The 72,089-nt window shown below is 38.7% G+C and overlaps 1 protein-coding gene across 1 annotated transcript; it reads right to left on the bottom strand.

The window, feature by feature from the left end:
* Positions 1-64,698: 64,698 nt before the first annotated feature.
* LOC112039862 (DNA topoisomerase 2) lies at positions 64,699-65,121 on the bottom strand. The gene has a single exon (XM_024072769.1). The coding sequence runs from the start codon at positions 65,119-65,121 to the stop codon at positions 64,699-64,701; it is 423 nt and encodes a 140-aa protein (XP_023928537.1).
* Between the last annotated feature and the right edge of the window lie 6,968 nt (positions 65,122-72,089).

Below are 72,089 nucleotides of genomic sequence, written 5' to 3'. Positions count from 1 at the left end.
ACTGGACAGAACCAGGGCCTTGCATGCTCCTCAAACTCAAACCTATGGGAAAACTAGTTACTTCAAGAAAAACCCAAGTACTAGACAGATCTAAGGTATTGCATGGTCCTCTAACTCAAACCTGTAGGGAAACTAGTTACCTCTAGAAAAATCCATGTACTAGACGGAACTAAGTTCTTGCATGGTCCTCGGACTCAAACCTATAGGGAAACTACTTACTTTAAGAAAAACCTAGGAACTAGATAGAACCAAGGTATACGAAAACTAGTTACTTCAAGAAAAACCAAAGTACTAGACAAAACCAAGGTATTGCATGGTCCTCGGACTCAAACCTCTAGGGAAAATATTTACTTCAGGAAAAACCTAAGCACTGGACAAAACCAAGGTATTACATGGTCCTCGAACTCAAACCTATGGGAAAACTTCTTACTTCAAGGAATACCTAAGTCCTGGACAGAACTAAGGTATTGCATGGTCCACGGACTCAAACATATGGGAAAACTAGTTACTTCAAGAAAAACCCAAGTACTAGACAAAACCAAGGTATTGCACGGTCCTCCGACTCAAACCGATGGGGAAACAAGTTACTTCAAGAAAAACCTAAGTACTAGACAAAACTAAGGTATTGCATAGTCCTCGAACTAAAACCTATGGGGAAACTAGTAATTTAAAGAAAAACCCATGTACTAGACAGAGCCAAGGTATTGCATGGTCTTCTGACTACAACCTACGGGGAAAGTGGTTACCTTAAGAAAAACCTAAGTACTAGACTGAACTGAGGTATTACTTGGTCCTCGGACTTAAACTTATGGGGAAACCAATTACTTCAAGAAAAACCCAAGTACTAGACAGAACCAAGGTATTGTACGGTCCTCCGACTCAAACCTGTGTGGAAACTAGTTATTTCAAGAAAAACCCAAGTACTATACAGAACCAAGGTATTGCATGGTCCTTGGACATAAACCTTAAGGGAAACTAGTTACTTCAAGAAAAATCCAAGTACTGGACAGAACTAAGGTCTTGCGTGGTCCTCGAACTTAAACCTATAGTGAAACCAGTTCCTTAAAGAAAAACCTATGTACTGGACAGAACTAAGGTATTGGATGGTCTATGGACTCAAACCTATGGGAAAACTAGTTACTTCAAGGAAAATAGAAGTACTTGACAGAACCACAGTATTGCATGGTCCTTTGCCTCAAATCTATAGGGAAACTAGTTACCTCAAGAAAAATCCAAGTACTCGACAGAACCAAATTCTTGCATGGTCCTCAAACTCAAACCTATGGGGAAACCACTTACTTTGAGAAAAACCTAAGTACGAGACATAACCAAGTTACGGGAAAACTAGTTACTTCAAGAAAAACCCAAGTATTAGACAGTACCAAGGTATTGCGTGGTCCTCGGACTCAAACCTGTGGGGAAACCAGTTACTTCAACCAAAACCTAAGTACTAGACAGACCAGAGGTATTGTAGGCTCCTCGAACTCAAACCAATGGGTCAAGTAGTTACTTCCAGAAAATCCCAAGTACTACACAGAAGCAAGGTACTGCACGGTTCTCTAACTAAAACCTATGGGGAAAGTAGTTACCACAAGAAAAACCCAAGTACTTGATAGAACCAAGTTCTTGAATGCTCCTCGGACTCAAATCTATGGCGAAACTAGTTACTTTAAGAAGAACCTAAGTACCAGACAGAACCAAGGTATTGCATGGTCCTCAGATTCAAACCTTTGGGGAAACCAGTTATTTTAAGAACGACCCATGTACTGGACAGAACCAAGGTATTGTATGGTCCTCTGACTCAAACCTGTGGGGAAACCAGTTACTTCAAGAAAAACCCAAGTACTAGACGGAACGAAGGTATTGCATGATCCTTGGATTCAAGCCTTAAGGGAAACTAGTTACTTCAAGAAATATCCAAGGACTGGACGGAACCAAGGTCTTGCATGCTCCTTGAACTCAAACCTTTGGGGAAACTAGTTACTTAAAGAATAACCTATGTACTGGACAGGACCAAGGTATTGGATGCTCCTTGGACTCAAACCTATGGGAAAACTAGTTACTCCAAGAAAAACCCAAGTACTAGACAATACTAAGGTATTGCATGGTCCTCGAACTCAAACCTGTGGGGAAACTAGTTACCTCAAGAAAAATCCAAGTACTAGACAGATCCAAGTTCTTGCACGGTCCTCGGACTCAAACCTATAGGGAAACTGCTTACTTTAAGGAAAACCTAAGTAATAGACAGAACCAAGGTATTGCATGGTCGTCAGACTCAAACCGACAAGGAAGCTAGTGACTTCAAGAAAAATCCAAGTACTGGACAGCACTAAGGTCTTGCATGGCCCTCGAACTGAAACATATGGTGAAACTAATTACTTTAAGAAAAATCCAAGTACTAGACAAAACCAAGGCCTTGCTTGGTCCTTGGACTCAAATCTATGAGGAAACTAGTTACTTTAAGAAAAACCAAAATACTAGACAAAACCAAGGTATTGCATAGTCCTTGGACTCAAACATATGGGGAAACTAGTTACTTCAAGAAAAACCCAAGTACTAGACAGAACCAAGGTATTGCGTGGTCCTCGAACTTAGACCTGTGCGAAAACTAGTTACTTCATGATAAATCCACGTACTAGATAGAACCAAGTTCTTGCAAGGTCCTCAGACTCAACTCTATTGGGAAACTAGTTACTTTAAGAAAAACCTAAGTTTTAGACAGAACTAAGATATTGCATGGTCCTCGGACTCAAACCTACGGGGAAACTAGTTACTTCAAGAAAAATCCAATTACTAGACAGAGCTAAGGTCTTGCATGGTCCTCGAACTCAAACTTATAGGGAAACTAGTTACTTTAAGAAAAATCCAAGGACTAGACAAAACCAAGGTCTTGCATGGTCCTCAGATTCAAACTTGTGGGGAAACAAATTACTTCGTGAAAAAATCCAAGTACTGGACAGAACCATGGTCTTGCATGGTCCTCGGACTCAAACTTTTGGGGAAACTAGTTACTTCAAGAAAAACCCAAGTACTAGACCGAACCAAGGTCTTTCATGGTCCTCGAACTTAAACCTATGGAGAAACTAGTAACCTTAAGAAAAATCCAAGTACTACACAGAGCCAAAGTCTTGCATAGACCTCGAACACAAACCTATAGGGAAACTAGTTACCTTAAGAAAAACCTGTGTACTAGACAAAACTAAGGTATTGCATGGTCCTCGAACTCAAACCGATGGGGGAACTCGTTACTTCATGGAAAATCCAAGTACTAGACAGGACTATGGTCTTGCATGGTCCTCGAACTGAAACTTATGGTGAAACGAATTACTTTAAGAAAAATCCAAGTACTAGACAAAACCAAGGTTTTGCTTGGTCCTTAGACTCAAATCTATGAGCAAACTAGTTACTATAAGAAAAACCAAAATATTAGACAAAACCAAGGTATTGCATGGTCCTCACACTCAAACATATGGGAAAACTAGTTACTTCAAGAAAAACCCAAGTACTAGACAGAACCAAGGTATTGGATGGTCCTCGAACTTGAACTTGTGCAAAAACTAGTTACTTCATGAAAAATCCAAGTACTAGACAGAACCAAGTTCTTGCATGGCCCTCATACTCAACTTTATTGGGAAAGAAGTTACTTTAAGAAAAACATAAGTCCTAGACAGAACCAAAATATTGCATGGTCCTTAGACTCAAAAATATGGGCAAACTCGTTACTTCAAGTAAAACCCAAGTACTACATAGAACCAAGGTATTGCATGGTCTTCAGACTCAAACCTACGGGGAAACTAGTTACTTCAAGAAAAATCCAAATACTAGACAGAGCTAAAGTCTTGCATGGTCCTCAACCTCAAACTTATAGGGAAACTAGTTACTTTAAGAAAAATCCAAGTACTAGACAAAACCAAGGTCTTGCGTGGTGCTCACACTCAAACCTATGGGGAAACACATTACATCGCGAAAAATCGAAGTACTAGACAGAACCATGGTCTTGCATAGTCCTCGGACTCAAACTTGTGGAGAAACTAGTTACTTCAAGGAAAACCCAAGTACTAGACAGAACTAAGGTCTTGCATGGTTCTCGAACTTAAACCTATGGAGAAACTAGTAATCTCAAGAAAAATCCAAGTACTAGACAAAGCCAACGTATTGCTTGCTCCTTGGACTCAAACCTTAAGGGAAACTAGTTACTTCAAGAAAAATCCAAGTACTGGACAGAACCAGGGCCTTGCATGCTCCTCGAACTCAAACCTATAGGGAAACTAGTTACTTAAAGAATAACCGATGTACTAGACAGGACCAAGGTATTGGACAATCCTCGGACAAAAACCTATGGGAGAACTAGTTACTTCAAGAAAAACCCAAGTACTAGACAGAACCAAGGTATAGCATGGTCCTTTGACTCAAACCCGTGGGAAAACTAGTTACCTCTAAAAAAATCCATGTACTAGACAGAACCAAGTTCTTGCATGGTCCTCAGACTCAAACCTATAGGGAAACTTCTTCCTTTAAGAAAAGCCTAAATACTAGACAGAACCAAGGTATGGGAAAACTAGTTACTTCAAGAAAAACCAAAGTAGTAGACAGAACCAAGGTATTGCATGGTCCTCGGACTCAAACCTCTAGGGAAAACAGTTACTTCAGGAAAAACCTAAGTACTAGATGGAATCAACGTATTGCATAGTCCTCGAACTCAAACCTATTTGAAAACTTGTTACTTTAAGGAAAACCTAAGTCCTCGACAGAACTAAGATATTGCATGGTCCTTACACTCAAACATAACAGAAAACTAGTTACTTCAAGAAAGACCCAAGTACTAGACAAAACCAAGGTATTGCACGGACCTCCGACTCAAACCGGTGGGGAAATAAGTTACTTCAAGAAAAACGTAAGTACTAGACAGAACTAAGGTATTGCATCGCCCTCGAAGTAAAACCTATGGGGAAACTTGTCAGCTAAAGAAAAACCTATGTACTAGACAGAGCCAAGGTATTGCATGGTCCTCTGACTACAACCAGTGGGGAAAGTGGTTACCTCAAGAAAAACCAAAGCACTAGACTGAACCGAGGTATTACTTGGTCCTCAGACTCAAACCTATGGGGAAACCAATTACTTCAAGAAATACCCAAGTACTAGACAGAACCAAGGTATTGTACGATCCTCTGACTCAAACCTGTGTTGAAACTAGTTACTTCAAAAAAAACCCAAGTACTAGACAGAAATAAGGTATTGTATGGTCCTTGGATTAAACCTTAAGGGAAACTAGTTACTTCAAGGAAAATCCAAGTACTGGACAGAACTAAGGTCTTGCATGGTCCTTGAACTCAAACCTATAGGGAAAGTAGTTACTTAAAGAAAAACCTATGTACTGCACAGAACTAAGGTATTGGATGGTCCTCGGACTCAAACTGATGGGAAAACTAGTTACTTCAAGGATAACAGAAGTACTTGACAAAACCAAGGTATTGCATGGTCCTCTGACTCAAACCTGTGGGGAAACTAGTTACCTCAAGAAAAATCCAAGTGCTCGACAGAACCAAATTCTTGCATGATCCTCGTACTCAAACCTATGGGGAAACTACTTACTTTAAGAAAAACCTAAGTACTAAACATGACCAAGTTATGGGAAAACTAGTTACTTCAAGAAAAACCCAAGTACTAGACAGAACCAAGGTATTGCATGGTCCTCGGACTCAAACCTATAGGGAAACCAGTTACTTCAAGAAAAACCTAAGCACTAGACAAACCAAAGGTATTGCAGGCTCCTCGAACTCAAACCTGTGGGGAAAGTAGTTACTTCAAGAAAAACCCAAGTACTATACAGAACCAAGGTACTGCACGATCCTCTGAGTACAACCTGTGGGGAAAGTAGTTACCTCAAGAAAAACCCAAGTACTTCATAGAACCAAGTTCTTGCATGCTCCTCGGACTTAAATTTATGGCAAAACTAGTTACCTTAAGAAAAACCTAAGTACCAGATAGAATCAAGGTATTGCATGGTCCTCGGACTCAAACCTTTGGGGAAACCAGTTACTTCAAGAAAAACCCATGTACTGGATAGAACCAAGGTATTGTATGGTCCTCTGACTCAAACCTGTGTTGAAACTAGTTACTTCAAAAAAAACCCAAGTACTAGACAGAACTAAGGTATTGTATGGTCCTTGGATTAAACCTTAAGGGAAACTAGTTACTTCAAGGAAAATCCAAGTACTGGACAGAACTAAGGTCTTGCATAGTCCTTGAACTCAAACCTATAGGGAAAGTAGTTACTTAAAGAAAAACCTATGTACTGCACAGAACTAAGGTATTGGATGGTCCTCGGACTCAAACCGATGGGAAAACTAGTTACTTCAAGGATAACAGAAGTACTTGACAAAACCAAGGTATTGCATGGTCCTCTGACTCAAACCTGTGGGGAAACTAGTTACCTCAAGAAAAATCCAAGTGCTCGACAGAACCAAATTCTTGAATGATCCTCGTACTCAAACCTATGGGGAAACTACTTACTTTAAGAAAAACTTAAGTACTAAACATGACCAAGTTATGGGAAAACTAGTTACTTCAAGAAAAACCCAAGTACTAGACAGAACCAAGGTATTGCATGGTCCTCGGACTCAAACCTATAGGGAAACCAGTTACTTCAAGAAAAACCTAAGCACTAGACAAACCAAAGGTATTGCAGGCTCCTCGAACTCAAACCTATGGGGAAAGTAGTTACTTCAAGAAAAACCCAAGTACTATACAGAACCAAGGTACTGCACGATCCTCTGAGTACAACCTGTGGGGAAAGTAGTTACCTCAAGAAAAACCCAAGTACTTGATAGAACCAAGTTCTTGCATGCTCCTCGGACTCAAATCTATGGCAAAACTAGTTACCTTAAGAAAAACCTAAGTACCAGATAGAATCAAGGTATTGCATGGTCCTCGGACTCAAACCTTTGGGGAAACCAGTTACTTCAAGAAAAACCCATGTACTGGATAGAACCAAGGTATTGTATGGTCCTCTGACTCAAACCTGTGGGGAAACTAGTTACTTTAAGAATAACCTATGTACTGGACAGGACCAAGGTATTGGATGCTCCTCGGACTCAAACCTGTGGGAAAACTAGTTACTCCAAGAAAAACCCAAGTACTAGACAGTGCTAGGGTATTGCATGGTCCTTTAACTCAAACCTGTGGGGAAACTAGTTACCTCAAAAAAAATCCAAGTACTAGACAGAACCAAGTTCTTGCATGGTCCTCGGGCTCAAACCTATAGGGAAACTACTTACTTGAAGAAAAACCTAAGTACTAGACAAAACCTAAGACTCAAACCGATCCTAAGACTCAAACCGATGGGGAATCTAGTTACTTCAAAAAAAATCAAAGTACTAGACAAAACTAAGGCCTTGCATGGTCCTCGAACTCAAACTTAAAAGGATGCTAGTTACTTTAAGAAAAATCCAAGTGCTAGACAAAACCAAGGTCTTGCATGGTCCTTAAACTCAAACTTGTGGGGAAACAAATTACTTCGTGAAAAATCCAAGTACTAGACAGAACCATGGTTTTGCATGGTCCTCGGACTCAAACTTTTGGGAAAACTAGTTACTTCAAGAAAAACTCAAGTACTAGACAGATTCAAGATCTTTCATGGTCCCCGAACTTAAACCTATGGAGAAACTAGTAACCTTAAGAAAAATCCAAGTACTAGACAGAGCCAAGGACTTGCATAGACCTCGAACACAAACCTATGGGGATACTATTTACCTTAAGTAAAACCTAAGCACTTGACAAAACTAAGGTATTGCATGGTCCTCGGACTCAAACCGATAGGGAAACTCGGTACTTCAAGAAAAACGCAAGTACTAGACAGGACTAAGGTCATGCGTGGTCCTCGAACTGAAACATATGGTGAAACTTATTACTTTAAGAAAAATCCAAGTACTAGATAAAACCAAGGTCTTGCTTGGTCCTTGGACTTAAATCTATGAGGAAACTAGTTACTTTAAGAAAAACCTAAATTCTAGACAAAACCAAGGTATTGCATGGTCCTTGGACTCAAACATATGGGGAAACTAGTTACTTCAAGAAAAACCCAAATACTAGACAGAACCAAGGTATTGCATGGTCCTCGATCTTAAACCTGTGCGAAAACTGGTTACGTCATGAAAAATCCAAGTACTAGACAGAACCAAGTTCTTGCAAGGCCCTCAGATTCAACTCTATTGGGAAACTAGTTACTTTAAGAAAAACCTAATTCCTAGACAGAACTAAGATATTGCATGGTCCTCGGACTCAAAAATATGGGCAAACTAGTTACTTTAAGTAAAAACCAAGTACTACATAGAACCAAGGTATTGCATGGTCTTCAGACTCAAACCTACGGGGAAACTAGTTACTTCAAGAAAAATCCAAGTACTAGATAGAGCTAAGGTCTTGCATGGTCCTCAAACTCAAACTTATAGGGGAACTAGTTACTTTAAGAAAAACCCAAGTATTAGAGAAAACCAAGGTCTTGCGTCTTTCATGGTCCTCAGACTCAAACCTGTGGGGAAACAAATTACGTCATGAAAAATCGAAGTCCTAGACAGAACCATGGTCTTGCATGGTCCTCGGACTCAAACTTATGGGGAAACTAGTTACTTTAAGAAAAACCCAAGTATTAGACAGAAGCAAGGTCTTGCATGGTCCTCGAACTTAAACCTATGGAGAAACTAGTAACCTCAAGAAAAATCCAAATACTAGACAGAGCCAAGGTATTGCTTGGTCTTTGGACTCAAGCCTTAAGGGAAAGTAGTTACTTCAAGAAAAATCCAAGTACTGGATAGAACTAAGGTATTGCATGGTCTTTGAACTCAAATCTATGGGAAAACTTGTTACTTCAAGGAAAACCTAAGTACTGGATAGAACCAAGGTATTGCATGGTCCTTGGACTCAAACATATGGGAAAACTAGTTACTTCAAGAAAAACCCAATTACTAGACAAAACCAAGGTATTGCCCGGTCCTCTGACTCAAACCTGTAGGGAAACCAGTTACTTCAAGAAAAACATAGTACTAGACAGAACGAAGGTATTGCATGGTCCTCGAACTCAAACCCATGGGGAAACTAGTTACTTCAAGAAGAACCCAAGTACCAGACAGAACCAAAGTATTGCATGGTCCTTTGACTACAACCTGTGGGGAAAGTAGTTACCTCAAGAAAAACCCAAGTACTTGATAGAACCAAATTCTTGCTTGGTCCACGGACTGAAACCTATGGCGAAACTAGTTACTTAAAGAAAAACATAAATACCAAACAGAACCAAGGTATTGCATGATCCTCGGACTCAAACCAATGGGGAAACCAGTTACATCACGAATAACCCATGTACTAGACAGAACCAAGGTATTGTATGGTCCTTTGACTCTAACCTGTGGGGAAACTAGTTACTTAAAGAAAAACCTAAGTACTAGATAGAACCAAGGTATTACTTTGTCCTTGGACTCAAACCTTAAGGGAAACTAGTTACTTCTAGAAAAATTCAAGTACTGGACAGAATCAAGGCCTTGCAAGCTCCTCGAACTCAAACCTATGGGGAAACTAGTTACTTCAAGAAAAACCCTAGTACTAGACAGAACCAAGGTATTGCATGGTCCTCTAACTCAACCCTATGGGGAAACTAGTTACCTCAAGAAAAATCCATAAACTAGACAGAACCAAGGTCTTGGACGGTCCTCGGACTCAAACCTCTTGGGAAAATAGTTATTTCAGGAAAAACCTAAGAACTAGACAGAACCAAGGTATTGCACGGTCCTCGAACTAAGACCTATGGGAAAACTTGTTACTTCAAGGAAAACCTAAGTACTGGACAAAACCATGGTATTGAATGGTCCACGGACTCAAACATATGGGAAAACTAGTTATTTCAACAAAAACCCAAGTACTAGATAAAACCAAGGTATTGCACGGTCCTCTGACTCAAACCCATGGGGAAACCATTTACTTCAAGAAAAACATTGTACTAGACAAAACCAAGGTATTGTATGGTCCTCGAACTCAAACCTATAGGGAAACAAGTTACTTCAAGAAAAACCCAAGTACTAGACAGAACCAAGGTATTATATGGTCCTTTGACTACAACTTGTGGGGAAAGTAGTTACCTCAAGAAAAACCCAAGTACTTGATAGAGCCAAATTCTTGTTTGGTCCTTGGACTCAAATATATGGCGAAACTAGTTACTTTATGAAAAACCTAAGTACCAGACAGAGCCAAGGTATTGCATAGTCCTCATACTCAAACCTATGGGGAAACCAGTTACATCAAGAGAAACCCATATACTAGACAGAACCAAGGTATTCTATGGTCCTCTGACTCAAACCTCTGGGGAAACTAGTTACTTAAAGAAAAACCTAAGTACTAGACAGAACTAAGGTATTGCTTGCTCCTTGGACTCAAACCTTAAGGGAAACCAGTTACTTCAAGAAATATCTAGGTACTGGACAGAACCAAGTCCTTGCATGCTCTTCGAACTCAAACCTATGGGGAAACTAGTTACTTAAAGAATAACCTATGTACTGGACAGGACCAAGGTATTGGACGGTCCTCGAACAAAAATCTATGGGAAAACTAGTTACTCCAAGAAAACCCCAAGTACTAGACAGAACCAAGGTATTGCATGGTCCTCTGACTAAAACCCGTGGGGAAACCAGTTACCTCAAAAAAAAATCCATGCAGTAGACAGAACCAAGTTTTTGCGTGGTCCTCGGACTCAAACCTATTGGGAAGCTACTTACTTTAAGAAAAATCTAAGTACTAGACAGAACCAAGGTATGAGAAAACTAGTTACTTCAAGAAAAACCAAAGTACTAGATAGAATCAGGGTATTGCATGGTCCTTGGACTCAAACCTGGGGGGAAAGTAGTAACTTCAATAAAAACCCAAGTACTAGACAGAACCAAGGTCTTGCGTGGTCCTTGGACTCAAACCTGTGGCGAAACTATTTACTTCAAGAAAAATCCAAGTACTAAACAGAACTAAGGTCTTGCGTGGTCCTCGGACTCAAACCTCTTGGGAAAACAGTTACTTAAGAAAAAGGCTAAGTACTAGACAGAACCAAGGTATTGCATGGTCCTCGAACTCAAACCTATAGGAAAACTTGTTACTTCAAGGAAAACCTAAGTACTGAACAGAACTAAGGTATTGCATAGTCCTCGAACTCAAACATATGGGAAAGCTAGTTACTTCAAGAAAAACCCAAGTACTAGAGAAAACCAAGGTATTGCACGGTCCTCCGACTCAAACTGGTGCGGAAACAAGTTACTTCAAGAAAAACCTAAGCACTAGACAGAACTAAGGTATTGTATCGTCCTCGAACAAAAACCTTTGGGGAAACTAGTCATTTAAAGAAAAACCCATGTACTAGACAGAGCCAAGGTATTGCATGGTCCTTTGACTACAACTTGTGGGGAAAGAGGTTATCTCAAGAAAAACCTAAGTACGAGACTGAAGTGAGGTATTGCATGGTCCTCAGACTCAAATCTATGGGGAAGCCAGTTACTTCAAGAAAAACTCAAGTACTTGACAGAACCAAGGTATTGTATGGTTCTCTGACTCAAACCTATGTGGAAACTAGTTATTTCAAGAAAAACCCAAGTACTAGACAGGACCAAGGTATTGCACGGTCCTTGGACTTAAACCTTAAGGGAGACTAGTTACTTCAAGGAAAATCCAAGTACTAGACAGAACTAAGGTCTTGCATGGTCCTCAAAATCAAACCTATGGGGAAACTAGTTACTTAAAGAAAAACCTATGTACTGGACAGACCTAAGGTACTGGATGGTCCTCGGACTCAAACCGATGGGAAAACTAGTTACTTCAAGGAAAACAGAAGTACTTGACAGAACCAAGGTATTGCATGGCCCTCTGACTCAAACCTGTGGAGAAACTAGTTACCTTAAGAAAAATCCAAGCACTAGATAGAACCAAATTCTTGCATGGTCCTCAGACTCAAACCTATGGGGGAACTACTTACTTTAAGAAAAATCTAAGTACAAGACAAAACCAAGTTATGGAAAAATTAGTTACTTCAAGAAAAACCCAAGTACTAGAAAAAACCAAGGTATTGCACATTCCTCTGACTCAAACACGTGGGGAAACCAATTACTTCAAGAAAAACCTAAGTACTAGACAGAACCAACGTATTGCATGCTCCTCGAACTAAAACTTGGGGGGAAAGTAGTTGCTTCAAGAAAAACCCAAGTACTATATAGAACCAAGGTACTACACAGTCCTCTAACTACAACCTGTGGGGAAATTAGTTACCTCAAGAAAAACCCAAGTACTTATTAGAACCAAGTTCTTGGTTGGTCCTTCGACTCAAATCCATGGCGAAACTAGTTATTTTAAGAAAAACCTAAGTACCAGACAGATCCAAGGTATTGCAAGTTCCTCGGACTCAAACCTTTGGAGAAACCAGTTACTTCAAGAAAAGCCCATGTACTAGACAGAACCAAGGTATTGTATGGTCCTCTGACCTAAATCTGTGAGGAAACTAGTTACTTCAAGAAAAATCCAAGGACTAGATAGAGTCAAGGTCTTGCATGCTCCTCAAACTCAAACCTGTGGGGAAACTAGTTACTTAAAGAATAACCTAGGTACTGGACAGGACCAAGGTATTGGATGCTCCTCGGAACCAAACCTATGGGAAAACTAGTTACTTCAAGAAAAATCCAAGTACGAGACAGAACCAAGGTATTGCATGGTCCTCTAACTCAAACCAGTGGGGAAACTAGTTACCTCAAGAAAAATCCAAGTACTAGACAGAACCAAGTTCTTGCATGGTTCTCGGACTCAAACCTATGGGGAATCTACTTACTTTAAGAAAAACCTAAGTACTAGACAGAACAAAGGTATAGGAAAACTAGTTTCTTCAACAAAAGCCAAAGTACTAGACAGAACCAAGGTATTGCGTGGTCCTCGGACTCAAACTTGTGGGGAAACTAGTTACATCAAGAAAAACTCAAGTACTAGACAGAACTAAGGTCTTGCGTGGTCCTTGGACTCAAACCTGTGGGGAAACTAGTTACTTCAAGAAAAATCCGAGTACTAGACAGAACCAAGGCCTGGCATGGTCCTCGAACTCAACCCTCTGGGGAAACTAATTACTGCAAGAAAAATCCTTGTACTAGACAGAACCAATGTCGTGCATGGTCCTCGGACTCAAACCTGTGGAGAAAATTGTTACTTCAGGAAAAACCTAAGTACTAGACAGAACCAAAGTATTGCACGGTCCTCGAAGTCAAACCTATGGGGAAACTAGTGACTTCAAGAAAAACCCAAGTACTAGACAGAACCAAGGTATTCCATGGTCCTCTGATTACAACCTGTGGGGAATGCAGTTACCCCAAGAAAAACCTAAGTACTAGACTGAACCAAGGTATTGCGTGATACTCGGACTCAGACCTATGGTGAAACTAGTTACTTCAAGAAAAACCCTAGTACTAGGCAGAACCAAGGTACTATATGGTCCTTTGACTCAAACCTATGTGGAAACTAGTTAATTAAAGAAAAACCCAAGTACTAGACAGAACCAAGGTATTGCATGGTCCTCAGACAACAAACTGTGGGGAAAGTAGTTACCTCTAGAAAAATCCAAGTACTAGACAGAACCAAGTTCTTGCCTGGTACTCGGACTCAAACTTATAGGGAAACTACTTATTTTAAGAGAAAATCAAGTACTAGACAGAACCAAGATATGGGAAAACTAGTTACTTCAAGAAAAACCCAAGTACTAGACAGAACCAAAGGTATTACACGGTCCTCTAACTCAAACTAGTCGCGAAACTAGTCACCCCAAGAAAAATCCAAGTACTAGATAGAATCAAGTTCTTGCATGGTTCTCGGACTCAAATCTATGGGGAAACTACTTACATTAAGAAAAACCTAAGTACTAGACAAAACCAAGGTCTAGGAAAACTACTTACTTAAAGAAAGGCCAAAGTATTAGACAGAACCAAGGTATTGCTTGGTTCTTGGACTCAAACTTATGGGGAAACTAGGTACATCAAGAAAAACCTAAGTACTAGATAAAACCAAGGTCTTGCGTGGTCCTTGGACTCAAACCTGTGGGGAAACTAGTTACCTCAAGAAAAATTCGAGTACTAGACAGAAAAAATGTCTGGCATGGTCCTCTAACTCAAACCTCTGGGAAACTAACTACTACAAGAAAAATCCTTGTACTAGACAGAACCAATGTCGTGCATGGTCCTCGGACTCAAACCTGTGGGGAAATTTGTTACTTCAAGAAAAACCTAAGTAATAGACAGAACCAAGGTATCACATTGTCCCCGAACTCAAACCTATGGGGAAACTAGTTATTTTAAGAAAAACCCAAGTACTGGACAGAACCAAGGTATTCCATGGTCCTCTGATTACAACATGTGGGGAAAGTAGTTACCTCAAGAAAAACCTAAGTACTAGAATGAACCGAGGATTGCGTGGTACTCGGACTCAAACCTATGGGGAAATTAGTTACTTCAAGAAAAACCCTAGTACTAGGCAGAACCAAGGTATTGTATGGTCCTTTGACTCAAACCTATGTGGAAACTAGTTACTTTAAGAAAAACCCAAGTACTAGACAGAAACAAGGTATTGCATGGTCCTCAGACAACAAACAGTGGGGAAAGTAGTTACCTCAAGAAATATCCAAGTACTAGGCAGAACCAAGTTCTTACATGGTCCTCGGACTCAAACTTGTAGGGAAACTACTTACTTTAGGAAAAACCTAAGTACTAGACATAACCAAGATGTGGGAAAACTAGTTATTTCAAGAAAACCCAAAGTACTGGACAGAACCAAGGTATTGCATGGTCCTCGGACACATACCTGTGGGGAAACTAGTTACTTCAAGAAAAACCCAAGTACTAAACAGAACCAAGGTCTTGCGTGGTCTTTGGACTCAAACCTGTCTGGAAACTAGTTCCCTCAAGAAAAATCTAAGTACTAGACAGAAAAAAGGTCTGGCATGGTCCTCGGACTCAAACCTCTAGGGACACTAATTACTTCAAGAAAAATCCAAGTACTAGAATGAATTAAGATCTTGCATGGTCCTCGGACTCAAACCTCTGAGGAAAATAGTCACTTCACGAAAAACCTAAGTACTAGACAGAACTAAGGTATTGTATGGTCCTCGAACTCAAACCTATGGGAAAACTAGTTACTTCAAGGAAAACCTAAATACTGGACAGAACCAAGGTATTACATGGTCCTCGGACTCAAACATTTGGGAAAACTAGTTACTTCAAGAAAAACCCAAGTACTAGTTTCAAGAAAAGCCCACATACTAGACAAAACCAAGGTATTGCATAGTCCTCCGACTCAAACCATTGAGGAAACAAGTTACTTCAAGAAAAACCTAAGTACAAAATAGAACTAAGGTATTGCATGATCCTCGAACTCAAACCTATAGGGAAACTATTTGCTTCAAGAAAAAACCAAGTACTAGACAGAACCGAGGTATTCAATGGTCCTCTGACTAGAACCTGTGGGGAAAGTAGTTACCTCAAGAAAAACCTAAGTACTATACTGAACCGAGGTATTGCATGGTCCTCAGACTCAAACCTATGGAGAAACCAGTTACTTCAAGAAAAACCCAAGTACTAGACAGAACCATGGTCTTGCACGGTCCTCGAACTCAAACCTATTGGGAAACTAGTAACTTAAAGAAAAACCTTTGTACTGGGCAGAAGTAAGGTATTGGATGGTCCACGCACACAAACCTATGGGAAAATCAGTTACATAAAGGAAAACAAAAGTACTAGACAGAACCAAGGTAATGCATGGTACTCTGACTCAAACCTGTGGGGAAACTAGTTACCTCATGAAAAATCCAAGTACTAGACCGAACCAAGTTCTTGCATGGTTCTCAGATGCAAAGCTATGGGGAAACTATTTACTTTAAGAGAAACCTAAGTACTAGACTGAACCAAGGTATGGGAAAACTAGTTCCTTCAAGGAAAACCTAAGTACTAGACAGAACCAAGGTCTTGCATGGTCCTTGGACTCAAACTTTTGGGGAAACTAGTTACCTCAAGAAAAATCCAAGTACTAGACAGAACCAAGGGCTTCCATGGTTCTCAGACTCAAACCTCTAGGGAAACTAGTTGGTTTAAGAAAATCCTAAGTACTTGACAGGACCAAAGTATTGCATGGTCCTCGGACTCAAACCTATTAGGAAACTAGGTACTTCACTAAAAACCTAAGTATTAGACAGAATTAAGGTATTGCATGGTACTTGGACTCAAACTTGTGGGGAAGCTAGTTACTTCAAGGAAAACCTAAGTACTAGATAGAACCAAGGTATTGAATGGTCCTCGGACTCAAACTTGAGGCGAAACAAATTACTTCAAGAAAAATCCAAGTACTAGACAGAACCAGGGTCTTGCATGGTCCTCGGATTCAAGCCTGCGGGGAAACTAGTAAGCTCAAAAAAAAATCAAAGTACTAAATAGAACCAAGGTATTGGATGGTCCTTGGACTCAAACCTGTGGGGAAACTAGTTACATCAAGAAAAACCCAAGTACTAGACAGAACAAAGGTATTGCATGGTACTCTGACTACAACCTATTGGGAAACTAGTTACCCCAAGAAAACCCCAAGTACTAGACAGAACTAAGGTATTGCACGGTCCTCAGACTCAAACTTGTGGGAAAACTAGTTACTTCAAGAAAAACCTAGGTACTAGATAGAACCAAGGTATTGCGTGGTCCATAAACTAAAACTTGTGGGGAAATAAATTACTTCAAGAAAAATCCAAGTACGAGACAAAACCAAGGTCTTGCATGGTCCTAGACCCAAACTTATGGAGAAACTAGTTACTTCAAGAAAAACTCAAGTACTAGACAAACCCATGGTCTTGCATGGTCCTCGAATTCAAACCTATGGGGAAACTAGTAACCTAAAAAAAAATCTTACTACTAGACAGAGCCAAGGTCTTGCATGGTGCTGGAGCTTAAACCTATGGGGAAACTAGTTACTTCAAGAAAAACCTAAGTACTGGACAGAACAAAGGTAGTGAATGGTCCTCGGTCTCAAACTTATGGGGAAACTAGTTACTTCAAGAAAAACCCAAGTAGTAGACAGAACTAAGGGATTGCATAGTCCTCTGACTACAACCTGTGGGGAAACTAGTTACCTTATGAAAAACTCATGTACTAGATAGAACAAAGTTCTTGCATGGTCGACGGACTCAAACTTATGGGGAAACTAGTAATATGAAGAAAAATCCAAATACTAGACAGAGCCAAGGTCTTTCATGATTCACGAACTCAAACCTATGGCGAAACTAGTCACCTCAAGAAAAGCCTAAGTACTAGACAGAACCAAGGTATTGCATAGTCCTCGGACCCAAACCTCTAGGGAAACTAGTTACTTGAAGAAAAATCCAAGTACTATACAGAACTAAGGTCTTGCATGGTCCTCGAACTCAAACGTATAGAAAAACTAGTTACTTCAAGAAAAATCCAAGTACTACACAAAACCAAGGTCTTGCATGTCCCTCGGACTCAAATCTATGGGGAAACTACTTACTTTAAGAAAAACCTAAGTACTAGAGAGCACCAAGGTATTGCACGGTCGTCGGACTTAAACATATGGGGAAACAAGTTGCTTCAAGAAAAATCCAAGTACTAGACAGAACCAAGGTATTGCATGGTCCTCGGACTTAAATATATGGGGAAACTAGTTGCTTCAAGGAAAACTCAAGTACTAGACAGAACCAAGGTATTACATGGTGAACGGACTTAAACCTATGGGAAACTAGTTACCTCAAGAAAAACCTAAGTACTAGATAGAACGAAGGCCTTGCATGGTCCTCGGACTCAAACCTATTGGCAAACTAGTTACTTTAAGAAAAATCAAAGTACTAGACAGAACCAAGGTCTTGCTTGGCCCTCGGACTCGAAACTATGAGGAAACTAATTACTTTAAGATAAACCTAAGTACTAGATAGAACCAAGGTATTGCATTGTCCTCAGACCAAAACCAATGGGGAAACTAGTTACTTCAAGAAAAATCCAAGTACTAGACTGAACTAAGGTCTTGCATGGTCCTCGAACTCAAACGTATGGGGAAACTAGTTACTTTTAGAAAAACTCACGTACTTGACAGAACCATTGTATTGCATGGTCCTAGGACTCAAACTTGTTGGGAAACTAGTTTCTTCAAGAAAAACCCAAGGACTAGACAGAACCAAGGTCTTGCATGATCCTCAGACTCAAACCTGTGGGGAAACTAGTTATTTCAAGAAAAATCCAAGTACTGGAGAGAAACAAGGTCTTGCGTCGTCCTCGAGCTCAAATCTATGGGGAAACTAATTACTTTAAGAAAAATCTAAGTACTAGACAGAACCAAGGTATTGCATTGTCCTCGGACTCAAACATACGGGAAAAATAGTTACTGCAAGAAAAACCCAAGTACTAGACAGAACTAGCGGAATGCATGGTCCCCTGAGTACAACCTGTGGGGAAACTAGTTACCTCAAGAGAAATCCAAGTAGTAGACAGAACCAAGTTCTTGCATGGCACTTGGACTCAAACTTATGGGTAAACTAGTAACATCAAGAAAAACCCAAGTACCAGACAGAGCCAAGGTCTTGCGTGGTCCTCGAACTCAAACCTATGGCGAAACTAGTCACCTCAAGAAAAATCCAAGTACTAGACTAAACTAAGGTCTTGCATGGTCCTCGAACTCAAACGTATGGGAAAACTAGTTACTTTAAGAAAATCTAAGTACTAGACAGAACCAAGTTATTGGAAAACTAGTTGCTTCAAGAAAAACTCACGTACTAGACAGAACCAAGGTATTGCACGGTCTTAGGACTCAAACTTGTGGGGAAACTAGTTACTTCGAAAAAACCCAAGGACTAGACAGAACCAACGTCTTGCATGGTCCTCGGACTCAAACCTGTGGGGAAACTAGTTACCTCAAGGAAAACCTAAGTACTAGACAGAGCGCAGGTATTGCATGGTCTTCGGACACAAACCTATTGGGAAATTAGTTACTTTAAGAAAAATCCAAGTACTAGGTAGAACCAAGGTCCTACATGGTCCTCGGACTCAAACCTGTGGGGAAACTAGTTACTTTAAGAAAAACTTAAGTACTAGACAGGACCAAGGTATGGGAAAACTAGTTACTTCAAGAAAAACTCATGTACTAGACAGAACCAATATATTGCATGGTCCTAGGACTCAAACCTGCGGGGAAACTAGTTACTTCAAGAAAAACTCATGTATAAGACAGAACCAAGGTATTGCGTGGTCCAAGGACTCAAACCTGTGGGAAAACTAGTTACTTTAAGAAAAATCAAAGTACTAGACAGAACCAAGGTCTTGCAGGGTCCTCGGACTCAAATCATTAGGGAAACTAGTTACTTTAAGAAAATCCTAAGTACTAGGCAGAACCAAGGTATTGCATGGTCCTCGGACTCAAACTTGTGGGGAAACTAGTTACTTCAAGAAAAACCTATGTACTAGATAGAACCAAGGTATTGCGTCATCCCTGGACTCAAACTTATGGGGAAACTAATTACTTCAACATAAACCTACGTACTAAATGGAACCAAGGTATTGCGTGGTCTGTTATGGTTGTTGCCCTAAAACCCAATTTATTGGCATGCCATGAATAATTAAGTTGTTAAATATTTTGAGACTATTTAGGAACTAATGAGACATTATCTTAGTCCATGAGATGCAATAGTATGTGATTTATGTGATTTAGTCACAGAAGATATAAATTGTAAGTTCTTTGTAAACTCAGAACTTTAGTTCGTAGTCGGTGATGAAATTGGGAATTTCATCTGCGAAGACTATAACAAATCAACTAAAATGATTTGTCTCGATCATGGAAGTGAAGACTTCTAGTTGATGTGTTGATGTGTCTTAAGAGTTAAGACATATTGAACTGGACCGCTGTGAAATTTATTATTCTCCTGACGACTGTCAAATGAATAATAAATCTCACGACTTCTAGTTATATCAACTTTAAATCTTGAGAGAATAATGGACCTGATCATGATATGTAGGTTGCTTTGTTATATCAGGAGTGAGATCTATAAGGCACGATCAAAACCTCAGTATGTTGGGCAGTCGTATTTAGTGTTGATGGAACATATATTTTCAAGATGAAATTCATAGTCTCTTAATTGAGATATAAAATATTCCCTTGAGATAAGTTTAATGGTTTTGGTTATTCAAAGTGTTGGGCCCAACCACTTTAGTAAGAAGTTACTAAATTATATATTTATGAAATTGGATTTCATAAATATATGATGAATAACATAAAGGATTAAACCGGGTACTCAAGGATTAAGATGTAGTAATTTTCAAAGTGACAGTCTACATTAATGACTTTGTATTACTACGAATTTTTAATAAAGGGGTTGTATATATAATAAAGTATTGGGATATAATATATTAATAAGGCCGCGAGTGCAATTATATTCTTATAATGGTATTGAATATAATTAATGGTAACTTTGGACTTGTCAATAGTTGGCAGAGAAGCTCAAGGCCCATTGGAGCTAGAGTTTTATTTGTTCCCTTTGGTCCCATCTCAAGCCACAAACTAAAGCCTAATTGGGTAGGCCCAAAAGGCTAACCCAATTAGATAATCAGTCATTATTTAATAAGAGTTATTAAATAAAAAAATGATGAGAATAGTTAAAAAAGTACGTATGATGAAAAGAAAAGAAACCAGTTTTTCTCCACAAGGAGAAGAAGAATGATTTTTTCTTTGAGAGTCTATGTACAAAAGACTAATTGAGAGGCCGCACATCTTGGGCACCATGTGGAATTGAGATGAAGATTAAAGGTATTCTCAAGTCATGGTTTTGAAATTCACTGCATCAAAGTACGCTTTCTATTCTTTATTCTAGAATTCATGATTACATGTTATCTTTCATAATTGAAGTAGATCTGTAATTGTTGCTTCCGCTGTGTGTTTTGTATGAGATACACAACCAGATTTTCCAACAATGGTATCAGAACGGTCTTCAATTTCATGCTTGTATAACATGTGATTGAGTTTTAGAATTAAAGAAAAACCGTTCTCTTGATGATTTTATTTTCTGCATAATTGTGTCCTTTATTGTATTCTTTAGTGAAAGACATGGATTAAGGTTTAAAGAATGTAAATAAAACTGGTATATCGATCACGTATGAGCATTTTGATTTGCACTGCTTGGATATAATTGGCAATTGAATTTTATTCAATAACCGTTTCCGATGCCATTCACATATATGAGAAATACATTGGTTCCCGATGCCATTCACGTATATGAGAAATACATTGGTTCGAATAATAGGTTCATGTTATTCGAAGTGGTCATGATTATTGCACATTATATATTCCGTGTATTGATAGTATTTGCTTTAATGGTGTCGTGTTCATGGAGTTTGTATGCATCAAGGATTCAAATACTTTATTTCATATTGAATCGGTATATATATATATATATATTGATAATGTGGAATTCGTATGTCATAAGGATTGAAGTACCTTATATCTATAGAATCCGCATATAATAGATAAAAGGTTGATATGATTTATATGTTATATTTGTTTCCTTGGTCATCTTATAAACATGTTTTAATTCCATTAGATCCATTTGTGATCAAGTGCTGGAATTAATGTGCCATGATTTATAGTGTCGGTGCCATGGGATGTGTTAGTTTAATAATATAACTGTTACGCTTAATCATATAAAAGTTGAAGCACTAGAACTTTTCTTATGGAATTGTGTCCTTGACATCATTGGATTAAAAGAATATATGTATAGATTCATGTCTGGGTATATAAACCATTGGTGTTGTGATATCGGTTCGTGATTACATATATTAATATAGGCGTGATGTTATTTTTGAGATTAAGTTTTTATGATTTATAGTGTTCTTAAGTATTAGGGCTCTTCATCTTGATCTTGAAAACCTTAATGTTTGATCTATAAATCTTTGTTGATAAAATCAAAAAGTGTTTTTGATGGAAGAATAATGAAAAGCGTAAAAACGGTTAACAGAAAAAACGGCTATTTCTGGGTTTTTCTGAGACTGGCGAGTCGCGAGATAAGTTGCCAGTGAGTCGCCAAAGCTTCTGGATGAACTCGCGACTGGGGTCTTGCCACTGGAAAGAGTCGCCAAAACAAGTCGCCAAAAATTCTGGCACCTGTTTTTCACATAAATAAAAGTAAAGCTCTGTGATTAATTTTATAGTCCTTAAAAGTTAAGGACATTTATTAATCATTATCTAACTAAAAGACCTAATGAGATCAAAGATGTTAGTTAAATAGAACTCTTAGTACTAAATCATTTAATGATTAACAGTCCTTAATTTATTTTAATTAGAGGTTTTTAATAAGATTAAAATTCTAATTAAAGTTACATAGTTTCTAATGAGATTAGAATACTTTATCAAGTAAATTAAGGATAGAGTTCTATATAACTAATTTTTGATTCATTAGTGTTTAAGGAATCCTAAATAGTGTAGGACTTCCATTTTAGTTAGTGATTCTAATAAGATTAGAATCTTTATCAAGTGCAAGGTTATTAGTTGTGATGGGATCACAATTATTTAAAGAAAAACCCAAATAATGAGTGGGAGTTTTGAAATAACCCTTTTTTGTTAAGTTTATTGTAATGTGAATAGATACCTTGTCTTCACTTCGAGTCTTGCATTCGATGCAGAGGGTATTTACTTCACAGATTACAAGGTTAAACTTTTTTTGTGATTGCGCGAATGTTCATTATGCTATTGTGACGTGACTTATTTACATCACATTGAATTTAAACAATTAAACACATTTGATGTGTAGGGTTAAAAACTGTGATTAGATCACAATGATTTCAAGACAGTCCACTTGTTTTAGAATTTCTAGTGGGAGAGAGATACAAGGGTTGGATCTCACGGCCTCCATTATCGGTTCAAAGTAGTGTGAATAAGCACCTCGTCTTGGCGTATATGCCTCGCGATCCCAAAGGAGGGTGTTTACTTCATAGTCTACAAGATTGAACTTACCTGTTTAAAGTAGTGTGAACAAGCACCTCGTCTTGATGTATATGCCTCGCGATCCCAAAGAAGGGTGTTTTGTTTCATGGTACTACAAGTTTAAACACTATAAAGGGAGATGAAATGTGGCTATGCATGATTCTAGCTAATGGTGTACACTAGACTAAGTATAATGTTAACCTCCCAAAGGAGCTATGTCATTATTACTTAGAGCCTGAAGGTATTACGGCATATTATTAGTGTATGATAAGAGTTATCATGATAGCACTAGTAATGAGAATAGTTCTCAACCAATTAATGTGTTTATAATAAACTTGCTACCAAGGAATTATAGACATGGATTGGGTTGTCGTTGCACCTAATATAATATGTTTTATGGGTTCCATATTATATGGTTATGGATGCAAAATGATAATGTCTTGGTATTTAAGTTCATTGTCTCAAAATAAAGTTGTCATAAATTTTGTTCTCTAGCTACTATTTAATTGAATTACATTAACTATAATTAATTTTGGACATGTTGCTTAAAGAAGCTGAAGTACATATTTATGTTTTGATTCAGTATTGTCATAATTTCATATACATGATGCATTTAATAAAAGATAGCTTATGATATGAGCATAGTTTCCATTGAAATGCTAAAATGTTCATTGGCTTCTATCTCATTTGTACTATTGCATGAGATGCAAGAGTTAGTACTAGACTTAGACTTTATATTAAGTCTAAATGAGATGTTTGGTATGAATCATATTGAGTACTAAGGAAAGCTTAAGGAGTTCCAATTCTATATCTTTTAATTTTAAAAATGAATTGGAATTCTTGGATGTAGAGATTAAATGTTAATCTCATATGGATACGATCCACAAGTCCTTGTTAGAATCATTTGATCAATTCAGCTTGTTTTGAAAATAAATTCTTTTTATATTATCTGAATTGATGAGTGAGTTCTACGCAACGGAAGACATCCTAAAAGCTAAGGCTATGATCAATATGATTTAATTCAAATTCTTAGCCTAAACCGAAAGGTAAGGGTGGTAAGAAGATGAATTATAATACCAAATAGTTGGGCAAGTTAGTTGCCCTAGTAGTTGCCAAAAGGAAATTAGACTCAAAAGTATGACCAAAGGAAAGTGTTTCGGGTTTGGTAATGCTAAGCTTTGTCCATGATTGTTTACTAGATGGAAATTTACATGTTTTATTTTTTTAAAGAGAAAGTTTCCATCCTTTGGTTTTGTATGTTTTGGCACTTATGTTTAGATCTTATTAATCTAAATGGTATTCAAGATTGGTGAAAGATGGGCTTTTAGGACCATTATTTTGTTATATTCACAATCTATGAATTCTATTTAGAAGATAATATGATCTAGGGCTCCTTTAAGTAAAGGAATGAAGTTCCAATGACTTCTTTAAGTTAGTGCATACATAAAGGAGGAATATGGCTCTTTTAAAGGTAGATTGTTCTAGAAGAAAAATTGTTAGAATTTGTTGTAGGACAACTATAAAATACATTTAGAAAAGAGATGGTTGTATTAGATACACCACAAGACATTATTCTATAGATAATTATTACACTAGTACAACATCGTAGTGGGAGGATTACCGAATAAATTCATACTTTTGGAATAAACTTTTGTAGTTATTCCACAAGGATATGAATTTGATCCTTGGTCCTACGTAAAGGCAATAGATGATATAAATATGGATTACTGGATCAAGGTTATGTGAATAAAATTAGATTCTATTTAAAGTCTAGAACTTGTAGAGGCGCCTAATGGCAATAAGCCTATTGTTTTCAAATAGGTCTACAAGTAAATGAGATTGATAGATTTGAAGGTGCAAATCTTCAAAGTCAAGACTAGTGGTGAAAAGATTTATTCAAAAAGAATTGGTTCAACTATGAAAAGATTTTTTCATCAATAGTCAAGTTTGAATCTATCTAGATTCTCTTATTCATTATATTTCATTTAGATGAAATATGGCAATGAATATCAAGAAAGCTTCTTTTAGTAGCAATCTTAAGGAAGACATCTATATGATGTAACTAGACTTGTTCATAGCAAAGAACCAGTAGTGTTTAGTATGCAAGTTGCTTAAAGTCCATTTATGGACTAAAGCAAGAATCTAAATCATAAAATATCATATTTGATCAAGCAATCAAATTGTTTGATTTTGATCAAGTATTTAAAAGCCTTATGTGTGTAAAAGTTATATAGAATAATAAATTTCTTAATATATGTTGATGACATTCTAATCATTTAGAATGATGTAGAGTTGTTGTCATCAATGTAGTTTTTGGTTGTCTAGTCTAGTTTGATATAAAATACTTGGGAAAGACTGGTTACATCCTAAGAATTAAACTTTGTTAAAATTCAGAAATTAGGATGTTGGGTCTATCTCAAACTGCTTAAATAGATTAGATTCTAGCCAAGTATAGCATGTATTACTTCAAGAAAGGATTCTTTCCTTTTAAGTTTGAAGTTCCTTTATATAGGACTATAGTCCTAAGACATATAAACGGAAGAGCATATTAAGACAATTCCTTATACCATATCAATAAGAAGTCTTTATGCTATGCTATATACTAGGCTAAATATCTATTTTGTGGTGAGCATGGTAAACAAATATCAATTGAATGAAAGATTACTTAATTTAGTGGGAGTAAAGCATATACTCAAATATCCTAGGATAATGAGGGATTATATGCTTGTCCACCAAAGTGAGGTTTTGATAGATACAGGATATACAAATACTGACTTGTAATTTGATTGTGAATCATGAAGTTGGACTTCAAGATATGTGTTCATCCTAAGTGGTGAAGATACACATTAAGCGTAAGCATCATCTCATTAGAGAGATATGAGTACGTGAGAAGTAGTAGTAGAAAAGATAATTTATACGGTAAATCTAACTAGAACTTATTTCCAAACCTTGCCTTAGAGTGACTATGAATTACTCTAAAGGGAGATAATTGTCGGATATACGATAAATTTTCTTTGAGTGCAAGTGGGAGATTGTTGAGGTTTATGCCCTAAAACCCAATTTATTGGCATGTCATGAATAATTAAGTTGTTTAATAGTTTGAGACTATTTATGAATTAATGAGACATTATCTTAGTCCATGAGATGCAATAGTATGTGATTTATGTAATTTAGTCACAGAATATATAAATCACAAGTTCTTTATAAACTCAGAAATTTAGTTTATAGTCGGTGATGAAATTGGGCATTTCATCTGTGAAGACTATAACACATCAACTAAGATGATTTGTCTCGATCATAGAAGTGGAGACTTCTAGTTGATGTGTTGATGTGTCTTAAGAGTTAAGACATATTGAACTGGGCCGCTGTGAGATTCATTATTCTCCTAACGACTGTCAAATAAATAATAAATCTCACGATTTCTATTTACATCAACTCTAAATCCTGAGAGAATAATGGACCTGATCATGAGATGTAGGTTGCTTTGATATATCAGGAGTGAGATCTATAAGACACGATCAAAACCTTAGTATGTTGGGCAGCCACATTTAGTGTTGATGAAACATATATTTCCAAGATGGAATTCATAGTCTCTTAATTGAGAAATAAAATATTCCCTTGAGATAAGTTTAATGGTTTTGGTTATTCAGAGTGTTGGGCCCAACCATTTTAGTAAGAAGTTACTAAAGTATATATTTATGAAATTGGATTTGGGTTACTAGGCAGAACTAAGGTCTTGCATGGTCCTCGTACTCAAACCTATGGGAAAACTAGTTACTTCAAGAAAAACCTAAATACTAGACAGAACTAAGGTATTGCATGGTCCTCAAACTCAAACCTATGTGGAAACAAGTTACTTCAAGAAAAATCCAAGTACTAGACAAAACTAAGGTCTTGCACGGTCCTCGAACTAAAACTTACGGGGAAACAAGTTACTTTAAGAAAAAACCCAAGTACGAGACAAAACCAAGGTCTCGCATGATCCTCGGACTCAAATATATGGGGAAACTAGATACCTTAAGAAAAACCTATATACTAGACAGAACCAAGGTATTGCATGGTCCTCAGACTCAAACATATGGGGAAACTAGTTACTCTAAGAAAAACCCAAGCACTAGACAAAAACAAGGTATTGCATGGTTCTCGGACTCAAACCTGTAGGGAAACTAGTTACTTCAAGAAAAATTCAAATACTAGACAGAACCAAGGTCTTGCATCGTCCACGCATTCAAACCTATGGGGAAACTAGTTACCTTTACAAAAACCAAAGTACTAGACGGAATGAAGGTATTGCATGGCCCTCGGACTCAAACCTATTGAGAAACTAGTTACTTGAAGAAAAACCTATGTATTAGACAGAATCAAGGTATTACATGGTCTTCAGACTCAAACATATGGGGAAACTAGTTACTTCAAGAAAAACCCAAGAACTAGACAGAAACAGGGTATTGCATGGTCCTCAGACTCAAACCTGTAGGAAAACTAGTTACTTCAAGAAAAATCCAAGTACAAGACAGAACAAGGGTCTTGCATCGTTCTCGCACTCAAACCTGTGAGAAAACTAGTTACCTCTAGAAAAACCAAAGTACTAGACGGAACGAAGGTATTGCATGGTCCTCGGACTCAAACCTATTAAGAAACTAGTTACTTGAAGAAAAACCTATGTACTAGACAAAACCAAGGTATTGCACGGTTCTCGGAATCAAACATGTGGGGAAACTAGTTACTTCAAGAAAAATCTAAGTACTAGACAAAACCAAGGTCTTGCATCGTCATCGCACTCAAACCTGTGAGGAAATATGTTACCTCTAGGAAAACCTAAGTACTAGACGGAATTAAGGTATTGCACGGTCCTCGAACTCAAACCTATTGAGAAACTAGTTACTTGAAGAAAAACCTATGTATTAGACAGAATTAAGGTATTGCATGGTCCTTAGACTCAAACATATGGGGAAACTAGTTACTTCAAAAAAACCTAAGTACTAGACAGAAACAAGGTATTGCATGGTCCCCTGACTCAAACCTGTAGGGAAACTAGTTACTTCAAGAAAAATCCAAGTACAACACAGAACAAGGGTCTTGCATCGTTCTCGCACTCAAACCTGTGGGAAAACTAGTTACCTCTAGAAAAACCAAAGTACTAGACGGAACGAAGGTATTGCATCGTCCTCGGACTCAAACCTATTAAGAAACTAGTTACTTGATGAAAAACCTATGTACTAGACAAAACCAAGGTATTGCATAGTTCTCAGACTCAAACATGTGGGGAAACTAGTTACTTCAAGAAAAATCCAAGTACTAGACAAAACCAAGGTCTTGCATCGTCATCGCACTCAAACCTGTGGGGAAACAAGTTACCTCTAGGAAAACCTAAGTACTAGACGGAATTAAGGTATTGCACAGTCCTCGGACTCAAACCTATTGAGAAACTAGTTACTTGAAGAAAAACCTATGTATATGACAGAATCAAGGTATTGCATGGTCCTCAGACTCAAACATATGGGGAAACTAGTTACTTCAAGAAAAACCTAAGTACTAGACAGAAACGAGGTATTGCATGGTCCTCGGACTCAAACCTGTAGGGAAACTAGTTACTTCAAGAAAAATCCAAGTACAAGACAGAACAAGGGTCTTGCATCGTTCTCGCACTCAAACCTGTGGGGAAACTAGTTACCTCTAGAAAAACCAAAGTACTAGACGGAACGAAAGTATTGCATGGTTCTCGGACTCAAACCTATTAAGAAACTAGTTACTTGAAGAAAAACCTATGTACTAGACTGAACCAAGGTATTGCATGGTTCTCGGGCTCAAACATGTGGGGAAACTAGTTACTTCAAGAAAAATCCAAGTACTAGACAAAACCAAGGTCTTGCATCGTCATCGCACTCAAACCTGTGGGGAAACAACTTACCTCTAGGAAAACCTATGTACTAGACGGAATTAAGGTATTGCACGGTCCTCGTACTCAAACCTATTGAGAAACTAGTTACTTGAAGAAAAACCTATGTATGAGACAGAACCAAGGTATTGCGTGGCCCTCAGACTCAGACATATGGGGAAACTAGTTACATCAAGAAAAACCCAAGTACTAGACAGAACCAAGGTATTGCCTGGTCCTCGAACTCAAACCTGTGAGAAAACTAGTTACTTCAAGCAAAATCCAAGTACTAGATAAAGCCAAGGTCTTGCATGGTCCTCGAACTCAAACGTATGGGGAAACTAGTTACCCCAAGAAAAACCTAAGTACTAGACAGAACGAAGGTATTGCATGGTCTTCGGACTCAAACCTTCGGGAAAACTAGTTACTTCAAGAAAAATCCAAGTACTGGACAGAACTAAGGTCTTGCGTGATCCTCGAACAAAAACTTATGGGCAAACTAGTTACTTTAAGAAAAATCCAAGTACTAGACAAAACCAAGGTTCTGCGTGGTTCTCGGACTCAAATCTATAGGGAAACAAGTTACTTTAAGAAAAACCTATGTACTAGACAGAACCGAGGTATTGCATGGTCCTTAGACTCAAACATATAGGGAAACTAGTTAGTTCAAGAAAAACCCAAGTACTAGACAGAACAAAGGTATTGCATGGTCCTCGGACTCAAACTTGTGAGGAAACTTGTTACTTCAAGAAAAATCCAAGCACTAGACAGAAACAAGGTCTTGCGTCGTCCATGCACTCAAACCCGTGGGGAAACTAGTTACCCCTAGAAAAACCTAAGTACTAGACGGAACGAAAGTATTACAAGGTTCTCGGACTCAAACCTATTGAGAAACTAGTTACTTGTAGAAAAACCTATGTACTAGACAGAACCAATGTATTGCATGGTCCTCAGACTCAAACATATGGGAAAACCAGTTACTTCAAGAAAAACCCAAGTACCAGACGGAACCAAAGTATTGTTTGGTCCTCGACCTCAAAATTTTGCGAAAACTAGTTACTTCAGGAAAAACCCAAGTACTAGACAAAACCAAGGTCTCGCATGGTCCTCGGATTCAACTCTATGGGGAAAAAAGTTAATTTAAGAAAAGCATATGTACTGGAACGAACCAAGGTATTGCATGGTCCTCAGACTAGAACATATGGGGAAACTATTACTTCAAGAAAAACCCAAGTACTAGGAACCAAGGTATTGCATGGTCCTCGGACTCAAACCAGTGGGGAAACTAGTTACTTTAAGAAAAATCCAAGTACTAGACAGAACCAAGGTCTTGCATTGTCCTCGCACTCAAACCCTTGGGGAAACTAGTTATCTCTAGAAAAACATAAGTCCTAGATGGAACGAAGGTATTGCATGGCCCTTGGACTCAAACCTATTCAGAAACTAGTTACTTGAAGAAAAACCTATGTACAAGACAAAACCATGGTCTCGCATGGTCCTCGGATTCAACTCTATGGGGAAAATAGTTAATTTAAGAAAAGCATATGTACTGGACCGAACCAAGGTATTGCATGGTCCTCAGACTAGAACATATGGGGAAACTATTACTTCAAGAAAAACCCAAGTACTAGGAACCAAGGTATTGCATGGTCCTCAGACTCAAACCAGTGGGGAAACTAGTTACTTTAAGAAAAATCCAAGTACTAGACAGAACCAAGGTCTTGCATTGTCCTCGCACTCAAACCCTTGGGGAAACTAGTTATCTCTAGAAAAACCTAAGTCCTAGATGGAACGAAGGTATTGCATGGCCCTTGGACTCAAACATATTCAGAAACTAGTTACTTGAAGAAAAACCTATGTACAAGACAAAACCATGGTCTCGCATGGTCCTCGGATTCAACTCTATGGGGAAAATAGTTAATTTAAGAAAAGCATATGTACTGGACCGAACCAAGGTATTGCATGGTCCTCAGACTAGAACATATGGGGAAACTATTACTTCAAGAAAAACCCAAGTACTAGGAACCAAGGTATTGCATGGTCCTCAGACTCAAACCAGTGGGGAAACTAGTTACTTTAAGAAAAATCCAAGTACTAGACAAAACCAAGGTCTTGCATTGTCCTCGCACTCAAACCCTTGGGGAAACTAGTTATCTCTAGAAAAACCTAAGTCCTAGATGGAACGAAGGTATTGCATGGCCCTTGGACTCAAACCTATTCAGAAACTAGTTACTTGAAGAAAAACCTATGTACAAGACAAAACCATGGTCTCGCATGGTCCTCGGATTCAACTCTATGGGGAAAATAGTTAATTTAAGAAAAACATATGTACTGGACCGAACCAAGGTATTGCATGGTCCTCAGACTAGAACATATGGGGAAACTATTACTTCAAGAAAAACCCAAGTACTAGACAGAACCAAGGTATTGCATGGTCCTCGGACTCAAACCAGTGGGGAAACTAATTACTTTAAGAAAAGTCCAAATACTAGATAGAACCAAGGTCTTGCATTGTCCTCGCACTCAAACCCGTGGGGAAACTAGTTATCTCTAGAAAATCCTAAGTCCTAGATGGAACGAAGGTATTGCATGGTCCTTGGACTCAAACCTGTTGAGAAACTAGTTACTTGATGAAAAACCTATGTACAAGACAAAACCAAGGTATTGCATGGTTCTCAGACTCAAACATATGGGAAACTAGTTACTTCAAGAAAAACCAAAGTACTAGACAGAACCAAGGAATTGCATGGTCCACGGACTCAAACCTGTGAGGAAACTAGTTACTTCAAGAGAAATCCAAGTATTAGACAGAACCAAGGTCTTGCATCGTCCTCGCACTCAAACCTGGGTGGGACGAAGGTATTGCATGGTCCTCGGACTCAAACCTATTGAGAAACTAGTTACTTGTAACTAAACCTATGTACTAGACAGAACCAAGGTATTGTGTGGTCCTCAGACTCAAACATATGGGGAAACTAGTTACTTTTAGAAAAACCCAAGTACAAGACAGAACCAAGGTCTTGCATCGTCATCGTAGTCAAACCCGTGGGGAAACTAGTTATCTCTAGAAAAACCTAAGTACTAGATGGAACGAATGTATTGCATGGTCCTTGGACTCAAATCTGTTGAGAAACTGGTTACTTGAAGAAAAACCTAAGTACTAGACAGAACCAAGGTATTGCTTGGTCCTCGGACTCAAACCTGCGGGGAAACTAGTTACTTCAAGAAAAATCCAAGTACTAGACAGAACCAAGGTCTTGCATCGTTCTCGCACTCAAACCTGTGGGGAAACTAGTTATCTCTAGAAAAACCTAAGTACTAGACGGAACGAAGGTATTGCATGGTCCTCGGACTCAAACCTATTGAGAAACTTGTTACTTTAAGAAAAACCTATGCACAAGATAGAACCAATGTATTGCATGGTTCTCTGATTCAAACATATGGGAAACTAGTTACTTCAAGAAAAACCAAAGTACTAGACAGAACCAAGGTATGGCATGGTCCTCGGACTCAAACCTGAGAGGAAACTAGTTACTTCAAGAAAAATCTAAGTACTGGATAGAACTAGGGTCTTGCATCATCCTTGCACTTAAACTTGTGGGGAAACCATTTACCACTGGAAAAACCTAAGTACTAGACAGAACGAAGGTATTGCAGGGTCTTCAGACTTAAACCTATTGAGAAACTAGTTATTTAAAGAAAAACCTATGTACTAGACATAACCAAGGCATTGCGTGGTCCTTAGACTCAAACATATGGGGAAACTACTTACTTCATGAAAAACCCAAGTACTAGACAGAACCAAGGTATTGCCTGGTCCTCGAACTTAAACCTGTGGGGAAACTAGTTACTTCAAGAAAAATCCTTGCACTAGAGAAAGCCAAGGTCTTGCATGGTCCTCGAACTCATACCTATGAGAAAGCTAGTTACCTCAAGAAAAACCTAAGTACTAGACAAAACCAAGGTATTTCATGGTCCTCGGACTCAAACCTGTGAGAAAACTAGTTACTTCAAGAAAAATCCAAGTACTAGATCAAACTAAGGTCTTGCATGATCCTCGAACTAAAACTTACGAGGAAACTAGTTTCATTAAGAAAAATCCAATTACTAGACAAAACCAAGGTCTTGCACGGTCCTCGGACTCAAATCTATGAGGAAACTAGTTACTTTAAGAAAAACCTAAGAACTAGACAAAATCAAGGTATTGCATGGTTCTCAGACTCAAACATATAGGGAAACTAGTTACTTCAAGAAAAACCCAAGTACTAGGCGGAACCAAGGTATTGCATGGTCCTTGGACTCAAACCTCTGGGAAACTAGTTACTTCATGAAAAATCCAAGCACTAGACAGAACTAAGATCTTGTATCGGCCTCGCACTCAAACCTGTGGGGAAATTGGTTACCTCTAGGAAAACCTAAGTACTAGACAGAACGAAGGTATTGCATGGTCCTTGGACTTAAACCTATTGAGAAACTAGTTACTTGAAGAAAAACCTAGGTACTAGACAGAACCAAGGTATTGCATAGTCCTCAGACTCAAACATATGGGGAAACTAGTTATTTCAAGAAAAACCCAAGTACGAGACAGAACCAAGGTACTGCATGGTCCTCGAACTCAAACCTATGGGGAAACTAGTTATTTCAAGAAAAATCGAAGAACAAGACAGAGCCAAGGTCTTGCATCATCCTCGCACTCAAACCTATAGGGAAACTAGTTACCTTAAGAAAAACCAAAGTACTAGATAGAACCAAGGTATTGCATGGTCCTCAGACTCAAACCCATTGGGAAACTAGTTACTTCAAGAGAAACCCAAGGATTAGACAGAACCGAAGTCTTGCGTGGTCCTAGGACTCAAACCCCTGGGAAACTAGTTACTTCAAGCAAAGTCGAAGTACTAGACAGTACCAAGGTCTTATGTGGTCCTCGGACTTAAACCTTTGGGGAAACTAGTTACTTCAAGAAAAATCCAAGTACTAGACAGAACCAAGGTATTGCATGGTCCTCAGACTCAAACTTGCGGGAAAAAAAGTTACTTCTTGAAAAACCTAAGTACTAGACCGAACCAAGGTATTGCAAGGTCCTTAGACTCAAACTTGTGGGAAAACTAGTTCCTTCAAGAAAATCCCGATACTAGATAGAACCAAGGTCTGGCATTGTCCTCGGACTCAAACTTCTGGGAAAACTAGTTACTTTAAGAAAATCCTAAGTATTGGACAGAACCAAGGTATTGCATGATCCTCGGAGTCAAACCTATTGGGAAACTAGTTACCTCACTAAAAACCTAAGTACCAGAAAGAACCACGGCATCGCATAGTCCTCGGACACAAACCTGTGGGGAAACTAGTTACTTCAAGAAAAACCTAAGTGCTAGATAGAACCATGGTATTGCATGGTCCTCGAACTCAAACATAAGTGGAAATAAATTACTTCAAGAAAAACCCAAGTACTAGATAGAACCAAGGTCTAGTAGGGTCCACGGACTCAAACCTATGGGGAAACTAGTTACTTCAAAAAAATCCAAGTACTAGACAGAACCTAGGTCTTGCATGGTCATCGAACTCAAACCTATGGGAAAACTAGTAACCTCATGAAAAATCTAAGTACTAGACAAAACCAAGGTCTCGCATGATCCTTGGACTCAAATCTATAGAGAAACTAGTTACTTTAAGAAGAACCTAAGTAGTAGACAGAACCATGATATTGCATGATCCTCGGATTCAAACCTATTGGGAAACTAGTTGCTTTACTAAAAACCTAAGTACCAGACAGGACTATGGCATTGCATAGTCCTCGGACACAAACTTGTGAGGAAACTAGTTACTTTAAGAAAAACCTATGTACTAGATAGAACCAAGGTATTGCGTGGTCCTCGAACTCAAACCTATGGGGAAACTAGTAACCTCATGAAAAATCTAAGTACTAGACAAAACCAAGGTCTTGCATGGTCCTTGGACTCAAATCTATGGGAAACTAGTTACTTTAAGAAAAACCTAAGTACTAGGTAGAACCAAGTTATTGCATGGTCCTCGGATTCAACCCTATTGGGAAACTAGTTACTTTACTAAAAATCTAAGTACTAGACAGAACTAAGGTATTGCATGGCCCTAGGACTCAAACCTGTGGGAAAACTAGTTGCTTCAAGAGAAACCTAAGGACTAGACTGAACCAAGGTATTGCATAGTCCTCAGACTCAAATATATGGGGAAACATATTATTTCAAGAAAAACCCAAGTACTAGATAGAATCAAGGTCTTGCATGGTCCTCGAACTCAAACCTATAGGGAAACTAGTAACCTCATGAAAAATCTAAGTACTAGACAAAACCAGGGTCTTGCATGGTCCTCAGACTCAAATCTATGGGAAACTAGTTACTTTAAGAAAAACCTAAGTACTAGGCAGAACCAAGTTATTGCATGGTCCTCGAATTCAAACCTATTGGGAAACTAGTTACTTTACTAAAAATCTAAGTACTAGACAGAACTTAGGTATTGCATGGCCCTAGGACTCAAACCTGTGGGAAAACTGGTTACTTCAAGAGAAACCTAAGGACTAGACTGAACCAAGATCTTGCATGGTCTTGGGACTTCAAACTTGTAGGGAAACAAGTTTCTTCAAGAAAAAACTAAGTACTAGACAGAACCAAGGTATTGCATGGTTCTCCGACTTAAACTAATGGGGAAACTAGTTACTTTATGAAAAATACAAGTACTAGAGAGAACCCAGATCTTGCATGGTGATTGGACTCAAACCTATGGGGAGACTTGTAACTTCAAGAAAAATCCAAGTACTAAACAAAACCAAGGTCTTGCATGGTCCTCGGACTCAAACCTATGGGGAAACTAGTTACCTCAATAAAAACCTTAGTTATAGACAAAACCAAGGTATTGCACGGTTCTCAGACTCAAACCAGTGGAGAAACTAGTTACTTCTAGAAAAACCAAGTACTAGACAAAACCAAGGTCTTGCAAGGTCCTCGGACTCAAACCTGTGGGGAAACTAGTTACTTCAAGAAAAATCCAAGTACTAGACAGAATTAAAGTCTTGCACGGTCCCCGGACTCAAACTTGTAGGGAAACTAGTTACTTCAAGAGAAATCCAAGTCCTAGATAGAACTAAGTTCTTGCATATCCCTCTGACTTAAACCGGTGGGAAAACTAGTTACTAAAAGAAAAACTCAAGTACTACAGAGAACCAAGGTATTACACGGTCCTGGAACTCAAACCTATACGGGAACTAGTTACTTCATGAAAAACCGAAGTACTAGACAGAACAAAGGTCGCATGGTCCTCGGACTCAAACCTGTGAAGAAACTAGTTACTTCAAGAAAAATCCAAGTACTAGACAGCACCAAGGTATTGGGTGGTCCTCGGACTCAAACTTGTAGAGAAACTAGTTACTTCAAAAAAATCCAAGTATTAGACGGAACCAAGGTATTGCATGGTCCTCGGACTCAAATGAATGGGGAAACTAGTTATTTCATGAAAAATCTGAGTACTAGAGAGAACCCAGGTCTTGCATGGTCCTTGGACTCAATCCTATAGGGAGACTAGTTACTTCAAGAAAAATCCAAGTACTTGACAGAGCCAAGGTCTTGCATGGTCCTCGAACTCAAACATATAGGGAAACTAGTAACCTCAAGAAAAATCATAGTAGTAGATAGAACCAAGGTCATGCACAGCCCTAGAACTCAAACCTATGGGGAAACTAATTGCCTCAAGAAAAACCTAAGTACTAGACAGAACCAAGCTATTGCATGATCCTTGGACTCAAACCTATGGTAAAACTAGTTACTTCAAGAAAAATCTAAGTAGTACACAGAACAAAGGTCTTGCATGGTCTTCGAACTCAAACCTATGGGTACACTCGTTACATCGAGAAAAACCCTAGTTCTTGACAAAACCAAGGTATTTAATGGTCCTCAAACTCAAACCTGTGGAGAAACTAGTTACTTCCAGAAAAACCAAGTACCAAACAGAACCAAGGTCCTACATTGTCCTCGAACTCAAACCTGTGGGGAAACTAGTTACTTTGAGGAAAATCCAAGTACTGGACTGAACCAAGGTATTTTACGGTCCTCGGACTCTAACCTATAGGGAAACAAGTTATTTCATGAAAAATCCAAGTACTAGACAAAAGCAAGGTCTTGCATGCTCCTCAGACTCAAACTTGTGAGGAAACTAGTTACTTAAAGGAAAATGCAGGTACTAGACAGAATCAAGGTCTTGCGTGGTCCTCGGACTTAAACCTTTGGGTAAAATAGTTACTTCAGGAGAAATCCAAGTCCTAGATAGAACTAAGGTTTTACATGGCCCTCGGACTCAAACAGGTGGGAAAACTAGTTATTTAAGGAAAAACCCAAGTACTATAGAGAACCAAGGGATTACACGGTCCTGGAACTCAAACCTGTGGGAAAAATAGTTACTTCAAGAAAAACTGAAGTACTAGACAGAACCAAGGTCTTCCATACTCCTCGAACTCAAACATATAGGGCAACTAGTTACCTCAAGAAAAATCCAAGTACTAGACAGAACCAAGATCTTCCATAGTCCTCAAACTCAAACATATGGGGAAACTAGTTACCTCAAAAAAAACCTAAGTACTAGACAGAACCAAGCTATTGCATGATCCTTGGACTTAAACCTAGGGGGAAACTAGTTACTTCAAGAAAAATCTAAGTAGTACATAGAACTAAGGTCTTGTATGGTCGTCAGACTCAAACCTTTAGGGAAACTAGCTACTTCAAGAAAAACCCTAGTACCAGATAGAACCAGGGTATTACATGGTCCACAAACTCAAACCTGTAGGGAAACTAGTTACTTCAAGAAAAACCCAAGTACTAGACAGAATCAAGGTCTTGCATGGCCCTCAGACTCAAAACTATGAGGAAACTAGTTATTTCAAGAAAAATCCAAGTACTAGATAGAACTAAGGTCTTGCATAGTCCTCAAACTCAAACATATGGGGAAACTAATTACTTCAAGAAAAACCAAGTACTAAACAGAACCAAGCTATTGCATGATCCATGGACTCAAGCCTATGGAGAAACTAGTTACTTCAAGAAAAATCTATGTGTTAGACAAAACTAAGGTCTTGCGTGGTCCTTGGACTCAAACCTATGGGGAAACTAGTTACTTCAAGAAAAACCCTAGTTCTAGACAGAACCAATGTCTTGCATGGTCCTCGGACTCAAACCAATGGGGAAACTAGTTACTTCAAGAAAAACCCAAGTACTGGACAGAATCAAGATCATGCATGGCCTTCAGACTTAAACCTATGGGGAAACTAGTTACTTCAAGAAAAATCCCAGTATTAGATAGAACTAAAGTCTTGCATGGCCGTCGAACTCAAACCGGTGAGAAAACAAGTTACTTAAAGAAAAACCCAAGTATTACAGAGAGCCAAGGTATTGTATGGTACCGGAACTCAAACCAGTGGGGAAACTAGTTACTTAAAGAAAAACCGAAGTACTAGACAGAACCAAGGTATTACATGGTCCTCAGACTCAAACCTATGCGGAAACTAGTTACTTTAAGAAAATCTAAAGTACTAGACAAAACCAAGGCCTTGCGTGGTCCTCCGACTCAAACCTTTGGAGAAACTAATTAGTTCAAGAAAAATGCAAGTACAAGATAGAACTATTGTCTTGCGTGGTCCTCGGACTCAAACCTATTGGGAAAATAGTTACTTCAACAAAAACCTAAGTACTGGACAGAACCAGGGTATTGCATGGTCGTTGGACTCAAACCTGTGGGGAAACTTGTTACTTCAAGAAAAATCCAAGTACTCGACCGAGCGAAGGTCTTGCATGGTCCTCAGACTCAAACCTGTGGGGAAACTAGTTACTTCAAGAAAAACCCAAGTACTAGGCAGAACCAAGGTATTACATGGTCCTCGAACTCAAACCTGTGGGGGAACTTGTTACTTCAAGAAAAATCCAAGTACTATAAAGAACCAAGGTCTTGCATGGTCCTCAGACTCAAACCTGTAGGGAAAATAGTTACTTCAGGAAAAATTGAAGTACTGGACAGAACTAAGGTCTTGCATGGTTCTCGAACTCAAACCTATGGGGAAACTAGTTACCTCAAGAAAAACCTAAGCACTAGACAGAACCAAGGTATTGCAAGGTCCTCGGACTCAAAATTGTGGGGAAACTTATTACTTGCAGAAAAATCCAAGTACTAGGCAGAACTAAGGTCTTGCATGGTCCTCGGACTCAAACCTATGGGAAAACTAGTTACTTCAAGAAAAACCTAAGTACTAGGCAGAACCAAGGTATTGCGTGCTCTTCGGACTCAAACCTGTGGGGAAACTAGTTGCTTCAAGAAAAACACAAGTACTAGACAAAACTAATGTATTGCATGGTCCTCGGACTCAAACTTGTGGATTAACTAGTTACTTCAAGAAAAACCCAAGTACTAGACAGAAACAAGGTATTGCATGGTTCTCGGACTCAAACCTGTAGGGAAACTAGTTACTTCAAGAAAAATCTAAGTACTAGACAGAACCAAGGTCTTGCATGGTCCTCGGACTCAAACCTATGGGGAAAATAGTTACTTCAAGAAAAATCTAACTGCTAGACAGAACCAAAGTATTGCATGGTCCTGAAAAACTAGTTATTTCAAAATATACCCTAGTACTAGACAGAACCAAGGTATTGCGTGGTCCTCGGAGTCAAACTTGTGGGGAAACTTGTTACTTCATGAAAAATCTAAGTACTTGACATAACCAAGGTCTTGCATGGTCCTTGGACTCAAACCTGTGGGGAAACTACTTACTTCAAGAAAAACCCAAGTACTAGGCAGAACCAAGGTATTGCATGGTCCTCGAACTCAAACCTATGGAGAAACTTGTTATTTCAGGAAAAATCCAAGTACTAGACTGAACCAAAGTCTTGCATGGTCCTCGATCTCAAACTTGTGAGGAAAGTAATTACTCCAAGAAAAACCTAAGTACTAGACAGAACCAAGTTATTTCATAGTCCTCTGACTCAAACCTGTGGGGAAACTAGTTACTTTAAGAAAAATCCAAATACTAGAATAAACCAAGGTCTTGCATGGTCCTTGGACTCAAACCTTTGAGGAAACTAGTTACCTCGAAAAGAACCTCAATACCAGACGGAACCAAGGTTGTCGATTCTGTACCATATCAGTCATACCGGCCGGTATATACCATACTGGTAAGCATACCGGTACATGTAACCCCCCTGTTTCGTGCCAGAAAAAATACCAGACGTACCGACCATGTACCGGGTGTACCGGCCAATTTTGGGCAATATCAGCCGGTACCGAGCGTACCAACCGGTACAGAATTTTTTTTTTTTTTTTTTTTTTTATGTTTTGCAATTTTTGAATTTTTGTTAGGGCAGAATGGTAACTTATTTGCATTAACTTATTAGTATTATTTGTTTTCTTAGCATGCAATGGTAACTTTTAAGCTTTTTATTTTTTATATTGTGTTTTTCTTTTTTTTTTGTTTTAATTGATAGTAAAGTCTAAAACCATGAATAATTAGTTCTAAATTGAGAAAATGTTTTATGGTAAACTTTTATATTTATTATAATACACACACATACACACACACACATATATATATTTTATTTACTTATTTATTCATAAATATAAAAAATAGCGGTAAACGCGGAACGGTACACCGGTATTGATCGGTATCCGAAATATATTGTACCGCTAGCCAAACCGGTATAGCCACCGGTACAGTATTGACTCCCTTGGGCGGAACTAGGGTCTTGCCTCGGACTCCAACCTGTGGGGAAACTAACTAATTTCAACAAAGGCTTAAGCGTCAAATAGATTTTGAGTGTTGTGAGACTCCTACGACCATACCTTTGAGGAAACTAACAAGCTCAAATATTCGTCCGAATTACAAACACGGCCAAAATGGAGGTTAACTTCTTGGACCACTTGCCCTACTCATCCATGAGCCTCACTTAAAACACTTCAAGGTACAGGTTATTTCATCTAAGGTATCACTTACAACATCAATTACTTTTCCTTTTTGAATCAACGTTGCATTATCTCCTTAAGGTCAGTAAGCCCCAGAGGAATGTGTGTTAACACATACTACCATGACCTGTAAGTCTAGAAAGTATGAGGTTAGAGTTATAAATGTAAGTTCTTTTGTGTCCTATCAAACAGAAAACGAATTTTGTTATTAAGGATGTTCAGCTATCAGTTTGAGTTCGGATTAAAATTTACATGGCGAGCTCGATTAATAAAGAATGGAGCATACTATCAAAGATAACCAAGGGTCAACGAGAGCGTGAGAACATAACGAATAGCGTCACCATTAAGAAAAATGAGGGCATTCCATTACAAAAAGGATTCGCTTCATTACAAACGTTCAAAGTACACTGGAAGAGAATGAAACATGAGGCAAAAGCGTAATAAAGGTAGCCTACTTCTTCAGCTTAATGACCAGCTTGTCCGTAGCGGGTTACTGAGAGGCTGTGTCAGAGGCTGGAGGATCTTGGCTCAGAGGGATAGCTTCGAGGGGAACAGTCTGATGAGGCTCAACCAGGAAGGCTGACTCCTTAGCTTGAAGGGCCTAAGGATTGGCTGTAGACTCTGTAGTTTTCTAGGGCTCTTCAGAATTCTGGCCTTCACTTGTTTCTTTCGCCCCAGAAACCTCACCCTCCTTGGCTAGCTTGTCAGGAGTGCTCATCACCAAAACAGCCTCAGGTCGAGCTACCTCAACCTCCTCGGGGGCAACCCCAACCTTGGAATTAGAGGGAGCATACTCCATGATGGCAGGAGGGTAATATACACTCTCCACCTTCCAAAGGTCTAATGAAGCCTCAACCCCAACTTATTGAGGGCTTCATTCTAGACCTAGGACCAGTAGAGCCTGCATACCTCAGGCACTTGAAACTTGAGAAAGGCCTTGGTTTCAGCCACTCCCAAGTCATAGGCCGCCTCTTCGGCTTTCTTCTTAGAGGATTCGGCCTCTATCCTGGCGAATTCAGCCTCCTCCTTAGCCCTCAAGGCCTTTTCCCTAGTCCACTCGGCAACATTTTTGGCCCCCTCTGCCTCAGCCAACTTAGTCTTCAGATCAGTGATCTGCTCCTTGGCAATCTGTAGTTGACCCTTAACTTCTTGCAGGCGCCTTGTCTGGTCCTCAGCCTGTTTTTGAGTGCCAGCCAGGCCGAATGCCGTGCTATCTCTAGCATTTGTCATTTCCTTCAGATCATACCGTACCTTCTTGAGATCAGCCTTAGAGTTCTTAAGGGTCTGTATGGCATTTAAGCGCTTGTTACGCTCATGTTCCAAGGTCCTGCTCTGGCTATTGGCCTCCTCCTCTAACTTATAAGCGGCCTGGATAGCCTGCCCACCAAGATAAGTACGCTATAGGTTAAGAATCAGGGAGTAGAAATCAGCAGAGGTGCAAGTATCAGAGGCCTTACCATGCCCAGGTACCCCTTGAGACTAAGGATAACCTCCTACCTCCTCAAGCCGCCCAGCTCGGCCATATCGGTAGGGAGAAGCAGGGACCTCTCCAGGGCATCGGCCACATAAGTGCCTTCACCTCCATGGAAGTCCTTGAGGAAGGCGTTATCCATCAAGGGCTCCCCATGGAGCATAGAAGCAAGCAATCAAGCTTGGGTCTCAGACTACAAGGCAGTCTCCTTTTCTTAGCCCTGATGCCCGATTCTCAGCTGCTTGGAAGGCTGTGGGCTTCTTGGGAGGAGCGAGATCTCCCCCCGTCCACTAGGTCTTTGCCTTTGAAGGGCCTCTGTTAGGGTTTGTGCCCTAAAATCCAATTTCATTTGCATGTCATGAATAATTAAGTTGTTTAATTATTTGAGACTATTTATGAACTAATGGGACATTATCTTAGTCCATGAGATGCATAGTATGTGATTTATGTGATTTAGTCACAGTAGATATAAATCACAAGTTCTTTGTCAACTCAGAATTTTAGTTCGTAGTCGGTGATGAAATTGGGCATTTCATTGATGAAGACTATAACATATCAACTAAGATGATTTGTCTTGATCATGGAAGTGAAGACTTCTAGTTGGTATGTTGATATGTTTTAAGAGTGAAGACATATTGAACTGGACCGCTGTGAGATTTATTATTCTTCCAATGACTGTCAAATGAATAATAAAGCTCACGACTTCTATTTACATCAACTCTAAATCCTGAGAGAATAATGGATCGGATCATGAGATGTAGGTTGCTTTGATATATCAGGAATGAGATCTATAAGTTAGGGTCAAAACCTCAGTATGTTGGGCAGCCGCATTTAGTGTTGATGGAACATATATTCTCAAGATGGAATTCATAATCTCTTAACGGAGATATAAAATATTCTCTTGAGATAAGTTTAATGGGTTTGGTTATTCAGAGTGTTGGGCCTAACCACTTTAGTAAAGAGTTACTAAAGTATATATTTATGGAATTGGATTTCATAAATATATAATGAATAACATAAAGGATTAAACCGGGTAAGACATATTGAACTGGACCGCTGTGAGATTTATTATTCTTCCAATGACTGTCAAATGAATAATAAAGCTCACGACTTCTATTTACATCAACTCTAAATCCTGAGAGAATAATGGATCGGATCATGAGATGTAGGTTGCTTTGATATATCAGGAATGAGATCTATAAGTTAGGGTCAAAACCTCAGTATGTTGGGCAGCCGCATTTAGTGTTGATGGAACATATATTCTCAAGATGGAATTCATAATCTCTTAACGGAGATATAAAATATTCTCTTGAGATAAGTTTAATGGGTTTGGTTATTCAGAGTGTTGGGCCTAACCACTTTAGTAAAGAGTTACTAAAGTATATATTTATGGAATTGGATTTCATAAATATATAATGAATAACATAAAGGATTAAACCGGGTACTCAAGGATTAAGATGTAGTAACCTTCAAAGTGGCAGTCAATATTAATGACTTTGTATTACTACGAATATTTTAATGAAGGGGTTGAATGTATAATAAAGTCTTGGGATATAATTTATAGATAAGGCCTAGAGTGCAATTATATTCTTATAGTGATATTAAATATAATTAATGGTAACTTTGGACTTATCAAGAGTTGATGGAAAAACCCAAGGCCCATTGGAGCTAGTGTCTTATTGGTCCCTTTGGTCCCATCTCAAGCCACAAACTAAAGCCCAATTGGGTAGGCCCAAAAGGCTAACCCAATTAGAAATCAATCATTATTTAATAAGTGTTATTAAATAAAGAAACTATAAGAATAGTTTAAACGTACGTATGATGAAAAAAAAAATCAGTTTTTCTCCACAAGAAGAAGAAGAAGGATTTTTCTTTGAGAATCTATGTACAAAAGACTGATTGAGAGACCACACATCTTGGGCACCATGTGGAATCGAGATGAAGATTGAAGGTATTCTCAAGTGAAGGTTTTGAAATTCACTGCATCAAGGTACGCTTTCTATTCTTTGATTCTAAAATTCATGGTTACATGTTTATCTTTCATGATTGAAGTAGATCCGTGTTTTTGTTGCTTCCGCTGCATGTGTTTTTGTATGAGATACAAAAATCCAGATTTTTCCAACAGCCTCTTCCTCTTCGGATCGGTGGACTCGAGCCGAGGATCCGAGGTCGGCTAAGCAGAGGACGACCTAGTCTACACAGGCAAAAACTTAGGTGGGGGAGGAGGAAGCTTGGATTGCTACTTCCCCGGCGCATCCTTCCTCGGCTGGCCCTCGATCATGTCGAACAGACTAGTTTGAGGTTTCTTCTTGAAACCCATCTCCGCCTGAAAAGAAATCCCTTCCGGCAAGATATCTGCTTCGGTCAAGTTGGGGTTGCCTAAGTCACCAGAAAGGTCCTCGAGCAGATTGACTATTTCGAAAACACCAAATTCATCCTTGGACGGACCCAAATCAACAACTTCATCCTCTCTCTCTACACTTTCTCCCTCGGCTTCTACAGCCTGATGGGATAAAGAAAAGCCTGACAACAGAACACCTTCTGGGATGGGAGATCCTTCAAGAAGCCAAAACCCGTGTTCCGTTACAGTGATCTTGTGGAGCTGGGGATCTTTGGCTCTAATCACGTACTTTGGAGTCAAGAATGATTTGTGCAGGGGATCGTACCCAAGAATCTTGTGGGTGGCCCTAACCTAGTTGTCCGCCTCATTCACGAAGACCTCCGCCCTGAGAACGGCTTGCAAATCCTCCCAGTTGACCAAATGGAAGTGTCGTTCAAAGGCGTATGGGTCTGCAAAAAGAAAGCACATTAATATTAACGGCCGAACAATGCAAACTATGAAAACATAACAGATCAACCCTCCCCTACTCTGAGTACCCCACCTGGCTCCCCCTCTACTGTCAGGCAACGTCATGCCACTCCCCAGACACGATGAGAAAGTCCTTATTTAACCCCTTGCTGGACTCGGGGAGGCACTAAATAAGTCGAACCTTATCGTCCCTTGTCTTTATGTAGTAGGACTTGCCCTTTAAGTGTTGGAGGTTGTAGTACCAATTTACATCATAATGGGTTAACCCTAACCCCATCTTCTCATTTAAGGCGTCCACACGACCCAAGATCCTAAACACGTTGGTGGCGCACTGTGTGGGAGCCAATCTAGAATGCCTAAGGTAGTCCCTTATCGCCGGCCCCATAGGGATTCTCATACCACCTTCTAGAAAGGCGATTATGGGAATCACTACTTCACCCTCTTTTCTCCTAATAAGCCAGTCCCCTTCTTCATAGTGCCTCAAACCCACATTACTAGGTATCCTATAATCGGCGATGAATTTCTCCATCGCATCCTCAGACTCAACCAACTTCTTAAACCTACCCATCCTAAAGAACGGCCAAAAAACTCGAGGAAGAACGAAAGAAAGAAAGGAATAGGGGGAAAGAAAATCAGAAGGGAGAAAACACGAGATAGAGTGAGAAGAAGACTTACAAAAATGAGGAAAAGCTCCTCGAACAGGCTTTTTATGCTGAAAAGAGGTGTGTGTTTGATTGTAGATTTGACCGAATTCAGGATATGTGCGCAAGAGCTCTTGAATGTGAAAGTGAAGAGACAAGTTGGTTCAAATGGGTATTTATACCTCTAATTAAAAAGAACCGTGCCGATTTCCCACCCATAAATGCAAGGAAATCCCCACCGTTGGATTACCAGCATACTGTTAGATGTGGGGCGCATAGAGCTGCTAGAATTTATTAAGGGCGCGCTCCACATTCCAAAGTGCCAAGGACGTGCCTTATATAGGTAAAAAGACTCTAGCACTGACGTGGGACAAGACTGGACAAGCCATGACAGGGGGTCTGAGGACATCAAAATCCTCCTCCCTGTCCGAGGAACTGGACAGCAGGATTTTGAGGGGCTATTGTGGGGCCTAAGAATCTGGCAACCCCAGCCCACTTTATATTAAGCCTAAGGCCCGTGCCGAGGAGGGAGAAACGTCCGAGGAATAACATAGAAAGCTCAAGTTGCTAGGAAACATCGCTGAGAACGATCCTGTCCTCGACCAGCTAAGATCATAAAGGGGAAGAGTAGCGCACCACCAAAGGCAAACTCCCTAAGTATTCCAAGAAAAAGACAAGTCCAATGGGTCAGCCATGGAAGCATGGTGGAGGAGCAATTCAAGGAGAAACTGTCACCTCCACATTAAATGCCCACAACTAACGTTCTGACTGCATTAATGAGGAAATGACCCCTGAATAGTGCTACCTTGATTGCTGCAACTCACAGAAGGTTTGGAAAACGGCTGATGGGACAAGTACTCTATTAGTGACCTGTATTGTCAACAAATGGAGGGCCCAGATCAACTAAAATGGGGTATATAATGGAAGAGATCCTCCAAGAAGAGGGGGGAGAAAGAAGGAAGAGAGAAAGAAAACTGAGGAACCGTTTGCATGGTCTTTGGAGCCCCTGTAACCTAGCACTGAAGAAGTAACAAGAACTGCAAACTCTTCAGGCGAGGGCCGAGAACAGAATCCCATACTGTAAACCCTTATTCCTGTTATTTAAATCAATTGGTAACCGTGCCTAGTTGCAGTATACCTTATTAAGACCTAGCTCTTTGGCTCACTCTCTACAAAATTCATTGTATTGGGTCCACTAGGCCAAGATGTCGTTCGCAGTTGGGCCTAGTCTGAAAATCGTGACCCTACAAGAGGGATTAGGCTTTCAAATCACTTATATAATACATTTTTATTTATTTTTTATTTTTTATGTTTGAAAAGTTTAAAAATGGTTGATATACTAAGTCTAATAACTCAGAGAGTCAAAGGTATTGTCTAATTTTCTTGAGAACAAAGTTTGGCTAAATTCCAACTAAAAAAAATTGACATGGCTACATATTTTAAAAAATTAATAATTAGATTGTATGTTCTTTATATTCTTAACACACATGTTAAACTTCATATCATTTAGAAATTATTTATTATTCGATGCATAATTTATTTTGTATGCATAATTTTAAATTATAACAAGAAGTTGAAATTTAAAAATCTAGTCGAAATTTTAGACTACTTTGTAGCTATTGATGTTTTATATTCTTAAAATATAGAAAGTATAAAGGATATGAGAAGAAAATAAAATTCAATAGTATATTTGTCAAAATTCAAATTCAGTAAAAAATTATTAAATGAAATTGCAGTCATTAGTTACAAAGTAATTTGTAGCCAAACTTTCTCATTTTTTTTATGAAGAAAACTCGGATTCAATTCTCACTCTCTTACTTGTTGTTATAACTTACAATTGATATATATATATATATATATGATGCCGAAAAAACCACCAGTGAGCCACACGTACTCGCATGTTCGGAATGCAACCTGCACAACACAAGAAAGGAGAAAGACCTAAACAGAGAGAACCAGTGTGGTGCCGGCCAAATACCCTCCGAAGGCCAAGTTAGAATATTTTACAACTCCACAGCGTTAGGGAAGGTCAATTATGCGTACCTTGATTTGTGAGGGTATTGGGGTTTTTATAGTGGTTGAAAGTTTACCTCTCTTACTTGGAGTCAAAGTCCTTTCCTTGTAGAAATCCTCTTTAGGAGTCCAAAACATGATGGACAAGTCTTTTCCTTATAAAAAAGATCTTCATCAATATACGTAACCTCTGGAATCCTCCTCGCATTAGGATTCTATGGTGTGTGTCGCAAGTATTCCTATCAAGAGTTTCTGTCTGACCCATGGCCAATCAATCCGTCTATACTCCATCCGTTCATTACGGATTCATCCTCAACAGGTCTTGCACACAATAAGCTCGTCTATTTTACGACCCATAAACTGTAAAAAGCCTGGCCCATTACACTAGGATCTATCACCGTACATTTTTCCCTCTTTCAGTTGCCCCCCCACCCGATGGGTTCGTCATACATAAGCAAACGGACCCATGGGGTGACGGTTCAAAGTCTTAGGCAAACGGCCATGATACATAACTCCGTGAGCTTATGCCCGTACCCTGACAGGTTTAACAGGAACTCATTTATGACCTGTGACACTTGTCACTCTTTTAATGGATTTTGTTTTAGAACAAGTTGTCGCTTCGTCTTCCATGCACCTCTTCTATAACCATCACCCCCTCCTCCTCTCATTTTTCTACTTTCTACTGAAAAATATTGTCAGAGCACATCCGTCACACCTGTCAGAGACCACTCTGTTCAGCTCTCACACCTGTCATCTGCACCTTCATTTGCTCATTCCATAATCTTGGTAAGTAATCTTTTATCCGTCTTCTTTTTAATTCTTGTTTACCTTTTGGTATTATATATATTTTCTTAGACTTTATGCCCCCGTCACTCTTTCCAAACCCGTCAGAGTCTTAGGTTTTGTCATTACATGTAGGCCATGTCTAGTGCGTCAAGTAATTAGTCGGTCGTCCATGATAGGGCGAACTACGAAGAGGTATATCCATTAGGTTGCAAAGACCAAGACGATCTAAGTGAGGAGAGTAGTCCATCTTCATCTTCCCCGTCCTTAACAAATGTGGATATGGAGATGGTCGAGATAGAGGAGGGTTCCGCTGATAATGAAGATCAAATAGTTAGATCCATCGTGGGAGCTGATGGACTTAAGGAGTTCATCATGCTTCCAGAATGGACGGTGAATGCCTTCATATCCACCATCAAAGAACCACATTTTAATACCCTTAGGGCCCGTTACCAAATCCCAGACTACATCCCTATCCGTCTACCCTATAAGTCAAAAAAATGTTATTATGAAGGAGTAGACGGTATCGGGGTGTACGAACAGATGCTCAAGGTAGGCCTTAGGTTTCCTCTAAGCTCCCTGCACCGTGAACTCCTTAAATACCTAGGCTTATCCATCAGCCAAATATCCCCAAATGCCTGGAGGGTCTTCCTAACAATAGAGGTCCTGTACGGAGCAATGACAGACGGTAGAAGAAGGTTAACGGTATGGGAATTCCTCCACTACTACCATCCAGACGAGATAGATAAATCAAGGGAGATGTATAGTTTCATTCCTAGGAGCCTTGTCTTGAAAGTGATTTACAAAACCCCAGATTCTAATAGAGATTGGAAGAGCCGCTATTTTTTCATTGAGAGCGACGGTTGGGTGTGTTATTCAGGGGAAACGGATCACATGCCCGTCGACAAGATTTGGGGCATATTAAACCCGTCTGGTATGAACTCGTCATATAACAATTATTCTAAGTTTATTTAATACTCATTGTGTTTTGAACGTCCGTCTTCTTTTGTACAGTTCGACGGCGTCCACAAGTCACTTTCGAGGAGTTTAGCTTCCTCGAGAAAATTTTTGCAAAGTCCAAACTAGAGGAACAAACTTGGGCCAAACTCGTCAACCTTAACACCATCCATTGATACTGTGACGAGCCCGAGCCAACTCCAGTGGCAATTAAGTATGAAGAGTGCACCAGTCAATGTAAATCCGTCATTCTTCCTTGTTCAAATTGATTGATTTTTTTTTTTACACCCGTCTACCTCTTCAAAGATGGACGATGCTAAAAGGAGAGCGGCTATCAGATTACAAGCTGCCAAAAACAAAGAAGCTGGTGCAGACCCTATGGGGATGGGCTCCAGCAAGCAACTAATTAAAAGGAAGCAACCTTCAAAAGGTGACTGTGCACCCAAAAAGCCCAAGGTTCCTCTAAAGCCCATCGTTGGCTTGATGGCCGCCGGGGGGGGGGGGTGGGGGGGGGGGGGGGGGGGGGGGCTAAGACAGTCACCCCGTGAAACATGAGGCCGGTAAGGGCCTAATGATCCGTCCGTCCGCAAGCTCAAAGAAACCACCCATTCTACTCCACGAGGACTCCAAATACGCCCTTAAGAGGCTCTCATCTATCATAACTACCGAGGACTATGAGGACTGAGGTGACCACTCGACAGAGGCGATGGGAAAGATGACCCTTTTTAGCATTGCTCAAGTAACTCATCTGTCATCATATAGTCCGTCCTCTCCCTCTTCTCTATTTTCTTTTAAGTTTAATTTATGTTTTCTTCCAGGCCATGATTATGATGAAGGGGATGATGGGATGGTGTCTCAATCATGAGAGAACCCTAGACCGTGTTTGTGAGAAGGCCAAGGTGATGGAGGACGAGCTGCTCGAGTTAAAGACCTGGAAGGTTGTCCAAGAGCAAAAACTTAAAATGGTTGAAACAACTAGGGATGAATGTATCAAGCTGACGGAGCGTCTGAAGAAAGCTCTGGAGGAAAAAGGAAAGGAAGTCCATCAAGCTAAGGAGGTCGCGATACAGGAGTATTGCGACTCTGACGCCCTAATTACAGAGCTTAGCCTTTCATATAACGACGGTTTTGACGATGCCATTCGTCAGGTGAAGACCTTGAATCTAGAGATGGATTTGTCAACCGTCGTTATTAATGCCCTCAAGCAAACATCCGTCCAACCCACCCAATCAGATGATACAGACAATCTTTTTGTGAGAACCCCCCTATCAGTAAAGCTCCTGTTAACCAGATGGTCGTTGAAAGCAATCCTAAGGATGATCAGGCCCGTCATAACGAGGAAAAAGATACTCCTATGGATAATTTGTAATAACTTAGTGTTTATATATATATATATATATATAAGAATATTTGGAGAACAATATGTTACTACTCCGTCATGTGCTTTTTGGATCATGTAGACATCTTCCCTTCACGGGCTCTTTTTATTATCATTATTAGTACCTGTCCTTGTTTCTATGAATCCGTTTACTTGTTTGATACTTCATTCGTGGAGCTCCGTCCACTTTGTGGATATATCTATTTATTTTATGGTCCGTCCACTTTGTAGATTTAGAACGTTCATCCATTAGGGATGGCCCGTCCACTTTGTGGACCTTATTTATATTCGTCCACCATGTGGACTTGGAATCTTTCATCCTTTTGGGATGATCCATCCATATTGTGCCAACAGTTACCCATCTGCTTTTGGACATAGTGTTTTCATTCTCATGGGATGAACCGTCCACTTGGTGGATCTTTATTTATTTATTTCCGTTCATTTTTTAACTTTGGGTTTTCATCCTCTTGGGATGATCCATCCACATTGAGGATTTAGTTATACCCGTCCTCTTTTGGACTTGTTACTTTTCATCCTTTTCGGATGATCCGTCCATCTTATGGACTTAGTTATACCCGTCTACTTTTAGACCTATTACTTTTCATCCTCTTGGGATGATCCGTCCATCTTGTGGACTTAGTTATATTCGTCCATTTTTAGACTTAGAACTTTTCATCCTCTTGGGATGATCTGTCCATCTTGTGAACTTGTCCATTTTTGGACTTTGTTAATTCATCCCGTTGGGATGGTCCGTCCACTTTATGGACTAAGTTTATACCCGTCCATCTAGTGGAACTATGCCCGTCCACTTTTAGACCTAGAGTTATCATCCTCTTGGGATGGTCCGTCCATTTTGTGGACTTGTTTATATCCGTCCGTTATTGGACTTTGTTAATTCATCCCCTTTGGGATGGTCCGTCCACTTTGTGAACTTAGTTTATACCCGTCCAATATTGGACATGGCAAATTAAGTAGGAAAAACACAGTTGTGCCTGAATATTTCTCTTATTGAAAGAAAACCATGTAGTAAAAGTACATGTCCCCTTGGGCTTAAAAAGGCACTAGCGATAGCAAAACTAAAAATTGTTCGAAGTAAAAACTAATAAAACTTGATAATAAACTAGAAACTGAGGGGCGTCGATGCTCTTCATGTCGTTTCTACTGGTAGTATCTCCATAGGTGCTCCGTGTTCCATGGGTGCTGCAGCTTCCATTCATCCATAGTTTCGAGGTGGTAGGTCCCTTTCCTTTGCCATGATGAGATCTTGTATGGTCCTTCCCAGTTGGGGCCGAGCTTTCCTTATGAAGGGTCTCTAGCAGCTCCCATTACCTTCCGTAGTACAAGATCTCTGATTTGAAAGTCTCTATGTCAGACATTGAAGTTGTAGTATTTCGTCATAAGGTTCTGGTACCGCGCCAACCTGTGCCAACCTCGTTCCGCTATAGCTCGGACTTCGTCTACCAGGTCTAGCTGAAGCCGCAAGGCCTCTTTGTTCTTATCCTTGTTGTAGTTGTCCACCCGATAGCTTGTAAGCCCTACCTCTGCTAGAATGACCGCCTCACTTCCGTATGCTAGTCTAAACGGTGTTTCTCTAGTGGGTGTTCTTGCCGTAGTACGATATGCCCATAAGACACTCGGTAATTCGTCAGGCCAAATGCTTTTAGCCCTCTCGAGCCAGGTCTTAATGATCTTGAGCAAGGACTGGTTCATGACTTCGACTTGCCCATTGGCCTATGGGTGTGCAAGCGACAAGTAGTGATTCTTGATACCTAGCTCCGAGCAGAAGTCCCTAAACGCACTGTTGTCGAACTACTTTCTGTTGTCGGAGACGAGCACTCTGGGTATCCCGTACCTGCATATGATATTTCTCCATACAAAACTCCAGATGTTCTTCTCCGTGATAGTGGCTAGGGCCTCTGCCTCTACCCACTTAGTGAACTAGTCGATACCAACTTCCAGAAATTTTAGTTGCCTTGATGCCATCGGGAAGGGGCCCATGTTGTCTAGTCCCCATTAGGCGAATGGCCAAGGGGCCACCATGGGTGTCAGTTCCTCGGTTGGTTGCCTGATCAAATTACTGAACCTTTGACATTTGTCGCAAGTCTTGACATAAGCTTGTGCGTCTTTTTGCATGGTAGGCCAATAGTACCCTACTCGGATCAATTTGTGCACTAAGGACCGTGCCCCTGAATGGTTTCCACAGATACCCTCATGGACTTCTCTCATTATGTAGTCTGCTTCCTCGCGATGCAAACACCTTAGGTAAGGTCGTGAGAATCCCCTTTTGTATAAGACATCATTGATCAGCAAAAATCACAAGGCTTGGACTTTCAGTTTCCTGGCTGCGTCTTTTTCGTCTGGTAGTGTGCCCATCTTCAGGTATGCTATTAACGGCGTAGTCTAATTTTTCTCAGAATTCACCTCCTACACTTTTGTTTCGTCATTAATAATTAAGGAAACTTGGATGAACGACAATACATGATTGGGAATTGCAATGTACAACCATGGTTTCAGCACCTGCTGCCTTCGCGAGGTCTAACCCTGCCACCAATGCCTCATACTCGGCGTCGTTGTTGGTTGTTGGGAAGTCCAGTCGAATCATGCATTCGATTTTATCTCTGTTAGGGTTTGGATTACCACACTGGCACCTCCAGCTTGCCTGTTTGAAGATCCGTCTGTGTGGATGCTCCATTGTCTGAGGGCGTCTGCCCCCTTGCCTTCTAATTGAGTATATTCAGCGATGAAGTCTGCCACAGCTTGCCCCTTTATTGCAGTTCGCAGGTGATACTGTATATCAAACTCGCCCAGCTCTATTGCCCATAGAGCCATTCGTCCAGCAGCCTCAGGGCTACTCATGGCTCTTTTTAGTGGCTAATCCGTCAAGACTATGATGGTATGGTCCTGGAAGTATGGCTTGAGTTTTTGGGCTACAGTCACTAGTGCAGAGGCCAACTTCTCCATCTATGGGTACCTCTCTTCTGCCCCCTGGAAGCCCCTACTTATAAAATAGACGGGTCGTTGAGATCCTTCCTCTTCTCATACTAAGGCCGCGTTGACCGTCGCTTGCGAAACCGGTAAGTAGAGGTAGAGTTCTTCCCCTGGTTTAGATAGGTTGAGCAATGGTGGGGAGTCAAGGTATATCTTTAGGTCTTCAAATGCCTTCTGGCACTCGTCCATCCATTCGAATGACTTTCTCAAGGTGCGAAAGAATGGTAGACATTTGTTCGTCGCTTTTGAGACTAACCTGTTTAAGGCTACAATTTTGCCATTCAAGCTTTGCACCTCTTTCGCCGTCCTCGGTGGTTTTAACTCCATGATAGCCCGTATCTTCTCCGGGTTGACCTCTATACCTCTTTGGGACACCATAAATCCCAAGAATTTTCCCGTCGTTACTCTGAACATGCACTTGCTTGGATTTAGCTTCATGTTGTATGACCGAAAGGTGTCGAATGTCTCTTTGAGGTCGTCTATGTGGTCATTTTTGCGCAGGCTTTTTACTAACATGTCATCAACGTAGACTTGTACGTTCATCCCAATCTGGTGTGTGAACATTTTGTTCATTAGCCTTTGGTACGTTGCCCCTGCGTTCTTAAGTCCGAATGGCATCACCTTGTAGCAGAAAAGTCCTTGGCTAGTGACAAAGGAAGTTTTCTCTTGGTCAGCTTCTTTCATCTTGATTTGATTGTAGCCCGAAAAGGCGTCCATGAAACTTAGGAGCTAGTGTTTGGCCATTAAGTCTACCAGAGTATCTATTCGAGGGAGGGGGTAGCTGTCCTTCGAGCACGCCCTGTTGAGGTCCGTGAAGTCGACGCACATTTGCCACTTTCTGTTAGCCTTCTTGACCATGACTACATTCGCCAACCAATCTAGGTAATATACTTCTTGAATGAAATCCGCTTCTAGTAGTTTCCTGACCTCTTCCACTATCGCTCTGTCTCATTCCTGAGCGAACACTCGCTTTTTCTATCAGACGGGCGAGGATGCGGGGTTCACGTTAAGCTCATGAATCATGATTGAAGGATCAATCCCGGGCATGTCCTCATGGCTCCACATGAATACGTCTTGGTTTATTCTAAGGAATGCTGCGAGGGCTTGACGTATTGGTTGGCTGGTAAGCGTCCATATCCTTGTCTTCCGTTCAGGCCTTGATTCATTGAGTGTTATCTCTTCCAATTCTTCAACTGGCTTCGCTATGGTCCTTTGCTCTTCTATACACATGGTCTACTGGTGATCTTCCATTTCTAGCATGGCAATGTAGCGTTCGCCGGCGGCCACCTAGTCTCCTCACAACTCCCCAATCCCATAATCTGTAGGGAACTTAATCATCAGATGGTATGTCGATGTTACCGCTTTCCACGAGTTAAGTGTGGGTCGACCGAGAACACCATTGTAGGTGGACGAGCAGTCAACCACAGGGAATGTTACGTCTTTCGTGATCTACTGAGGATAATCGCCCACCGTCACCGAGAGTGTGATCAAGCCTAACGGGAATACCCTTGTTCCTCCAAAACCGACCAACGAGGCATTTATTGGTATTAATCACGTTCTGTCAATCCCTATTTGCTGGAATGCTGGATAGTATAAGATGTCAGTGGAGCTGCCGTTGTCGATCAACACTCGTTGAACATTGTAGTCCCCTACATGTATGTTGACAACTAGTGCGTCGTCGTGAGGGTGGTGAAGTCCTCTTACATCTTCTTCGGAGAACCCAATGATGGGGCTTTCCCTCCGTGCTGTCTTAAGTACGGAGCCCGTTAGCTAGATGTTCTAGACCGTCCTGATGTACGTCTTTTGAGCTTTTTTGGAGGAGCCAGTAGTCGTGGTTCCCTTACAATCATCCTTATGTCTCTAATGGGGGGTCTAGGACGTTCATTATCCCGTCGGGGGGCCTACTCTCGAGGATTGGGATCCACTCTCTCCTTGCTGATGAATTTCTGCAACTTTCCTTGTCTGATAAGGGCCTCAATCTGTTGCTTTAAGTCGTAGCAATCAACCGTGTCGCGATCGTGATCACGGTAGAAGCGGCAATACTTGTCTCTAGGTCACTTGTTTGGATCACTTTTAGCTTCCCTGGAAACGTCAGTGCCTCTACATCCTTGATCTACATCAAGACTTGGTCTATTGGGGCGTTTAGTGGTGTGAAGTTTGTGAACCTTCCTCCCTGGGGTTTAGGGTGCCTTTCGTCCCTTCTGTCTCCTGTCCTTCGTCTCTTCTACCCTTGATCCTACCGTGCATCTCCCTGTCGCTCTCTTTTCCTGGGTTTTTCTTCCCGGGCTAGTTGCGCGTCTTCTATGTTCATGTACTTAGTGGCCCTGTAGAGTATTTCTGACATGGTCTTGGGGTCGTTTTTGTATAGTGAGAACAAAAACTTACCCTTTCGCAACCCATTTGTGAAGGCTACTACCAATATCTTGTCATCAGCTTCATCAATTGAAAGTGCTTCCTTATTGAAGTGGGTTATGTAGGATCTCAACGTCTCGTCCTCTCTCTACCTGATGCTCATCAAGCATGCCATGGATTCCTTGTACCTGTGCCCCCCTTTGAAGTGTGAAGTGAACTGAGCGCTTAACTCTTTGAAAGTGCTGATGGAGTTTAGTGTTAGTCGACTGAACCATATTCTCGCGGGACCCTTCAGCATTGTAGGGAAGGCCCTACACATGATTTCTTTCGACACCCCTTGAAGATGCATCAAGGTCTTGAAGGTCTCCAGGTGATCTAGATGATCCTTGACTCCATCGTAACTCTCTATCTGTGGCATCCGGAACTTATGCGGTAGGGGAAAGGAATTGACAGGGGCGGTGAATAGAGAGTTGGTCCGGTTGACTAGGTCGTTAAGATCACTAGACACTCGTCCTTTGAGGGCATTCATCATGACCTCCATCTGTTCCTTCATCGCCTGCATCTCCACAACAATAGGCGATGGAGCCGTATCCATAAGGGATGGGAGGCTCATGTTTTGCCGTTCTGGCCTGCTTGGGGCATTGCTGCCTTCAGGCCCCTCTCGATCTCTTCACATGACACTGGTACCTTCCTGGTCCTCCCTTTGATTGTTTGGTGCTGCGTCTTTCTGGCACAGCTGTTCTTCTAAGTCATGGTTTTGTTTGGTGAGACGCTCCACGGCCGCGGTGAAAGTTCGGACCTGTCTCTCGAGGGTGGTTATGGGTGGTTCCTCTCCTTGGATGTCGTTGGTGGTTGCCATCAAGTGAATGAGCACCATGCAACTCTTCTGTCTTAGGGATAAAGCAACAACCGATTACTCGTTCTTTCCCACAGACGGCGCCAACTGATGATGCTGAAAAAATCACCAATGAGCCACACGTACTCGCGCATTCAGATTGCAACCTGCACAACACAAGAAAGGAGAAAGACCTAAACAGGAAGCACCGGTATGGTGCCGGCCAAATACCTTCTGAAGGCCAAGTTAGAATCTTTTACAACTCTAGAGTGCTAGAAAGGATTAATTACGCGTACCTTGATTTGTGAGGGTATTGGAATTTTTATAGTGATCGAAAGTTTTACCTCTCTTACTTGGAGTCGAAGTCCTTTCTTTATAGAAATCCTCTTTGGGAGTCCAAAACGTGATGGACAAGTCTTTTCCTTAGAGAGAAGATCTTTATCAATATACGTTACCTCTGGAATCCTCCTCGCATTAGGATTCTATTTCCCTTAGGATTCTATGGTGTGTGCCGCAAGTATTCCTATCAAAAGTTTCTATTTGACCCATGACCAATCAATCCGTCTATACTTCATCTGTTCATTACGGATCCGTCCTCAATAGCTCTTGCACACAATAAGCTCGTCTATTTTACAGCCCATAAACAGTGAACAGCCCGGCCCATTACACTAGGATCTGTCGCCGTACATTTTTCCCTCTTTCAATATATATGCGTGTGAGAGAGAGAGACAGAGAAATAACTTTTTCCCCTTACTCCTTCCACTTTTCTACTTTACCCAATAAGGGAAAAAAAAAATGCACTCTGTTCTCTCTATTTCACACGCATATCACATGATTAAAATTTAAAGCATTGCCCTCACCCATGGCCATCAATACCTTCCAAAATTAAAGCATAAAGAATCGTATCGGACTTGGTTTATGATTTCTTTACTTTGAACTGAATCCAATTGTGTTTAATTTCAGTTTCTCTTAATTAAACGTGCTATATATTTTGAATTGCCCTCTTTTCTTTGTTCTTCATTAGACCATGTTATCTTGACTTAAATTTTCATGGAGGTTTCATTATTTATGAGCACTATAGGATACGATCCCTCCTAGCTTCCACATAAGAAGCTTACATCAAAGCGTGAAATGAGAAATTGAGGATTTTTTTTATATATAAAAAAATCACTTTCTTTACCCTTTTTTTTTTTCCTATCAATTAATCTTTTCAGAATTTTTTTGTCTGACCCGATTTTTATTTTATTAAAATGCTTATGTTGCTTGTATAATATTTAATTATTTAATTTTATATTATTATGTTAGTCACATGTGCACCAACAATACAAAACCGTTTATTACATTGATATTTTTTTTTATTAATGAGTTAACAATAGAACTAATTAAGTTGACTATAAGTTTAAAATAACATTGACCAAATTGATTGCTACTAAAATGTATGGACCAAATTTGTATTTTTGCTAGATATGAAGTATGAGAGTATAAGAAGAAGCTCTTCTCTAAGAAATGAATTAGTACTAGATTAAGTTTCATAGTGCCATCCCATAGTTTTCTTCTAGCGTATTTGTTAAATATGAGATAAAATATATAATTTTTGCTAACTTTTATACTAAATATATGACAAAAAAATAAAATTTAACTTAATTTTTTAATAAAAAAATCTAATTTTGTTAGGTAAGATATAAAGCCCGTAACCTCAAGTTACATCATGATAACCCCAGGGCAAACAATGGATATTTTGCTCACAGCAAACCAGTCTCCAAGTCACTATTACATAGCTGCTACTCCTTTCTTTGACTCCGATGCTCCATTTGATAGTGCCAATACATCAGCTATTCTTCAGTACACAGGCAATTATACACTTCCATCTTCTATTCCCTATCCGACCCTTCCTAATGTCACAGACCAGGATGCTGCAGACAACTTCACAACTCGCATAAGATCTTTGGCAAATGCTGAACACCCAATTAATGTGCCCAAAAATATCACCACACAAATTTTCATCGCAGTTTCTGTTAAACCAAATACTTTGTGCTAATGCGTCGTGTGGGGGTCCAAACGGTAATAGGCTAGCTGCAAGCTTAAATAACGTAAGTTTTGTGACACCATCCATTGATATACTACAAGCATACTACAGGCACTACACCCTATTTTATTTTTTGTCTCTTCCCTTTTTTGTTTAACAAAATCTTTAACCGAGAAGGCTTAAATACAAGCATGAAAAATATGATATATTAAATTAAATTATTGCTAAAACTTAAGTACAATAAATTAAGTTTCCAAGTTAAATTCAACATCTTACTATATTAAATTTAATTATCTTTATAAAAGAAAATAATATTTGTGTTTTAGTAATTAATATAATCATGTATGTATTTGAATTTAATTGAGAAAACTAATATAATAAATCAATGGAGGTATTGTAATTTGTAGAGAATTTTTAAATTTTATTGTTATTGTTACGAGGAGGTATAGAAATCACTTTGCTTTCATACCAAAGAGCATTCTCATCAGGTTTGTCAAATGCTAAATATTTGGCATTTGACACACCAAACACAAAAAACAGAGCATCATGAGGTGTGCTATATGTGCTAAAACTTTCAGACATACTACAGTACGCTTTCATTTTTGGCACGGTACGGACTGGAATGCCAAACACTGTTTGGCTTATTTAATTCGTTTTTTTTTTCTCTCTCTCTCTCTCTCTCTCTCTTCATTTATCACTCTTTCTTCTCTCTCTTTATTTTTTTCTTCTTTCTTTCTCTGCCTCACTTCTCAGTTTCACCTCTCTTGCTTTTTTTTTCTTCTTCTTTCTTTCTCCAGAACCCCCACCCCTCCCTTTTTCTTTCTTTTTTTTTCCCCCTTTTTTCTTTTCTGTCACTTTCTCTCTGCGCCTTCTCTATCTCTTTTTTTTTTCCCTGTCACTCTCCCTCTCTGTCTTCCCCCCCCTCCCTTTTTCTTTCTTTTTTTTTCCCCCTTTTTTCTTTTCTGTCACTTTCTCTCTGCGCCTTCTCTATCTCTTTTTTTTTCCCTGTCACTCTCCCTCTCTGTCTTTTTTTTTTTTGGCCTCCCTGTCACTCTCACAGCCTGCCGCCGTGGAGTTCGGCCTCGCCCTGGAGTTCAGCCTCACTACTGACGCTGTCGCCGTGGAGCAATCTATTCTGATCTCCCTCTTTTTTTTCTTTTTTACTTCGGTTGTGGATTCCATGTGATTGTGATTATGGGCTGTGCTTAGGTATGGTGGTGGCCGACTGTGCTGTGTATGGTGGGGTTTTGTTGAAGATTTTGAGTTTCTTTTTCTCATTTGTTGGAGGATCCAGTGATTGTGGTTGTAGTTTGTGGCGGTGGTTGTAACAGTGGTTGTTGTTGTGGCGGTGGTTGTAATGGTGGTTGTTGGTTCTTGGCTGGTGGCGACTGCCACTGGGCTCTGTGATTGTATATTGCTGGGTTTTAAGTAAATATATTATTTTAATGTGTAATAAATATTATTTTAATGTATAGAATTGAAAAATAGAACATCTGATAAATGGTATATTGTAAAATGATGTGTTAAAATGATAAAGTATGTTTTTGGTGTGTCAAAATGACATTTTTTATGAGAGAGCTGATGAGAATGCTCTAACAGAATAGCATCTAGTCCCATAAATCTCGCTTCAAGGAGAATGTGCAAGTATAATGATTTCTTTTTCTTTTTCTTTTTATTTTTTTTTATTTTTTTTATTTTTTTTATTTTTTTTTTGAGAATCAAAATGATTGTAACTTAAGCTTGTTAATGAAAATTACCTAATTTATGAAACTATACACAGAAGCTTGACAGGCATTTTCGGAAGTGATTTCTTGAGTCAGCCACCCTATATTTATAACTTGACAGGAGATGTGGATAATAATATGCTATACCCAAGCCAAGGAACAAAGGCAAGGTTGATGAATTATGGGGAAGCTGTGGAAATAGTGTTCCAAGGGACGATCGTTGGGAATGCAAAGAATCACCCAATGCACCTACATGGTTTTAGCTTCTATTTGGTTGGGACAGGTTATGGAAATTTCAATGCTACCTCTTCCCCCAGTACTAAAATCTGAATGATCCACCAGAAGTTAACACCATTGGAGTTCCTAATAATGGATGGGCTACGATTAGATTTTTTGCTAATAATCCAAGTAATCTTTCTCTCTCTCTCTCTCTCAAAATACAATTAGTGTAACACTTTTTGGATAACATGGATGATATCTATTTTTCATGGGTGTGGTTTATGCACTGTCATTTGGAAAGGCCCGCAAGCTGGGGTATGGACACGGTCCTCATTGTGAAGAATGGAACCACCGCGAAAACAAGCATTCTGCCACCTCCAGCTAATTTGCCTACTTGTTCATAGTTTGGAAAATTTTTGTATTCAATCTCTAAGGACTCATAAAATGGAAAGTGACTTGGATTTGGTCTTTCATGAAACATTCATTTGTTGAAGTAATTTTACAGTCAAGATGCTTTGATTAATGTCTATGATACTTCCAAAAAAATGTTGAGTCATTTATGTTGTATTCTATTAATTGGCTGGAATTGAAGGATAAATTTTAAAATTCTCGAATGCTAAGAAAATTATATGGGAAGTCTTATTATAGTCCATGGTTCAAAAAAATTTTAAAAGAGAAAAAAAAAAAAAAAAACTATTTTCTAATCACTAATATCTTTTACCGTATTAGTTTCTAACATTTTCCCTATTTGTCAAAAATGATAATTAACCCCCAAATGTTAGAGACTAACATTGTGCTATATTACCACCATGCATTCTTGGATTCTTTTTTTATTAAAAAAAATAATAATAAGGTTACATAGCTGTTTACTTGACAACTCAATTAGCACAAAATATTTCCATCCATTGGTTTTTTCCATCAACCACTTTACAATGTTTGACATATCATATTAACACATACAATAAACGTTATAGATTAAGATGATAATTAAAATTATTATAGTCCACGACTCCACGTACCTTTTCTTTGGGCCCTAAAGACCATGTGAGGTTCTAAAGACTTAGGATTTAATGTATTTAGAACTCTAATGTGTATTATTGGCAAACCATGATCAAAACAGGTTGTTTAGTCTTGTTTAGACTTGCTCAAAGTTGTGTTGTTTATATAAAGTTGGAATCGAGCTGATGCAGAATTTAATGTGCATCTTGGCCTGACCCAATTGATCGAAGCTTAGGCTCAATCAATCGAAAATCGGGCAAATGCGTTTTTTCTACAAAATTTCCAACTCAGCCCTAACTCTTAAAACGTTTAGAGTTTTATGTTTTGCCCTAGGTATATAAGGCAAACCCTAGCCACATTTTAGAGGTCACTTATATTGTTGTTTGTGTGAATCTCTTGTGAGATCTGTGAGGAGTTCTCCTTCACACAAACTTAGGATTATCAAGAGGAGATTTATTCAAGAACTTGATAATCATTCAATTGCTACCATAAGAGCTTAAAGATACACAAGCAAGTGTGCTTGTACTTGCTAGAGAATCCAAGAAAGAAGGAGTCTGTGTTCTCGAAGCTTGCACATGATCATATCAGTAAGTTTCTACTAAGATGTTAATGGTCTAAGTCTTATTGTAAAATTTCAATTCTTTCTATAGTAGATTCAAGTTTACCTTAAGGATAGTTAGGTTAAATCCTCCCTAGGTTTTTTACCGGTTTGGTTTTCCTGACTAATCATATCTTTGTGTTATTTATATTTTCCACTGCTATACATGATATGATTGTTTGATTGTGATAACCTAGATCTTGAAATTGGACTAAGTAAGAACTTGGTTAATTAACTAGGTTAATCCTGTTGTGTTAAGGGGTCTAAAAACTGTTCAGACCAATTGAACATCACATACATTAATCATACCTAATTAAGAAAACAAAAATAAAAATGAATATCATATACTTATCCTGACAATGCAAATGTGCAAAAGAAACAAGCAGCAACAAAAGAAAATGGCAAGTAAATGCATTTTTAGTTTTTACATTTTGACTTTTTTCCATTTTAGTCTCTACATTTTAATTTTACCACTTTTAGTCTTTAAACCAATTAACGCATGTCATTTTCGTCCTTTCTGTCAGTCAATCGACAAAAATAACTGAGCTGGCTGCCAGAAGAATTAAAATATTATAAAAAATGTCATATCACCCATGACACATTAGCATATAAATTTAAAAAATTAATTTATTAATTTTAACTAAATAATAAAAATAAAAGCTAAATTAAAAACTAAAATTCATATGAATTAAGATCTAAAAGTTTCTTGGACAAGAACACCAATCCAAAAAATTTTAAACCCAAAAAATTAACATAAGATCCTGAACACTATTCTCAAACCGGCCACACACTTTTTCTTTTTTACATCTTAAACTTAAACTCTATTCTCTCATCTCAAACTCAAACTACACGGCCACACATTATTCTCTCATCTCAACCAACCCAAACAAAAATTTATCATTAGATCATTTTAGTTTAAAGTGTGAATGCTCGAAAATGTGTTGAAAACGCAAGAATTGTTTAGACCCTCAAATTAAAGTTACTGCTCGATTGATTTTACACTAACTTAATACTAAATGCGGAATAGTGTAAATACGAGCGGATAAACAAACAAGCTACTCTAATCCATAAACTAAACAACACAGCAGTTAAATGGAATGTAAAAGAGTAGGGAAGAGAAATGCAAACACAAGATAACACGCCGATGTGTTATCAAAGAGAAAACCGAAGAACTTGGCGAAAAACCTCTCCGCCGCCCTCCAAGAGGTAATCAATCCACTAAACAATCAATTGGGATACATGGGTTAGCAAGAGACCCTCCAAGCCTAATCTACCCAATGTACCTAAGCCCTCCAAGCTCCTACTCCAACAAGGCTTCTCGTAACTGTGTCTTGTCTAGCTCTCTAGATCCCGCAACAAGCTTCATGTTGCATCTGCCATCCTTGGCTTCTTCCAATGCTTCCTAACAGCACCAAAACCTCACTGAATACTGTAAAAGGGTATGGTAATTGTTTGGGCTATCAACATCTCAATGGTATGGAAATGGAGAGGTAGAAGTTGAGGAAAATCCATAAGCAATTGTGTAGAGAAATGTGGGTATAACAATCTCTAATTCTCAAGTTTTGTGGCTAGGGTTTTCTCTCAGAAGCACTCCCTAACATTTGTGGGTAATGTAGGTATATATAGTGTGGGTACAGAAAGTGTGTATCAGATAATACAGTCTGGCAAAACAAAATGTTTCGCAAGTGTCATGTGGGAATGCCTTACCCGCGAGCTACTCGCGAAACACAGCTATCACCATCTGTCTTGACTCTTTGCATTCTAGTCATGTGCAGGGCACATGCATCATTTCGCAAGGCGCTTAGTTGCAACCTTTACAATTAAATTACTTGAGTCTTCACACTCTCTCTCTATCACACAACCCTTACAATTAAATTCCACAATAAATACAGGGTACAAAAGATTAAATATAATTACAATCAAAATTTGCACAGAATAAAAGCCAACAAAACACATAGTTGTAAATTATAACTTTACAAAGTGTATTTACTTTTCTTTAAGTGAGTTAGTCAAAAGCATCAAACGATTTTTTTTTTTTTTTTTTTTTTTTTATTATCAGACCTTTTTAAACAAAACCCATCTCCACAGGCACTCCATCTCCGTTGTTCAGCAGGCTGATCCGATTCTCCTCGACGTCGATCACCACCTTCAACGAGTCCATCTTCGGGTCTCGCTGCTTGTTATTCGCCGCATTGACCAGGATCTTGTCAAAAATCTTGCACAGACCTGGGATGAAGGTGACCGGCCTGTGGACCATGCTGCGATCGGGCTTGTAAACCCAAAGCGACTGCATGTGCTTCTCGATCAAGCCGATATAGGTGTCCGGCCGAAGGAGGATGTGCTCGAGTTGAGACTTCTTTTGGTACATTTCTTCCATGATTTTTCCATTTTTGGTGGCAGCCGTAGGGGCCGCCATGGCAAGGGGTGGTGTGGGGTCCACATTCGCGGTGGGCGAGGGTTGTAAAGGGCGTTTTTTCTCGACTACCATGATTGTTGTGGTGGCAGAGGTGTTTTGGTTTTTTTTTTTTAGGAGAGAGAAATGAGTTTTCATGGTTTTAGAGATAGAGATGGGATTTATAGGGAGATTCCAATGGTCGAGAAGGGGAGTGTGGGATTTTTGGGAATTTGAATTTGAATTTGAGGGAGTTTTGGGGGGTTTGATTGTGTTGGTTTGGGTTTGATTGTGTTGATCAGGTTTGTTGTGATTGGTTTCTTGATCTGGGTTTAATCTGGGTTGGTTTGTTAATTGGGTTTATGGGTTTGATTTGCTGAGAATTCGGTGTTGATTGTGTTAGAATTTAGGGAAGAACATGAAGAATTCGATGATCTTGATTTGTGGTAGATCTGATGGTGCTAGGTTTGATGATCTCAGAGGTGTTGAATTTGGTTTTTTTCTTCTTGTTTTCATTTATGTCCTAGTGATCTGGGTTTGAGTTCTTAGGTTGATGGGTTTGTGTTCTTGTGATGGGTCTAAGTTCTTGGTTGCTGGGTTTGATTTGGGAAGAATATGAAGAACAAATTGTAAAATGAAAAACAATCTGAAGAACATGAAGAACAATCTTAATTCATGTGAATTTTAATTTTAATTTCTATTATTTAGTTAAAATTAATAGATTAATTTTTTTTAATTTATATGCTGATGTGTCATGGGAGATGTAGCATTTTTTATAATATTTTAATTCCTCTGGCAGCCATCTCAGCTATTTCCGTCAGTTGACTGATGAAAAGAATGAAAATAACATGCGTTAATTGATTTAGAGACTAAAAGTGATAAAATTAAAATTTATGGATCAAAATAGAAAAAAGTCAAAATATAAAGACTATAAGTACATTTACGCCAAATAATATTATTAATATATTTTGTTGTGTGGGGGCAAAGTCGTATCCATTATAAACTAGAATTAATGAGTGACAAAATGGACCCCCCCCCCCCCCCCCCCCCCCCCCCCCACTAATATTTACGAAATTGCAAATAATTGTGTATGCATTCACATTTTTTTATCAGACAAGCTTTAATGCTCGATGTGAGTAAGGAATTTGACAGGGCTTGGACTTTGTGTGTAAGGATTTGACAGGGCTTGGACTTTGGACAATGAGAATAAAGTTGTTAATTTTTTTTTTTTTTTAGGAGGCATGAAAGGACATATGAGACCTGTTTGTATCGTGGAAGATGCACTACATAACAATTAACAATACAGTGCACATAATACAGCGATCTTTCGGTGAATGCAGCTGGCATGCGTGATTATAGGTTGTGTACAGTATAAAGTTATTTTTGCAAGAAAAGGAGAGAGGTAAAATTTGGTGCCGGATGGTGGATACCGACGCAACACTTCTTTAAAATTATTTACGCTGTAAAATGCAAAACACACTCTTAAAATTTGAGAACATTTAAATTATAAATTTTAATATTTCAAAATTTTGATTTTGCCTCCTAGAAGGTTCTAAGTTTGTTGGATTGTTAATCCTCAGTTAGTTTTTTAGTTTATGTGTCTGTTAAATCGCACATCAGCTTATGACATGTATTAGCTAGTCCAATTAAATTGTGACATGTGTATGATTTATTAAAATAACTTTAAAAAATATTTAAAAATACTTAAAATAAATCCTAAAATCTAATTAAATTAATTCTTCGGAAGAACAGTATGAACGTGTTCTTCCCCAAAGAATCAAAGGTCCTCAAGAGTGCAGCACCGAATCTGATGATGACTAGTGACAGCAACAGCAAAGATAAAACCAAAAATGAAAGGCTCCTTACACAATCCACTCTCTTTCTTTTTCTCTTATAATCACAAGTCCTACTCCACAAACAAGGTCCACCACCATCAAAGAATCAGAGTTGGGGATGATCACGATTTTCAAATTTTAGTTTGGAAAAGTTCTTAATTATTATTTGTTGTTATTATTATTATTAACTTTGGGAGTACTGTTTTAATGATTTTTAGTTTTTTTTTTTTTTACGTATCTGGGTTTGAACATTGCAGAAAACAAACACAAATTTAGAAAAAAAGAAATGAAGAAAAAGATCCGAGCAACCCATCAACAAGCCCAGAAAATAAACATCAAGAAATAGAGCTCACCTGAAAATTACTCATTTTCCAATGGCGGCGCCACCTTATGGCCAATATGGTCCCAAGACCACCCTAACCTGAAAAAAAAAAAAAAATATATATATATATATATAATAATTTAAAATTTTATATTTATTTACCTTTAAAAAAAATTTGGGACCACCTTGAATTTTTTTTATGCCAATAAAATTAAATTTTGGTCCATAATTTGAGCAATTTAACAATATATTGGGGTCTTTCAAGCAAAAAGAAAAAACTCAAAAAAAAATTGAACTAAAATTTGAAAAAAAAAAAATTATAATAAAACTATTACAAGCTGGGCAATGGCTTGATTCTTTCGACTAATCATAATGTCCAATACAACACAATTTTCAACATTTCATTATTTTTTATTACAGTATTATTTTTCCTCCCAAAACATATATTACCTACTTCTTATTTTTAATTATTTTTTCTTGTTTATTCTTAACTACACACGTCTTCTGTCTACTTGATTTTTACACTTCATACTTTAAATTTTATCACATCTTCATCTATACTTTTACATCTACGTTTTGCTTTCCTTCTTTTTCGTAACTTCTGTGTCTTCTACTAGTACCAGTGCAGCAGTGCATTTTCTCATGTTTTGAGTCTTAAATTTCTCAATACGTTTTTTTCTTTTTTAGCTGTACAAGTACCTTTGTTCATTTCTTTTCTTTTTATTTATTTTTTTCCTTTTGAGGTTTTTTGGTTTACAGAATGCAAATTTGTTTTGGTTTTAAGAACAATTTTTTTTTTTTTAAGCACAAACTCATCTCGGCCAAATCTTGAATTTCGGCCAGTATTTACCGGAACACCTTGAAACATCCGAAATAGACCGGAATGACCCAAAATTTTTTCCGAAGTGGAATAGGGTGGGTTACTGTTCCGATTTGTTTACCGGCATGGTATTTTCCAGTCGTTACGGTCGGAACGAAATGGAATTAATAACATTGAATCAAACCTAATTACCTAAAGGCTAAAAAGAAATAAGATTGTATAATTTATGCTTTCTAAGAAACACCCTGAGCAACATTCTTAAAACCGCCACTGTCATTTTCCCACCACCACCACCACCACACCATGATTACATTCAGTTTTCAACAAAAACCCATTTGGCCAAAAGACCCACCTCCCATTTGCTCTTTACACTAAATCCAATTGAGTGTGGTGGTACGACACTGCTGCACCGGAGATGGATAGTGGAAGGCGGAAAAAGAAAAACTTCCCCTTTTGTTCATGAGATAATTTTTTTTTTTTTTTTGGGATAAAAATGAGATAATAAAAGTTGAAAAGGTTTTAAAAAATTAATTTTTTATTAATTTAATAGATTTATTTTAATTTATTTTTAAGTTTTTAAGTTTAAATAATGATATAGAATATTTAATAAAATGTATCACCATTTAATTGGTCCAACTAGCAAATGTGATAGTTTGATGTGACAGACACATCAAAAAAAAAAACTTACAAAAAGTTAACAATCCAAAGTCCAAACAACATAGAACATTTGGGAGTAAAATTAAAATTCTAAAATTTCAGGATGTTAAATCTAAACATCCTAAAACTTCAATGATGTGTTTTGCATCTTATGATTCTATCCTTATTTATTCTTCAAAACTTTAATTATTTTTTTAAAAAAAAGTATATATTGTTTTGAAAATTGATAGTCATAACAGCAGGGATTCTATATTTTAACTTTGAACATTTTCATTAAAAACATTAGAAAGTAATAATTGGTATCAATAAAATAAATAAAGTTTCATTTTAATTTTTATTCTAATTAATATAATTATATATTTTTATTATAATTAGCCATCTTTGAAAAAAAATCTGAAAATTGAAATTATTCGTTTGTTTATGCAATTATGCCATATGCTTAAAGGATTAACAATATTATCTTCTTTTTTTAACTCATGGAATATGTTTGAAAATTATTTAAATTTTAGTGACTACTTTTGTAATCAAGGTTACTAAATTTTTGCAAATTTATTACTTCATTTTTGTATTTAGTTGATATTAAACTTGATTTATTATTATTATTTTTTTTTTTTTGCTGAATAATATTAAACTTGATTTGACCACAAAACTTTGAATATATCTATTTTACTGTTCTTCAAACGAGCTATTTTTAAAAGCCCCCTTACAATTCCATATTTTACAATTCTATTTTACAATTCCATATCTATTGTAGGCTAACAAAACTTTGCCATATAAGTATTTTTGTTTATTTGGATGGAAGTGTTAAATAAGACATGAAAATGCTAATGATTAAGGTGTGGTGGGAAGTGGGAAAAGGTTTCTCTCCAAACTAGTTTGGTTAGAAATCCTTCAAACTCCTCATATATCTTGTTATTGGATGTGAATTTTGAAAATCTAATTGTTTTATTGCATGTTCTTTATGTTCTAAACATACATGTCAAATTTGATTCAAATCGGATATTATTTACTATTCAATCAATAAAATTATTTTCAATGCATAATTTTGGATTAAAAAAAAAAAACTTGAAATTTAAACATTTGATTGATGATATAGCTATGGATCTTTTATCTTCTTGAAATTTTGCAAGTTTATCTTATTGAAATTTTGCAAGCATAGAGGATATCATAAGAATATGAAATCCAACAATTAGATCTTTAAAATTCACATTCTATGAAAAAAATATAAGAAGAGTTTGAAGGATTTCTCATCAGACTAAATTTGGAGAGAAACATTTTCTTGGGAGGTGTGGGAGAATGATTAAACTTAAAGAAAATATAATTATTTTCGTTAGCTAACACTAGGATATCATATCCTAGAGATTTGAGGATTTGGCTAATTGTTGTACAATTGCAAAGTTGATTTCACATTGGAAAGTGCAAACACGTCATTTAGGTTGTCGTGTCTGTGACCAACATGCATGGGACATGGGACACATGTTAGACATGGCTACACACATGTCCTAGAAATTTTTAATTTTTTTTTTTGAAAAATAACTAACACAGTAGTGACATGGTGATCTCATGATTCCAACTTGGCCAGTGCCACAAAAAAAAGAAAAAAAAAATCAATATGTGTATAAAACACCCTTGAACGTTTAGACCCCAAATTATAAAATATCAATTCAAGCTTATAATCAAACAATTAATGTGCGAAACATGAACATAAGCCAATCATAGAATTGATAACTAATCTAAGCCAAATATAAACACATCCACGACAATAAATATAAGGCAAAGATAAAGGAAAGGAAGATGCAACCACATGGACAACACACGATGTGTTATCGAAGAGGACACCGAAGTCCTCGGCGTAAAACCTTTTCGCCGCCCTCCAAGCGGTCAAATAATCCACTAAAGAATGTATTTGGGATACATGAACAGCAGAAGACCTTCCAAGCCTAATTTACCCAAGTACCTAACCCCTTCAAGCTTTTTGCTCCAACGAGGTTACGCCGAACCTATTTCTTCTTTAGCTTCCCAAATTCGACTACTAGACCATAGCATCAACTAATGTATATTGGTTCCTTCCAAACTGCTTCCTTTAGCACCAAATGAACCTTCTCACAGACGTGAGTGTGGTGAGATAAGGATTTGGTCAATGACATCTTAAGGATGTGACAATAGAGAGGAAGAGAGTAGAGGAATTTGTAGAGTCTCTTAGGTAAAGATTGGGGATGAGGCAATCTTGTTTTTCTCTAGGATTTCTCTCACAAAAATTCTCTCTAGAAGCTTTCTCAATTTAATATGGGTCCATATATAGTGGTGTGTATTTGGAATATGAAGAGTCAGTTTTTGCCAAACAGGGCCGGTTGGCAGCTTGACCTCGCGGTTTGTCCAAGTTGCGAGTTCAAGTCGCGACGTAACAGCCTGCCTAGCTTGGGACTTTTTTCCTGTAGTGCGACAGCTGGCGCGACCTTTCAACTCCCATGTGTGCATCTCACGCGCCTGCATTTGCCGGCTTGCCAATCGCGAGTCAGCCACGAGTTCTAGCCGCGAAACTCTGCCTTCTTGTACATACTTGAGCTTTTCTTCACATTTTCTCACACACTACCCTTACAATAATCCCACCTAAATACAGGGTTACTGAGTGCTAAATTACAAGCAAATTGGCACGGAATAAAGCTAACAAGATGGTTAATAAATTTCAACATTACAATCTCCCCCTTTGGCTATTCCATGACAAAACCCTAAAACAAACTCTAGACTTAAAGCGTGAGTTGGGAATAGTTGGAAAACTCACTCACACCTAACTCTAGAATCTGTGAAGCTTTAGAATCATAAGAACAAGTAACTCCTGAAACACAACAACACAATAAGTTTATTGTATGCAAAAAAATTGTAATGCAAATGGAGCAAGCATAATGCGATCAAGCACAATGGAGAAAAGTAATTGTTAGAAATTTAGACCCCTTAAACCAACCAGATTAACCTAGTTAATTAGCCAAGTGATTAACTTAATCAAATTAAACAATTCTAGGTTATCATAAACATACAATCATATCAATAATATAAAGCAGCGGAAATATAAATAACACAATGATATGATCACCCAGGAAACCACACGGTAAAAACCTGGGGAGGATTTTATCCACCTATCCTCAAGGTAAACCTGAATCCACTATGAAAGAATCGAAATTTATACAAAAGGACTTACAAGCTCCCCGCTTGACTTCCTAATGCTACCCACCAGTAGAACTTACTGACATGACCACGTATAAGTTCCGAATCCACAGAATCCTTCTTTCTTGGATTCTCCAATCAAGTACAAGCACCCACGCTTGTTTTTCTTTAAGCTCCAATGGCAGCAACCTTGTTGATCATCAAGATGTAGATAATATCTCTACCTTAAAAACCCTAAACTTTGTGTATAGGAAAGCTCCTCTAGATC

The sequence above is a fragment of the Quercus suber genome, unplaced genomic scaffold (genome assembly GCF_002906115.3).
Source record: "Quercus suber isolate HL8 unplaced genomic scaffold, Cork oak 2.0 scaffold_197, whole genome shotgun sequence".
Lineage (NCBI taxonomy): Eukaryota > Viridiplantae > Streptophyta > Magnoliopsida > Fagales > Fagaceae > Quercus > Quercus suber.
The sequence above is the reverse complement of the archived record's forward strand: the minus strand, read 5'-3'. Positions and strand labels throughout refer to the sequence as shown.

Coding starts and splice junctions, on each gene's coding strand:
- LOC112039862 (XM_024072769.1), bottom strand. CDS start 65,121: ATGGTAGTCGAGAAAAAACGCCCTTTACAACCCTCGCCCACCGCGAAT.